This window comes from Oncorhynchus mykiss, chromosome 16 (genome assembly GCF_013265735.2).
Source record: "Oncorhynchus mykiss isolate Arlee chromosome 16, USDA_OmykA_1.1, whole genome shotgun sequence".
Taxonomy (NCBI): domain Eukaryota; kingdom Metazoa; phylum Chordata; class Actinopteri; order Salmoniformes; family Salmonidae; genus Oncorhynchus; species Oncorhynchus mykiss.
Window position 1 is genome coordinate 39,243,237 of NC_048580.1, and position 72,089 is coordinate 39,315,325.

General features: G+C 42.4%; 2 protein-coding genes across 3 annotated transcripts in view; one reads left to right on the plus strand and one right to left on the minus strand.

Moving 5' to 3' along the window:
• Positions 1–22,036: 22,036 nt before the first annotated feature.
• rnd1b (Rho family GTPase 1b) lies at positions 22,037–39,633 on the plus strand. The gene is made up of 5 exons (XM_021565813.2): positions 22,037–22,321; positions 22,896–22,983; positions 30,884–30,993; positions 38,376–38,510; positions 38,666–39,633. Exons 1-5 carry the CDS (start codon positions 22,202–22,204, stop codon positions 38,909–38,911), a joined length of 699 nt encoding a protein of 232 aa, XP_021421488.1. The 5' UTR covers positions 22,037–22,201; the 3' UTR covers positions 38,912–39,633.
• Positions 39,634–66,744: 27,111 nt separating this feature from the next.
• The window catches only part of LOC110491935 (voltage-dependent L-type calcium channel subunit beta-4), a 23,702-nt gene continuing 18,357 nt past the window's right edge, over positions 66,745–72,089 (minus strand). Inside the window, exons 12-14 of one of the 2 annotated variants that reach the window (XM_036946821.1) lie at positions 70,868–71,038; positions 70,620–70,681; positions 66,745–70,320 (exon numbers count right to left, since the gene is read on the minus strand). In XM_036946821.1, coding sequence (XP_036802716.1) covers positions 70,652–70,681; positions 70,868–71,038 — 201 coding nt within the window. In that variant the 3' untranslated portion in view covers positions 66,745–70,320; positions 70,620–70,651. Of the gene's footprint in view, positions 70,324–70,619; positions 70,682–70,867; positions 71,039–72,089 lie in introns of both variants that reach the window. The other variant, XM_036946820.1, reaches the window with a different exon arrangement.

Here is a 72,089-nt window from a genome sequence, read left to right on the forward strand (position 1 = left end):
CTACCACTAAGCTACTGTAAAATGTAGTTACATTACTAGTTGAATGACATGTTGTTCACTACTCCCCAACACTGAGCAGTTATGATTGTAGCCAACCGTTCCCAAAAAGGTTGGTTACAGACGTACAAAAATAACATACCTCCAAGACATGTTATCCTCTCACCGTCACAATAACAGGGGAGTTATTTTTTAAAATATTTTTTGGGGTGGGTGGGGGGGGTGATATTTGTGCAACTAGAAGTGTTAAGAAAAATATTTGATTCTTATTTACAATAAAAGTGACTTCAAAATGACAGTGAATTATTTACTATTGTGCACAAAATAATCTGAAACAACCAAAACAAAGAGCAAGTGCATCCAACAAATTTGTGGTCACAAGCTTGATGAGGTCATTGCGTGCTATGAATATGGGACCAAGTGCTGTAATTTCTAAATGGGTACCCTCAGTACTATGTTGCAGTTTATTTGTTTAAAAATGTGTATTCTCCACTGATTATGTGTCCCGTTCTGACCTTAGTTCCTTTGTTATGTCTTTGTTTTAGTATGGTCAGGGCGTGAGTTGGGTGGGTTGTCTATGTTATTTTTTTCTATAATTTGGGATTTTCTGTGTTCGGCCTGGTATGGTTCTCAATCAGAGGCAGCTGTCAATCGTTTTCCCTGATTGAAAATCATACTTAGGTAGCCTGGTTTCACTTTTGAGTTGTGGGTGTTTATATTCTGTTCTGTGTTTTGTTGCACCGTTCAGGACTGTTCGTTTGTCGTGTATTGTTTTTGTTTCAGTATTCATCCTTAAATTACAATGAATACTTACCACGCTGCACCTTGGTCCTCTCTTCCGACGACAACCGTTACAGAAACACCCACCAAAAAGGGACCAAGCAGCTTGGTTTCGGGCAGCAGCAATCTCAGGACTCAGGACATGGGAGGGCGTTCTGGACTGCAAGGGAGTCTACACATGGGAGGAGATCCTGGCGGGAAGGGATCGCCTTCCATGGGAACAGGTCGAGGCAGCTAGGAGAGCAGAGGCAGCCAGAGAGAGGAACCAGCGGTATGTGGGAACACGGCTGGCAAGGTAGCCCGAGAGGCAGCCCCAAAAATGTATTGGGGGGTGGCACACGGGGAGTGTGGCGAAGTCAGGTAGGAGACCTGCGCCAACTCCCCGTGCTTACCGTGGCGGGCGTCGTACTGGTCAGGCACCGTGTTATGCAGTGGAGCGCACGGTATCCCCAGTACGCATGTTTAGTCCGGTGCGCTACATCCCAGCTCCCTGTATCGGCCGGGCCACCCTTTGCTTTGATGACAGCTTTGCACACTCTTGGCATTCTCTCAACCAGCTTCATGAGGTAGTCACCTGGAATGCATTTCAATAAACAGGGGTGCCTTGTTAAAAGTTATTTTGTGGAATTTCTTTCCTTCTATCGTTTGTTTTTTAACAGGATAATGACCCAACACACCTCCAGGCTGTGTAAGGGCTATTTGACCAAGAAGGAGAGTGATGGAATGCTACAGATGACCTGGCCTTCACAATCAACTGACCTCAATCCAATTGAGATAGTTTGGGATGAGTTGGACCGCAGAGTGAATGAAAGGCAGCCAACAAGTGCTAAGCATATGTGGGTACAACTTCAAGACTGTTGGAAAAGCATTCCAGGTGAAGCTGGTTGAGAGAATGCCAAGAGTGTGCAAAGCTCTCATCAAGACAAAATCTGGCTATTTAAAAAAATATATATTTAACCTTTATTTAACCAGGTAGGCTAGTTGAGAACAAGTTCTCATTTACAACTGCGACCTGGCCAAGATAAAGCAAAGCAGTGTGACACAAACAACAACACAGTCAATAACACAATAGAGAAAAAGTATTTATACAGTGTGTGCAAATGAGGTAAGATAAAGGAGGTAGGCAATAAATAGCCAATTTTCAAGAATTTAAAATCTAAAATATATTTTGATTTGTTTAACACTTTTTTTGGTTACTACATGATTCCATATGTGTTATTTTATAGTTTTGAGGTCTTCACTATTATTCTACAATGTAAAAAATAAAGAAAAACCATTGAATGTGTAGGTGTGTCAAAACTTTTTACTATTACTGTGTATATATATATATATATACTATTATTATATAATATATAAATGTTTTCTTATATACCTCCTAATTCATCTCAATTAGATGATTGTTTATAGAGCAGTCAATAAAACATGTTAATTAATTGTTTTAATGTACAGGATGTCCTTGTTGTGTATGACAGAATCCGCACCTCCATGCCATTTTCCTTCTACCTCAATAGAGGGCGATCCTCTACTTCAAAGTAACAGGAGCATGCTTGGTATGCCACCACTATAAAACAGCACCTCCCCACACCCCACCGGCAAACCGGGAACATTCTCAGAACATTACCTAAGATTCCCATTAAGTTCTATTTACTGTAGGGTTGTATCTAACATGATGACAACAAAATGTTTATTTTTCTTCCAGAAAATGTTATAAATGAAATATCCTTGGAATGTTCTCCTAGTCATAACTAAAATGTTGTGTTCAACATCTGTAACAACCGCTACAGAACATTCCCCAAATGTTCTAAGTAGGTTTCCAGGTATTGTAATAACACAATATATCAGTAATGAGATGGCACCGACAGATATGGTCGCCCTGTTTCTAGCTCCTAGCAAACTTTGCTATATTTCGTTTTTTGTGTGTTATTTCTTACATTATTTAATCAGAACGTGTATAGTTTTTACTATCACCTACAGCCGAAAAAATGCATTTTGGATATTAGATCAGTGGTCACTCAACAGAAATTCTACTAGAAATTTGACTTCCCAGACCTGGATCCTTTGTTTGAACTGCCCGAGGCGGCCCCATTCATCCTCGATGACACTCCAAAAAGTTGCTGCCGGAGGAGAGGGAGAAGAAATACGGCCCTAGTCAGACTCAGGAGGTGGGCATGCCACCCACTGCTTCCGAGTATATTTGACACTGTGTATTCAATAGGGAATGAGTTGAAAAACTACAAACCTCAAATTTCCCACTTCCTGGTTGGATTTTTTCTCAGGTTTTTGCCTGCCATATGAGTTCTGTTATACTCACAGACATCATTCAAACTGTTTTAGAAATGTCAGAGTGTTTTCTATCCAAATCTAGTTTTAAATACTCCAACCTAAGTGTATGTAAACTGCCAACTTCAACTATACACTGGATTTTGTGCAAACTGGAAACCGTATATCCTGAGGGCGCATTTATTGTAGTTGAGGACTTTAATAAAGGAAATCTGAGGGAAACTCTCCCAAAATCCTATCAACACATCTCCTTTGCTAATGGACGACCCCTGCAGTGGAGATTGTCAAACGCTTCAAGTTCCTTTGCATGCACATCACTGATGACCTGAAATGGTTCCTTTAAACCTCAGGAGGCTAAAGAAATTTGACTTGCCCTCTAAGACCATCACAAACGTCTACAGCTGCACAATTGAGAGTATCCTGTTAGGCTGTATCACCGCCTGGTACGGAAATTGCACCGTCCACAACAGCAGGGCTCTCCAGAAGGTGGTGCGGTCAGCCCAGCACACCATTGGGGACACACTGCCTGTTCTTCAGGACATTTGTAGCACCCGGTGTCACAGGAAGGCCACGAATGTCCTCAAGGACCTCAGCCAGCCGAGCCACAGCCTGTTCAGCCCACTACCAACAAGAAGGCAGAGACAGTGCAGGTGCGTCAAAGCAGGCCATCAGACTGTTAAACAGCCACCACTTGAAATCCTCCGCCGAGTACCCTGCCCTCTGCCTAGTATCCTACTCTACCCCTCATTCACTGTCACTAGCCGGCTACCACCGGGTACTCTACCTTGCACTTTAGGGACTGCTGCCCTATGTACATAGTCAATGAAAATTGGTCACTTATTATGTTCAACAGTTTGGGGTCACTTGGAAATGTCCATTAAAATAACATCAAATTGATCATACATTTATTGTAGACATTGTTAATATTGTAAATGACTATTGTAGCTGGAAACGGCAGATGTTTTTGTGGAATATCTACATAGGCGTACAGAGGCCCATTATCAGCAACCATCACTCCTGTGTGATGACTTTTGTGATATACTTTTTCAATGTGTGTAGTAGCTCCCTGTAAAATTTCTTAAGGAAACCCACGGTGGCTGCACAGTACACTAGGGAAAAACTGAAAAGACTTCTTGATCAGAGATGGACTGGCCACCTTACCACGCTGTCAGTCGTTTTGAAATCAAGTGACATCACAGAGATGCTCAGAAAAATCGACTCTACTTGTGCATATGGCACAGTTTATTGCGAACATCCTGGGGTTCCTCGACCATCATAACAAGTTTCTGCAGTCCGAATCTGCTGATCTACACACTGGTGTCAAACCTGTCCGCAGTAGGTATTGGTGCGTTGAAAACTATAATGCTGAATTTGTAAAGCTGTGTAGGAATGTGTGTGAATGGGCATTTTTTTCTTATTGGCGGCAGATTCAAATTGGCTACTGTCATGTAGGAAATTTCACATCAGCTATGAATATAGAATATGCACTTAGATTGATTTCGTTTGCTTTTATGTGTTTTTCATCCCCAGCTTCCAATTTGCTCATTCATCCCCCCTCCTCTCCCTTGTACCTATTCCCTAGGCCATTGCTGTAAGTGAAAATGTGTTCTCAGTCAATTTATCTGGTAAAAAGTTATTAAAATCACCCATAACAACAAGCAAGGAATATTCCTGTACAGGGTCCTGCGAGTTTGGGGAGTTTGTCAGAAAATAGAAAGTGACATAGCATTTGAAAGCTATAGCCCTTGTCTTTTGTAAATTGAACTAAAATCTTACTGCTGGCAATGTCCTAAGAATCCCACCCCACCTCACCCCATCCATTAAGACCATAAATCATGCACTATGGTCATATGCAATGTAGGTCAAGTCACCAAAAGTGCAAACATTTGGTATGCATGGAAACAGTACACCCTGATGGTCATTGTAAAGCAATGCATTTCCTTCTCCATCCATATTACCTTATATGAATTCTCCACATCCGCCGTTGATCTACAGTACTAGTCAAAAGTTTGGACACACCTACTCATTAAATTCTAACAGTGAAGACCTCAAAACTATGAAATAACACATGGAATCATGTGGTAACCAAAGAACCAAATCAAAATATATTTTAGTTTCTTCAAAGTAGCCACCCTTTGCCTTGATGACAGCTTTGCACACTCTTGGCATTCTCTCAGCCAGCTTCATGTGGTAGTCACCTGGAATGCATTTTAATTAACAGGTGTGCCTAAAAAGTTAATTTGTGGAATTTCTTTCCTTCTTAATGCATTTGAGCCAATCAGTTGTGTCGTGACAAGGTAGGGGTGGTATATCATCACCCCGGACACTTTATCTGGCATGGATCTACAGGACTTCCTCCAGTTGAAAAAGCTAAGTAACATTTTACCTTCGCTTTGCAGTCGCTGTACTCATAATATACAGGAGAACCATCGCCTTATGGTGAGGATAGCTGAGTTGCATGCCCGGCTTCAGACGCAGTCGTTAGGTAAGGGCAATTTAAGTGTAGCAAATGATGGCCGGACAATTTTCTAATGGCTTTTGGAAAGAAATGCATGCTCAACCGGTGTCGCTCATTCAGCCGATGGAAGCTTTCAACTGGTTTTCCCGACAAGTCGAATTTAGAGCCTTCCCAGGTCTCTCCTCCATCAGTTACAGGCTCTGAGCCGCTGAAGCTCTGACTCCAGTAGTGCTGACAAATTGAAAACCCTAGTCACTGGCGACCCCATTACATGCAATAAAGAGACTTAAAAATAATCATCCAGCGATCATTCATTGTTTTGCAGGGGGCAGGGCTGCCGACAAAAAGTCTAATCTGAAGATGGTGCTGGCTGAGGCTAAAATTGGCGAGTATAGATAGTAAAGGGATATTGTTATCCAGGTCGGCAACAACAATGTTAGAATGGAACAATCAGAGAGCACCAAGCGCAACATAGCTTCAGCGTGTAATTTAGCAAGAAAGATGTGTTGGCATTGAGTAATTGTCTCTGATGAGCTCTGTTCATCAAAAAAAAGAAGAAAACTATTTTCTGTCCCTCCCAAAAGATAGAATTTGTAGATAAGTGGCCCTCTTTCGGGGAATCACCCACAAACAGGAGCATACCTGGCCTGCTGAGGAGTGATGGACTCCATCCTAGCTGAAGGGGTTCTGTCATCTTATCTATTAACATAGACAGGGCTCTAACTTCTTCACAATGAGACAGGGCTCTAACTTCTTCACAATGAGATAGGGTGCAGGCCAGGCAGCAGACTGTTAGCTAGCCTACCAGCTTAGTGGAGACTGCCCCTAACAGGACAATAACCCAAAACACAAGGCCAAATCTACACTGAGGGTGCTTACCAAGAAGACACAGAATGTTCCTGAGTTACAGTTTTGACTTAAATCTTCTTCAAAATCTTTGTCAAGACCTGAAAATTGTTGTCTAGCAATGATCCAAAACCAATTTGACAGAGCTTGAATCATTTTGAAAATAATAATGAGCAAATGTTGCACAATCCAGGTGTGGAGAGCTCTTAGAGACACCCAGAAAGACTAATCGCTGTCAAAGGTGCTTCTACAAAGTATTGATTCAGGGGTGGGAATACAGTACTTATGTAAATTAGATATTTCTGGATGACATTTTCTGTACATTTTCAATCATTTCTAAAAACATGTTTTCCTTTTGACATTATTGGGTATTGTGTGTAGATGGGTGAGAAAAACAATCAATTGAATCCGGTAACACAACAAAACGTGGAATAAGTCAAGGGGTATGAATACTTTCTGAAGGCACTGTATACATACACCTCACCTCAATCTGCCAGTGATTTCTGAAATCAAGTTTGCATGAAAAATAAAAGTCAGAACACCCCAACTTTACAGTATATAAATTAGATTGGTAGAGTAAGAAATAATAGAGGATACTTATTTTTCCAGATGTAGTTATCCTCTCTTTTGTAAAGACAAAGACCACAACCTGTAAGTCAGAGTATAAGTGTAAACAGATTTATAGTTTTGTTAGTCCATTCCAGTGGCGCAGTGGATGCATGTGACTATCTACAAATTACGGTAAAACAATAATTGTTTACAATAAATGTCCGTATTATAATAAATTGCCGTATCTGTTTTTACACGGATTGTCGTTTAACTAACTTCCTCAACGGTAAGATAACACAAACACATGAAAGAAACCTCAATGGACTGTTCAAAACAAAATGGTATCATTCTGGGAACATAGGAAGAACATCGAGGAAATGTTTTGTGTAACCTAATAGAAACATTGTAAGAATGTCATCACAACTGGACAGATTTTGGGTTCTGGGAAACTTACAAGAACACAACATCATTCTTGCAACATCAAAGGAATGTTTGTGCACCCTGGTACAAACATTAAAACATTATCTGAATGTCAGCACAACTCGGCAGTTTTAGTGTTTTGGGAATTTTTAACATAAAAAAATGATTCTTGGAATGTTCTTACAACATCAGACAAATGTTTTTTTTCAACCTAATAGAAACATTGTAATCATCGGCACAAGTGGACAGTTTTTGTGTTTTGGCAACATACTGTATCTCTTGCCATGTCCCCACAATGTTACCACAACCTAAAGAAATGTGTTAAGAACTATTAAAGAACAGACTAAATGTGTTCTGGGAATGTTCTTGCAACGTCAGGTGAATGTTTTATACAAATATAATCATAACTTGACTGTTTTTCAAGTCAGTTAAGAACACATTCTTATTTTCAATGACAGCCTAGGAACAGAGGAGTAACTGCCTGTTCAGGGGCAGAATGACAGATTTTTACCTTGTCAGCTCAGGGATTCGAACATGCAACTTTTCAGCTACTAGCCCAATGCTCTAACCACTATGCTACCCTGCCGCCAAAGTTTCTTGTTATGAGAACATTTGTCGCAACCTAACAAATACCAATTTTGGTATTCTGGATAGTCTCCATAACCCACAGTCACAGAGAAGAGCACAGCATCTGCCATAAAGAGTACTGTATGAGTCATGTGTTGTTATGGGGCTCAGGGCAGCATTGGCATTAGCATCTGTATTATGAGACCAACACAAAGACTCCATACAATTAAATAGAACATTAATTAAATGTAATGTATCTCTATTGACACCCCCTTCTAATGTCATAGTACAGTAGTTGATACAATTTCTGGATTTTTAAATGGAATATTAATACCGGATTTCTATACTTGTACAATTAATATAGTGACTTAATGTCTTGGTAATGACTGATAATATTCATGACCAGAGATTCTGGCAAAGAGCGGAAATCTAACAAATATTAAAATGTCCAACTGAAACCAATTGAAACAGCGGACTGCTATGAAATCCAGTGAGTGATTAAATAGATTTGTCAAAAAAATTATGACATCACCCCTTGTATCCACCTACTCTCATTTGACCTGGCATGCATGCCATATGAGACATAGCAGTCTATAGCCTCAGCATAGGACTGCCAAACGCTCCGAAGAGATAGGTCACTGAGCTCATTGACCCCATATCCACTACACAACCCAACCACTAAGGATCACTGACTTCTGTGTGTTTGTGTGTGTGTGCGTGCATGCAAGAGTGTGTGTGTGTGTGTGAGCGAGGGTTAGTGGCATTGTAGAGCCCATGTGCCCTGTGTCCCTGTCTCTATCTGTCTATTTACTGTTGTTTAGTGGCCTGGCTGGCACCGAGGTTCTGGGGGCATTTCTGTGGCATCTGTTGCTCTCTCAGAGCAGGGCAATGCCCATCTGTTTTGGTCAACCCAATCCTTTCTCCTCTCCCTTTCTCAATTTATCTATCCATCCGTCAATCCATCGCTCATTCCCTCTCTTCATTCATCCCTCCATCCCTCAATCTATTCATCCATCCATCTGATCTGTTATTCTCTCTCGTCATTCATCTCTCCTTCAAACCTACAGTTGAAGTTGGAAGTTTACACATTTAAACTCAGCTTTTCACAATTCCTGAAATGTAATCCTAGGAAAAAATTCCCTGTCTTAGGTCATTTAGGATCACCACTTTATTTTAAGAATGTGAAAGTTCAGAATAATAGTAGAGAGAAGGATTTACTTCAGCTTTTATTTCTTTCATCACATTCCCAGTGGGTCAGAAGTTTGCATACACACTGGGACCACGCGTTCTGACATCCAGGACCTAAATACTAGGCCTTCAGAGGAAGGCCCCAAAATTTGTCAAAGACTCCAGTCACCCAAATCATAGACTGTTCTCTCTGTTCCCGCATGGCAAGTGAAACCAGAGCGCCAAGTCAAGGACCAAAAGGCTATTTAACAGCTTCTACCTCCAAGCCATCATACTGCTGAAACTGTATCAAATGTATCAATTTGATTTGCCACTACGCACTCATTAATAGCCTAAATTATAACTATCCAATCTACACATTAGAAATAGCAGGTTTACATTAGTCTGCAAATGCGATGATAGATGCATGCAATCCTTTGTTATAAACTTGAAATTCACGTGACATCTATCAAGCTAGCTAATGTTGGCTAACTTAGTCTTGTTGTTGACACCTGGTTAGGTTTCTTTACTTTTATGACAGTTTTTGAGTCTTATCTCCTTGGTGTTTCATGACTGCAGGTCAGGGACTGTACATATTTTACGATGTTGTTACAAAATAGATATGTGTTGACTGATTAGGGCACAACGTTAAGCATGTCCATGCTCAGCCATAATGCAATTTAGAGTAGGCCTAGCCCCTATATCAGTGTGAATGCTACTGTATGTATATACACTACCGGTCAGTTATAGAACACCTACTCCTTAAAGGGTTTTTCTTTATTTTTACTATTTTCTACATTGTAGAATAATAGTGAAGACATCAAAACCATGAAATAACACATATAGAATCATGGAGTAATCAAAAAAGTGTTTAACAAATCAAAATAGATTTTAGATTTTAGATTCTTCAAAGTGGCCACCCTTTCCCTTGATGACAGCTTTGCATACTCTTGGCATTCTCTCAACCAGCTTCATGAGGTAATCATCTGGAATGCATTTCAATTAACAGGTGTGCCTTGTTAAAAGTAAATTTTAGGAATTTATTTCCTGTTTAATGCGTTTGAGCCAATCAGTTGTGTGACCAGGTAGAGGGGGTATACAGAAGATAGCCCTATTTGGTAAAATACCAAGTCCATATTATGGCAAGAACAGCTCAAAAAAGTGTCATGGGAATTGTAATGTTTGTGCTGTTCTAAAAAAAACAATATAGAACATGTTCTATACAATTGCCTGACTGTAGAAATCAACTATCAGTAGCTACAATTTGGCAGTACGACCAGACGTTGTTTTGAGAACGAACAATTGATATCTCAGTTTCAAGGTCTCAGCTTAGAGAGGAGAAGACTTGTGAGATGTTGGTCTGTCACATGTTATGAAACAGTATTGGTCGGTCACATGAATGAAACAAAACGGTAATGATTAATTAATGATTGATGATTAATTAATAATGATTCAAATCATACAAATATAACTTGTCTGTGTATAGCCGTATACTTGAAGTCGGAAGTGTACATACACCTTAGCCAAATACATGTAAACTCAGTTTTTCACAATTCCTGACATTTAATCCTAATAAAAATTCCCTGTTTTAGGTCAGTTAGGATCACAACTTTATTTTAAGAATGTGAAAGTTCAGAATAATAGTAGAGAGAATGATTAATTTCAGCTTTTATTTCTTTCATCACATTCCCAGTGGGTCAGACGTTTACATACACTCAATTAGTATTTGGCAGCATTGCCTTTAAATTGTTCAACTTGGGCCAATCTTTTCGTGTAGCCTTCCACAAGCTTCCCACAATAAGTTGGGTGAATTTTGGCCCATTCCCCCTGACAGAGCTGGTCAGGTTTGTAGGCCTCCTTGCTCGCACACACTTTTTCAGTCTGCCCACATATTTTCTATAGGATTGAGGTCAGGGCTTTGTGATGGCCACTCCAATACCTTGACTTTATTGTCCTTAAGCCATTTTGCCATAACTTTGGAAGTATGCTTGGAGTCATTGTCCACTTGGAAGACCCATTTGTGGCCAATCTTTAACTTCCTGACTGATGTCTTGAGATGTTGCTTCAATATATCCACATAATTTTCCTTCCTCACAATGCCATCTATTTTGTGAAGTACACCAGTCCCTCCTGCAGCAAATCACCCCCACAACATGATGCTGCCACCCCCGTGCTTCACAGTTGGGATGGTGTTGTTCGGCTTGCAAGCCTCCCCCTTTTTCTTCCAAACATGACGATGGTCATTATGGCCGAACAGTTCAATTTTTGTTTCATCAGACCAGACCAGACCAAGCTTCTTCCTTGTTGAGAGGCCTTTCAGTTCATGTCGACATACAGTGCCTTGCGAAAGTATTCGTCCCCCTTGAACTTTGCGACCTTTTGCCACATTTCAGGCTTCAAACATAAAGATATAAAACTGTATTTTTTTGTGAAGAATCAACAACAAGTGGGACACAATCATGAAGTGGAACGACATTTATTGGATATTTCAAACTTTTTTAACAAATCAAAAACTGAAAAATTGGGCGTGCAAAATTATTCAGCCCTTTTACTTTCAGTGCTGCAAACTCTCTCCAGAAGTTCAGTGAGGATCTCTGAATGATCCAATGTTGACCTAAATGACTAATGATGATAAATACAATCCACCTGTGTGTAATCAAGTCTCCGTATAAATGCACCTGCACTGTGATAGTCTCAGAGGTCCGTTAAAAGCGCAGAGAGCATCATGAAGAACAAGGAACACACCAGGCATGTCCGAGATACTGTTGTGAAGAAGTTTAAAGCCGGATTTGGATACAAAAAGATTTCCCAAGCTTTAAACATCCCAAGGAGCACTGTGCAAGCGATAATATTGAAATGGAAGGAGTATCAGACCACTGCAAATCTACCAAGACCTGGCCGTCCCTCTAAACTTTCAGCTCATACAAGGAGAAGACTGATCAGAGATGCAGCCAAGAGGCCCATGATCACTCTGGATGAACTGCAGAGATCTACAGCTGAGGTGGGAGACTCTGTCCATAGGACAACAATCAGTCGTATATTGCACAAATCTGGCCTTTATGGAAGAGTGGCAAGAAGAAAGCCATTTCTTAAAAGATATCCATAAAAAGTGTTGTTTAAAGTTTGCCACAAGCCACCTGGGAGACACACCAAACATGTGGAAGAAGGTGCTCTGGTCAGATGAAACCAAAATTGAACTTTTTGGCAACAATGCAAAACGTTATGTTTGGCGTAAAAGCAACACAGCTGAACACACCATCCCCACTGTCAAACATGGTGGTGGCAGCATCATGGTTTGGGCCTGCTTTTCTTCAGCAGGGACAGGGAAGATGGTTAAAATTGATGGGAAGATGGATGGAGCCAAATACAGGACCATTCTGGAAGAAAACCTGATGGAGTCTGCAAAAGACCTGAGACTGGGACAGAGATTTGTCTTCCAACAAGGCAATGATCCAAAACATAAAGCAAAATCTACAATGGAATGGTTCAAAAATAAACATATCCAGGTGTTAGAATGGCCAAGTCAAAGTCCAGACCTGAATCCAATCAAGAATCTGTGGAAAGAACTGAAAACTGCTGTTCACAAATGCTCTCCATCCAACCTCACTGAGCTGGAGCTGTTTTGCAAGGAGGAATGGGAAAAAATTTCAGTCTCTCGATGTGCAAAACTGATAGAGACATACCCCAAGCGACTTACAGCTGTAATCGCAGCAAAGGTGGCGCTACAAAGTATTAACTTAAGGGGGCTGAATAATTTTGCACGCCCAATTTTTCAGTTTTTGATTTGTTAAAAAAGTTTGAAATATCCAATAAATGTCGTTCCACTTCATGATTGTGTCCCACTTGTTGTTGATTCTTCACAAAAAAATACAGTTTTATATCTTTATGTTTGAAGCCTGAAATGTGGCAAAAGGTCGCAAAGTTCAAGGGGGCCGAATACTTTCGCAAGGCACTGTAGGATTGTTTTACTGTGGATATAGATACTTTTGTACCTGTTTCCTCCAGCATCTTCACAAGGTCCTTTGCTGTTGTTCTGGGATTGATTTGCACTTTTCACACCAAAGTATGTTCATCTCTAGCGGTATGACGGCTGTGTGGTCCCATGGTGTTTATACTTGCGTACTATTGTTTGTACAGATGAACGTGGTACCTTCAGGCATTTGGAAATTGTTCCTAAGGATGAACCAGACTTGAGGAGGTCTTGGCTGATTTCTTTTGATTTCCCCATGATGTCAAGCAGAGAGACACTGGGTTTGAAGGTAGGCCTTGAAAAACATCCACAGTTACACCTCCAATTGACTCAAATTATGTCAATTAGCCTATCAGAAGCTGCTAAAGCCATGACATCATTTTCTGGAATATTCCAAGTTGTTTAAAGGCACAGTCAACTTAGTGTATGTAAACTTCTGACCCACTGGAATTGTGATACAGTGAATTATAAGTGAAATAATCTGTCTGTGAACAATTGTTGGAGAAATTACTTGTGTCATGCACAAAGTAGATGTCTTAACCGACGTGCCAAAACTATACTTTGTTAACAAGAAATTTGTGGAGTGGTAGAAAAACAAGTTTTAATGACGCCAACCTAAGTGTATGTAAACTTCCAACTTCAAATGTAAGTGTATATTAGACAACTGCTGGGTCTGTCCATGGAGAGCTTCTGATTGACATGTGTACTATTGTGCATTGAGTTGGTTGGAACCTCTCCAGCACGCTGACAATAAACAATGATTCATTTAAGAGTGACTTCGAGTGTCCCTGTGTAAGACTTTTTCCACAACATGTGAAAAGAGAAACAACAGTCCGTCATTAATTTAAGACATGTAGGTCAGTAAATACGGACAATTATAAGAACTTTGAAAGTTTCTTCAAGTGCAGTCGCAAAAACCATCAAGCACTATGATGAAACTGGTTCTCACGAGGACCTCCACAGGAAAGGAAGAGCCAGAGTTAACTCTGCTGCAGAGAATATGTTCATTAGAGTTACCAGCCTGAGAAATTGCAACCCAAATAAATGCTTCACATAATGATGTCCATTCATTATAATTTTTTTGTAGGGGTTGATACCTTTTTCGTTAGGGCAAATCAAGTCTGACATCCCACACAATAATTCACATTTCCTGTTGCTGCAGTATTATTGTCCTGATGTAGCAATCACCCAATCCCTGCCTCTTCCTAACAAATTAAATACAATGGATTATCTGTTGTTTAAAACATGTAATTACTTCATTATGATCTGAATAAAGCAAATAACAATAGATACATACTGAATATGTCTTGTATAATATATATATATATATATATATATATATATATATATTTTAAATCTCCTCTTTTTCCCTCCAACCCCAGGCACTTTCATCCCCTGTCATCCATCTGTGCTTTCTGGGGACATAATTATTTAAATGAAGCCAGAAATATAGATATGTATAAATGATTATGAGGATTAGAGCAATATAATGTCTGGGTGTGTCATGAATTCATTGGATGTTCATGTTCAACACAGAGCAGCTAGAGTAGGATACTGTGTACACAATGGATGGATGATCCTTTTGAAAGCTAGTTCCAAGCTTGAACAAGCTTCCAAGGAGAAGTCAAGCAGTTTGTTGACCGGCTGACTGATTGGGATACGGTAGCTGTCTGAGGAACAATTCATTTCAGACTAGGTTGAATGTGTTGTTGTAATTGAACTGGTTTGAGTAGCAACACTTCAATGATCAAAACAAAGGCTCCGCGGCAGTCTCAGGGAAAATGTGTAAATTACCAAGGTATGATTATAGTGAGTGTTGTCAGTGGCGGATTTAGGTATAAAAAATAAATAAAAATAAAACATTGTTATTATATTCGGAACGGTAACATCGGTACGATCCGTTTTCTATCTCTCATTTGCATGTCACGTCAATGGTATCATGTCACCGTGTGGGACTGTGGGTCAAATAACCTTGTCGGCGTGGGCGCCCCAATTCTAGTTTGTGAGCTAGGCAGGCTACTGCCTGGGTAGGTATCTCACTCAAAAGTATGAGATGGGTATGGGGCCGGGGTAGGTTGACCTCAGGTCTCCTCACTGGAAGCCCGAGGTAGGGTGAGCGTGGGGGAATCTATCAAACAGCGTACCTATAACTTTGTACATGTCACGTTCTGACCATAAGTTCTGTTATTTTATTCTTTGTTTTAGTATGGTCAGGGCGTGAGTTGGGGTGGGCAGTCTATGTTTGTTTTTCTATGTTTGGTTTCTGTGTTCGGCCTAGTATGGTTCTCAATCAGAGGCAGGTGTCCTTAGTTGTCTCTGATTGAGAATCATACTTAGGTAGCCTGGGTTTCACTTTTGGTTGGTGGGTGTTTGTTTCCGTGTGAGTGTTTGGGCCACACGGTACTGTTTCGGTTTCCGTTCGTTCACTCTATTGTTTTGTATTTCAGTGTTCAGTTCGTTTCATTAAATATTACATCATGAACACTAACCACGCTGTGCTTTAGTCCGATCCTTCTTCCACCTCTGAATGCCGTTACAGTACAGTACTAATGCAATTAATAATGCAATTAGTTGTGCAATTTAGTTTGTGTTTCTTGTTTGAAGTGCAATAGTGTAATAATCTGGTTCTCTTCTTTATAAGTGTGTTATTCTATTTGTGTATTTGTGTGATATAGGATTTGTGGAATTCAGTTTTATTTGTGTGTTTTGTTTGCAGTAGGGTAATAGTGTAATAATTAGATTCTCTTTTTTATGTGTATTTATTTACAACAATTTGTTTCTTTTTGTCTTTGGTACTTATTTTTGTCTTAATTTTGTATATATTTTGTATATATTTTTTATATTTTTAGATGTTATGATTCAAGTTTTAGATGTTATGATGCAAGCTACAACTGCCACTGAGTGTTGTCATATAATCTGGCTGGGTTGAGCTATTCAAACACTCACCAAACAGGTCGGAGCTGACAGGGAAGTCAGTGAGTGACTGTTCAGAGAATTTACCTGTGTCTTTACCTCCTATAGAGATGGCAGGTTTGATACCGGCAGGGGAACACCAAGCACACATTTTTTTTTCATATTTTTGGAAGAATTTGGGAATGGTGTACATGCGTGTCTTCCTGTATGGGTATGTGCGCGTACCTACCTGTGTATGCATGTGTGGCATGCGCCTGTGTGTGTTTTACAGTAGTTCTCTCCAGCTCTCCCCACTTAATTAGACTAGGCCAGGCTGTGCGTAGAGGAGAGCCCTGGAATACCCTCTGCAAGCCTGCCTGCTGGTCTCTCTCATTCCCTGGCAGCCTGCCTCACTTCCTGCCTCTCCCTTCCGGCCTCTCTCTTCCTGCTTGGTTGCTTGCCTGTCTCTCCCTCCCTCCCATCACTGCGTAACCTACCTTTGTGTAGCAAGACATGTTTCTCAGATTTTTTTTACTTTACTGAAATGAGACTTTGGTAAATCATTTTGTATTTTGTTATGCTAGCTAGCACAGTTAACTAAACAGTTGAAGTCGGAAGTTTACATACACCTTAGCCAAATACATTTAAACTCCGTTTTTCACAATTCCTGAAATTTAATCCTAGGTCAGTTAGGTTCATCACTTTATTTTAAGAATGTGAAATGTCAGAATAATAGTAGAGAGAATTATTTATTTCAGCATTTATTTCTAAGTTGTGTGAATTTTGGCCCATTCCTCCTGACAGAGCTGGTGTAACTGAGTCTGATTTGTAGACCTCCTTGTTCGCATACGCTTTTTCAGTTCTGTCCACCCAATTTCTATAGGATTGAGGTCAGGGCTTTCTGATGGCCACTCTAATACCTTGACTTTGTTGTCCTTAAGCCATTTTGCACAACTTTGGAAGCATGCTTCGGGTCATTGTCCATTTGGAAGACCCATTTGCAACCAAGCTTTAACTGAAGTCTTTAGATGTTGCTTCAATATATCTACATAATTTCCCTTCGTCATGATGCCATCTATTTTGTGAAGTGCACCAGTCTGTCCTGCAGCAAAGCACCCCCACAACATGATGCTGCCACTCCCGTGCTTCACAGTTGGAATGGTGTTCTTCGGCTTGCAAGCCTCCCCCTTTTTCCTCCAAACATAATGATGGTCATTATGGCCAAACAGTTCTATTTTTGTTTCATCAGACCAGAGGACATTTCTCCAAAAAGTACGATCTTTGTCCCCATGTTCAGTTGCAAACTGTAGTCTGGCTTTTTTAAGGTGGTTTTGGAGCAGTGGCTTCTTCCTTGCTGAGCGGCCTTTCAGGTTATGTCGATATAGGACTCGTTTTTACTGTGGATATAGATACTTTTGTACCTCTTTCCTCCATCAACTTTACAAGGTCCTGCTGTTATTCTGGGATAGATTTGCACTTTTCACACCAAAGTACGTTCATCTCTAGGAGACAGAATGCGTCTCCTTCCTCAGCGGTATGACGGCTGCGTGGTCCCATGGTGTTTACACTTGCATACTATTGTTTGTACAGATGAATGTGGTACCTTCAGGCATTTGGAAATTGCTCCTAATTATGAACCAGACTTGTGGAGGTCTACAATTTTTTTCTGAGGTCTTGGCTGATTTCTTTAGATTTTCCCATGATGTCAAGCAAAGAGGCACTGTGTTTGAAGGTAGACCTTGAAATACATCCACAGGTACACCTCCAATTGACTCAAATGATGTCAATTAGCCTATCAGAAGCTTCTAAAGCCATGACATCATTTTCTGGAATTTTCCAAGCTGTTTAAAGGCACAGTCAACTTAGTGTATGTAAACTTCTGACCCACCTGGAATTGTGATACAGTGATAAGTGAAATAGTCTGTCTGTGAACAATTGTAGAAAAATGTATTGTGTCATGCACAAAGTAGATGTCCTAACCGACTTGCCAAACTGTAGTTTGTTAACATGAAATGTGTGGAGTGGTTGAAAAACTAGTTTTAATAGCTCCAACCAAAGTGTATGTAAACTTCCAACATCAACTGTATATAGCTAACATCATGTTTGATGGAAAAGTACTTGAAGGCATTAGTATTTTCAAATATGACCGTGTCATCACAAATTATGTGCAACAGTCATGACAAGGGATACCTACCTTGTCCCTATTTATATATTTCCTTCAATCAGGACTGTGTGTGAGGGAAACAAGATGTATTGGGCTGTCAAATTCAGACAAACATCAGATTGCTTTGGCCCAACAGAGCCGTTCAACTAAGAGGGGAATGATTGGTTGAGGTTGACAGATAAGTTCATTTAGCTAGTTATGACGGAGGTGGTTCAGAGGTGGTGATGAGTAACCAAGCCTGACAATGCCGCTTTTATATGTTTACATACCCTACATTACTCATCTCATATGTATATATTGCACTAAATACCATCTACTGCATCTTGCCTATGCCGTCCTGTACCATCACTCATTCATATATCTTTATGTACATATTCTTCATCCCTTTACACTTGTGTGTATACGGTAGTTGTTGTGAAATTGTTAGGTTAGATTACTCATTGGTTATTACTGCATTGTCGGAATTAGAAGCACAAGCATTTCGCTACACTCACATTAACATCTGCTAACCATGTGTATGTGACAAATAAAATTTGATTTGATTTAGCTGAAGATTTACGCTATTTATTTTTTAATTGAACCTTTATTTAACTAGGCAAGTCAGCTCCCCAAGCTAATGCCTAGCCCTAGGCTTTAGTTCACCGGGCTAACACATTCTTGTAGCAGAGACAGGCAGTGGACATGGATTTGAACCCACTAGGGAGGAGGGTTATATTAATCGAATTTTGTTTTTTAATGTCCAGTTCGTTGTGTTAAGACCACTTTACATACAGTAACCTTGAGGTGTGAAATGTAACGTCTGTCTCTCTGGATGATTAGAGGCGTAACTTCCAACTCGACTCCCGGCGGCTTCTGGTCCCCAGCAGGAGGTCTTGGCTCCGGGCCTAAAGCCTCTCTCACTGTTTCACTATTCCTCAAATATTTTCTCTGCTCAACCAACCAAAATATCATGGAATACACCTTTGTCTTGGCACCTCCTATAGCCTTTCTTTGCTCATCTACTTCAATAGCATGGAATACACTTCTGTGACCATTTCACCATTATATGACCCCCTTTCAAACAGACCGTTATTTATCTCACTATCTCAAAGAATTGACATCTGCTGGTCAGCTCAAACTGCATGAAATACACTACCAACATCCTGAATACAGACATGGGTCATTGCTCCTATAGCCTCTCTCACAATATCTCAACTATCTGGTGAGACACTCAAACAGCATGGGGTACACCTCTGTGTACCAAACCAACACTCTGAACACAGACATGGGTCGGATTGTTATTTGTTAACCATTAATCAATTGGTAGGTGAAAGCAAGGCTTTTTCCTCAATGCATGTGTAAGATTGAACCGTGACCTACCAGGTGCCAGTTTCCCATGGGTGTGGGTAATTAAGATAAAGCTATGAGCTATATAAAGCTCAATTAGGTCCGACGTGTGAAATTCAACATGATTTGCAGTCAATAGACAAGCAATACTTTTGGATCACAACACCCACCAGATACACATCCACCAGATCATAGGGCTTCAACGCAAATTGGGGAGAGTCAGTGGAAATTGCATCCATTCAAATCAAATCTAATCCAATTTTATTGGTCGCATGAGAAGATTTGCGGATGTTATCGCAGGTGCAACGAAATGCTTTTCTTTCTACTTCCAACGGTGCACTAATACCTAGCAATAATAATAAAAAATACAATACACACATACTCAAAAAAATACATAAAGATAAGAAAATATCAGAGACCAGAATAAATATATATACATATAATGGTTTGTTTTGTATGTAAACATTATTAAAGTGACCAGTGTTCAATGAAGAATTTGTTCTTAACTGAATTGCCTAGTTAAGTAAAGGTTAAAGGTTAAATAAAAATATAAATAATAATAAAAACATAGGGTGGTAGCCGGCTAGAACAGTGACTAAGGTTAGTGGTGACTGTTTAACAGTCTGGTGGCCTGGAGATAGAAGCTGTTTCTCAGTCTCTCGGCCCCGGCTTTGATATACCTATACTGTCTCCGCCTTCTAGATGGTGGCGGGGTGAACAGGCTCGGGTGGCTGAGGACCTTGATGATCTTCTTGGCCTTCCTGTGACACTGCTGTAGATGTCCTGGTGGGCATCACCCAGAGATGCGTTGGGCTGACCATACGACTCTGCAGTTACAGATGGTGCAATTGCCATACCAGGCGGTGATACAGCCCGACAGGATGCTCTCAATGCTCTCAATGGTGCAGCTGTAGAAGGTTCTTAGGGGCCAAGCCAAATTTCTTCAGCCTCCTGAGGTTGAAGAGGTGCTGTTGCTCCTTCTTCACCATGTTGTCTGTGTGAACGGACCATTTCAGGCTGTCAGTGATGTGCATGCCAAGGAACTTGAAGCTTTCGACCCTCTCCACTGTGACCCCTTCGATGTGGATGGGGACGTGCTCTCTCTGCTGTTTCTTAAAGTCCCAGATCAGCTCCTTTGTTTTGTTGACGTTGAGGGAAAGGTTATTTTCCTGGCTCTAACCTCCTCCCTGTAGGCTGTCTTGTTGTTGTTGGTAATCAGGCCTACCACTGCTGTGTCGTCAGCAAACTTGATGATTGAGCTGGAGACGTGCATGGCCACGCAGTCATTGGTGAACAGGGAGTACAGGAGGGGGCTGAGCACGCACCCCTGTCCCCCGTGTTGAAGATCAGCATGGCAGAGGTGTTGTTGCCTACCTTCACCACTTGGGGTCCGTCCATCAGGAATTCCAGGACCCATTTTGCGCAGGTAGGGGTTCAGACCTAGGGCTTAGTGATGAGCTTGGAGGGCACTATGGTGTTGAAGGCTGAGCTGTAGTCGATGAACAACATTTTTACATAGGTATTTCCCTTGTTCAGGTGGGATAGGGCAGCGTGCAATGCAATAGTGATTGCGTCGTCCATGAATCTGTTGGGGCAATATGGGAATTGTAGTGGGTCTAGGTTGTCAGGTAAGGTGGAGGTGATATGGTCCTTAACTAGCCTCTCAAAGCACTTCATGATGACAGAAGTGAGTGCTATAGTTTTGGGAAGAGTCAACAGATCATCATCACAAACCTGACAGTTTTTTCTTATTAGCTATTTCCTTTGTGAAGTTGACCACTACAGTTAAATACAGTAGATGGATGAGAAATCAAGGATCGGAGCTCCAACTACTCATTGAAAAAAAATCTATGAAAAGATGATAGTTTCTTAATTAACTTACTGCTTAGAATGCTTAGAAAACGTAATTACTGTCGTATTTCTCCAGACAAATTAGATTGAGCCTGTCTTGAGACAGACTCTACCCAGTAATTTGAGCCTGTGGTGCTGATGAAAGCAGACTAATTATCTAACAGTGGAAAGGGTCTGTTGACTCTATTGTGGTGCTTATTGATCTGTTGATCTAGCAGAGTTAAGTCCATCTAATGATTTCATTTGTGTCTGCAAAGCCTAGTCCTAGAGCAACAGACCACACTATGTTCTGAGGAATAATAAACCGACTCGATTTAATGAGTGACCAACATACTAATACTGTAGCCTCTTGAGTGTAATGAAATGCAAATTTAAAAATATGTTAAAAGAACTGCCATTGGAGATAGTGAGATTTATGGTTAGTTACAAAGGTAATGTTTTTTGTTGTTGTTGCAGATTTGTGTTTGACTTGAATCTCTACAGCACAGGTATTCCCTCCTTGACTCTAATCTAGGCCCTAGAGAAAAGACTACACTTCAGTTTAACTGTCTTCTGCATAAACCTAGTAAAAATACTTTTATGTGGATTATTCTATGGTTTTTTAGGTAGCCTTCTATAACAATCTATATTATATAATTGATTATAAGGACAAATAATCAATTTCATTTGAGTCGTCGGGGAGAATAGAACTGTGGGGCAGTGAAAGGAACGCTAGAGAGTCAGGAGAACCGCGCGCATATTGTCTGTGAGCTCAGTATAAAGAGACGCAGTGTTGCCTCTTTTTCTCACATCAACTGCAGGCATCAGTTTAGGAGTAAACCACACGTCGGGAATAGGCTACAGTGCTTTTACGTGACCGAGGACCGTTTTTCTTTGGGGTTTCGCGTGTTTTACTCCTTTTCTTTGAAGTCTTTTGTTCTTTACCGTTACAAATATGAAAGAAAGGAGAAATACGCAGCCGTTGGTGGTGAGATGTAAACTGGTTCTTGTTGGCGATGTTCAATGCGGAAAAACGGCGATTTTGCAAGTCCTCGCGAAGGATTGCTATCCAGAGGTATGCTAATATTTGCAATACTGACATTTTAAGATACAAATCGTATATGTTCTGCAAAGCATCCATATTGATTTAGTAGATGCCTCTGTGGGTTTGATAACCCTAAGAAATGTTTTTGGAAAGTTAGGAATGTATTCTAATTGATAATGGATTAATTTTCGCTTCAGCTAGAGGCTGCTATAGCTGCTACACGATGCGCATTTCCAAGAATTCAGTTTTCACGTTGGATTATATCAACTTTTCTACTGTACGCTTCTGATCATCATATTGAATGTGCTTATATAAACCATATATAATCATGCATATAAACCATATATAATCATGCATCATTCCCCCCCCCATTCATTTAAATAGTTCATTTGTCCACTTTTTCCGCTTTAAAAAAATATTCCATGCGTATAGAGACAGACATGATTTACTACATAATTGCTTATTGGACTAGCCTACCAATTAGTTACACTCACATTTGTACTATTTTCACATTAGAGAGCTTCCTTTCGTGTAGGTCCTAATTCTGAAATGATAAATTCCATCAGTAGTAGCAGGGATGAGGTTATGCTGCTTCTCTCCGTAGACTTATGTGCCCACGGTGTTTGAGAACTACACCGCGTGTCTGGAACTGGAGGAACAGCGCGTCGAGCTCAGTCTGTGGGACACATCAGGTAACAACACCCTTCATGCTATATCATCCCTCCTTTCTCTCCATCCTATATCCTCTCCTCTAACTATCTCACCCGCTATATGACCTGCGTCACAGTGGCCTGAAGTATTCGCACTCAGGGCCGGCCTTTAGCTCTTTCTTTTGACTGTGTTGAACATGGATACATTACTGACATACTATATCATAGCAACGCCTGAAAGCACAGCACACCCAGTCTTATTATGTGGCAGCACAATATTGATGTATGTGTAGTGTGTACGACGTCATAGAATCCTGCTCGTGTAGCCTACTGACACTAGCCTACAGCATGGGTTTTCAAAACCTCTCCTCCGGAACCCACATCCTTTCTATGTAATTGAACTTTTCCAGAGATAGCAAGCTTGATTTAACTTCTCAACTAATTATACATTAATTACCTGAATCAGGTGAGCGAGTTCAGGGCTACAACTACATTTTTAAATGTCTGGGGGTCCCCGAGGAGAGGTTTTAAAACCACTGGCCTACTATATGTTGTGCTAACTGAGTAGTGTACCCTGTGGCCTACAGTATGTTATTATGCTAACTACATTGTATGTTAGGCTAACTGAGTGCAGCATGGGGTCATGGTGTTGGTGTAAAACCTCCCCAGGGCCCTCCACTGTAAAACCACTGACCTGAAAACAAGCGGCTAACTGATAACCTTGATATACCCTGCCAAGCTGCACCTGTTCATATCCCCCCTCACACTGCTGCCCTCCCTCCCAGATACACACACACACACACACACACACACACACACACCGCCCTCCCTCCCTGACACACATCATGATGATCCACACATCTAGCCTACATACAGTACCTATATCTCATTCTATACACAGATCTCATTCTATACTCCCCCTATTCTAGATATACAGATACCACTGTAGGCTACTCTAGATGTACAGATATCACTGTAGGCTTCTCTAGATATACTGATACCACTGTAGGCGACTCTAGATATACAGATACCACTGTAGGCTACTCTAGATATACAGATACCACCTTAGGCTACGCTAGATATACAGATACCACTGTAGGGTACACTAAATATACAGATACCACTGTAGGCTACGCTAGATATACAGATACCACTGTAGGCTACGCTAGATATACAGATACCACTGTAGGCTACTCTAGATATACAGATACCACTGTAGGGTACTCTAGATATACAGATACCACTGTAGGCTACGCTAGATATACAGATACCACTGTAGGCTACGCTAGATATACAGATACCACTGTAGGGTACTCTAGATATACAGATACCACTGTAGGCTACTCTAGATATACAGATACCACTGTAGGGTACTCTAGATATACAGATATCACTGTAGGCTACGCTAGATATACAGATACCACTGTAGGCTACGCTAGATATGTGTTAGCTACAGTGGGTCAGGAAGGCTTATTATTAGCAGAATCAGCATGGTTTGGCCGTCAGCATACTGTAACAACTTAATGTTACCTTAATGTTATTTACATAGAGCATGATGATCAACCTATAGCCTATATCGTATTCCATACTCAGATATCCTACTCTAGATATGTGTCTGTTGGCTACAGTAGGCCAGTATGGCTGAGCCTGTGATTATTAATATGTATTAGTACCCTTTGGCTGCATTCATAGTGGATATTGTAAATCCTTTGTATAAGAGACCCACTTGGAGCCTATTTAAAGTCATGTTTACCACCGCCATCGTCGTCCACTCTGCATGTGTTGTCCCCATGAACAGAATGAAACGTAAAAATAGTGAATGTAATTTGTTTCAGTGCAAATCTCTGGCTCTTTTTTAATCTGAGCCCTGGCCTCTGATCTGATTGGTCGGACGGAGTGGCACAGTGCCCGTTGATGGGCAGAGGGCAGAAGGAGGGAGGTGTTAGTGGGAAGAGCCAGTGGATTTGGCAGAGGGAGGTATCAGAAGGTTTTTGGAGCAGATGAGAAACTCAGTGAGATATGGTAGTTATGTGGCAGTCTATGACCTGCATTTCAACCACTGAAATCATGGCTAAAGCAACTTTAAAAACTATTCTAAGGTGCTACTGCACATCAAGTCCCCCTTTTAAAAATACCTGCCACAATCCAAATGAATCCTTAAGAGGCTATTGACGCACCCGTGCATAATAAAGATAATAAAAAAAATCAATGCATGGGCTGTGTCGCAATCTATCACATCGTGCTTACAGTACCAGTCAAAAGTTTTAGAACACCTACTCATTCAAGGGTTTTTCTTTATTTTCTTTTATCTGGGCGCAAACCCAGAGTCTCTGGTGGCACAGCTAGTGCTGCGATGCAGTGTCCTAGACCACTGCACCACCTGGGAGGCCCTGTTTTTTTGGTGTTTTTTTACTATTTTCTACATTTTAGAATTACAACTACGAAATAACACATTTGGAATAATGTAGTAATCCAAAAAGTTTTAAACAAATCAAAATATATTTTATATCTGAGATTCTTCAGATAGCCACCTTGATGACAGCTTTGAACACTATTGGCATTCTCTCAACCAGCTTCACATGGAATGCTTTTCCAACAGTCTTGAAGGAGTTCCCACATATGCTGAGCAATTGTTGGCTGCTATTCCTTCGCTCTGCGATCCGACGCATCCCAAACCATCTCAATTTGGTTGAGGTCGGGGGATTGTGGAGGCCAGGTCATCTGGTGCAGCACTCCATCACTCCCCTTCTTGGTAAAATAGAAAGATGAGACTCTCACAAACATGATAGTGTTCTCCGGGTCGGCTGAAGGCAACCAAAACAAATGAATGAAGGTATGGAGGTAGTATTGTGGCAACAAAAATAAGGGGTTAAACATCTGCCCCCCCCAAAAAAATTTTTTTTCCTGATCTTTCTTATATCTCCTAGATATAAGACAGACTCTTCAAAATCTTATTCGTTATGATATATTTTTTGACTGTCTTTTTTGCACTTTATGAATGTGTTTTTCAATGCGTTTCTATGGGTTTTAGTAGTAAAGGCAAACTTAAATATTTGATCAAATAATTGTTAATTATTTTTTGAAAACCTACTAAAATTAAAAAGCTAAATTATCCATGGTATGAACATGTCAACACAAATCCATATGCTAGCTTTGTAGAACACCCCCCCCCCAACGGCTTAGACTTTTAAAAAATCATCTAAGAAAATGACCGTCTGTTCTCTCTTTCTCTCCCCCGCCCTCACTATCCCGCCCCCTCTTTCTCTCTCCATCCCCCTCTTCTTTGTCTCTTTGTGACTGACAGCAGCCAGTGTCCATGTTGAAAACAAAATATCTGCCAGATAACTAACATACTGCATGGTCATGGTCGTGACAGGCAGTTCTGCCTATCGGATGGTCATCATGCCTCATGCATGCCACAGATTGACACCATAACTGTATGTTAGAATTGTATGAGCTCTAGTGCTGCTGTGGCCATAGGACGTATAATTACTAGAAAGGACAACCATTCAAATGGCTTGAATAGGAATTACTGTTCTAGTAGTTATATTTCTATGCCAAGCCTGATGCTCTCTCACTGAGTGAGTCTCTCCTCATTAGTTATGCTCCTCACCATTGATTGGACTGATCTCATCATTGGGTTTCGTGGCAGCTCTCTCCGACGGGTTCTCTGGGATTTACTGGCTAAAATCAATCCGCTGGTTTTAATCAGTACACTGGCCTGTTCGGCATGCAAGAGAGAGAGAGAGAGGGGTGGAAGAGGGACTGGGTCTGCCTGACACTTAGCTCCACACACACACACACACACACACACACAAACACACACACACACACACACACACACACACACACACACACACAGAGTGGCTGTAACTCATGAAAAGTAAATGATGATCTACAGTGTTTGGTGTTAGATTGTTTCAGAGTGATTGAGGGTCTTTCAAATGGACTTTCTGATACCAGGCTTTGTACTGTCAAGATATATTACAAGATGATTAGGCTAACCTGTTTGATAAATACATTACATTGATATATGCATCTATATTACAGTCCACAGACATTTAGCTGATGAGACAATCTGCATTATGCTAGTAAAACATTCCAAGACCATTAAGAAATTATAGGAAATATCAACCGATTCTATTCATGTATTATAACACATTCATAGGAAGCAGGGGATATGGGGAACGAGTCAGGGTTTGGGTGAATCCCATTGCAATTCTGGAAGTAAACTGAAATACCAATTCTCATTGAAAATGAATTGGAATTTCAGTTTGGATAGGGAAGTGACTGAATTTAAATGGAATTGACCCCAACTCTGAAATGTGTCAAGGCTTGCTCCTGTGATGTCAGGGTGGATACTAATCATTTCCAATGGAAATTGGATGGGCATGGGTTGTTTTAGGATTGGATGGGCATGGGTTGTTTTTACGATTCCCAAACTGTTTTGTTGTTGTGAGATAGTTATCAGCCCAGCAGACTGCAGCCCTTAGGGGTGGATATGTCAGGATAGTTACATCCCAAAACCCAGTGAGTCATCCCAGCTCTCAGTCTGCATCATTAATCTGCCTGACCTTCGGAATGCCCTCTTTTCCTCTTTCTAAATGAATTGTAGGGTAATGACGTGGATTATTAGGCAGAACCATGAAGGAACTCACTCTTTGATTAATATAAAACACCCCAAAGTAGACTGCGTCTCTGCCCCTCCCCCACCTGGATGTACGACGACGCATCCAAATATTCACACCAGTATGTATACCTTTTAGAATTTATGCCCAATGCGTTGCTTAGTAGTAGGCTAGTGTGGATATTGGGACAGGCCAGTCCAATTCCACTATCCCTTCGTCCTTCCATCCCACTTCCACAATACTGGCCCACTTTCCACCTCGACACAGCTCTTCAGGCGTTAGTGGTGATTGAGTTCAGCCCCAGCCATGACAGGAATGGTGATACCGTTTTAGTTTTCTTTTCTTATTTTTTCTCTCTTTTTCTTTCTTTCTACTGAATCCTCCCCGTCTGTGTTTCATGCATCGGGAAGTATCCATCTGTAAGCGGGGAAAGAGGGGGGAGCAGAGTGGAGGAGAGGAAAGTGAAGTTGTGAGCGAGAGAGAACATGTGGCTCGTAGTTAGGATCTGTGCTTTCAGTGGTATGTCGGCTCTCTCACAACGTCTGGAGAAAAGTTAACCATCTCAAGGAACAACATTACTATATAGCGATCTTCTGATATGTGGAAAATCAGACATCCTGAGAGCTCCACTGTACAGGGTGTTGTATGGCTGTGGTGGCATCGTCCGCCTGTAGCAGAGGAGAAGCCTGTGAAAGAGCGGAGGAAAAGTGCTGCCTCTGTGAAGAATTAATGGTAGTGGAGGTCTCACTGTGATCTGCCACTGACAGCCACACTCCTTCCCTCCCTCCCTCTTCCCTCCATCCATTCCTCCCTTCCTTCTTCCCTCTCCTCCTTCCTCCCCCCCCCTCCTACAGCTACTGGGGGACAGGATACCTAGACCATAGCTCAGCGGCTAACAAAGTCTTGCTACATACAAGAGATCTGTGTTCAAAGCCCAGTTGGTCATAACAGCAGGTCATTCCTAAGGACATGTGTGTGTGTCGTCACCCCCCCCCCCCCCCCCCCCCCCCGCTCGCTCATCCCTCTTCTGCTGAGTATTTGCCCGTATTTCATTGAAATGGCTACCCAGCCACCTGTTTGCATCCTGTCTATCGATCTCTGCATTTAAATCAGTGGTCATTTAATGCAGAGTCACACACTGGGCTCCTCGGTCCGTGACTGCCCTTCTCTTCCCCGACACACCCACGCCTCACACACACACACTCGCCTCTTAATCTTCTTTTGGAGGCAGAGGGATGCTCGGCTAGCCACCTCCATGCAGACACTGACGGACACACTGATCATGATAATGAGAATCGGTCTTTGTCCCTGCCTTTGAACTGCCTTAATTAATTGGTCTGATATTAGTCATGTGTCTTGACTGTTTCTTAATGCCATAATGTAAATTATAATATAGTAATGATAATGTAATATCTATATTTATGACACACACATTCATTTATACTACACACCCATCACATCTGCTGCTATCAAACTCTTAGTATGGTTGCTGAATACTGTACATTTGAATCACTTTCCCCCCAATCTCCCTTTCCCCAAAACAAATAAATATTAGACTATAAATTGTGCCTTCCTGTATTATACTTATGCTAAAATGTTTATTCTATTCTACTGAGCCATTTACTTTATGTCTGTATTCTTATCTTTTATTATTTCTTATTGTTGTCGCGTTGTCGAGAAGGAACCTGCAAGTAAGCAGTGCATTGGACGATACATGCCATGTCTCTCCTCTACATACGACTTGAAACCCAAACCGAGAGGGTTGATGGACTGTGCTACCTCCTGTGGACTAAATAGCACAAGTCGACGAGCAGGATCTGTTTGACATTGTTCCGGTAGCTCAAAGTACGTGCTCTCCGGTCACTCAATGGTCAGGAGTGAGCTGAGGAAACACCCTGACGACGAACGCCGTAGCCTTCATAGCTGCGGACGGAAGTGTTTCGGGATACAACGCGCCAGTCCTATTGTTCCCGCTACAGTAGCGACACAGAACATGAACGCTACTCAGATATTCTACCACAGCTTGTCATTATTCCAAACACGTCTCACAGCAGCGGGCTAATTCAATTGCACCCTTTGATAATGTGGAGAATCATTAACTATTTATGGACTGATCTATATGAACACGCGCCCATGTTCATTCTGCTCTTTTGGAGTCGGTGGTACACTGTCGTTCTGTACATCACACTGTACATATGTTGGCTTGGATAAATGTAATAGGTAATGAACGGGGACGCCATCGGCTAGTGTGCTATTCATAGCCATAAGGGGAAATGTAGATCAATTATACCCATTAGCTGCCCATTGGAACAAGATTGTCCCTTCGAGCCTCTCGTTTTCCCTTCGATTAGGCTTAAGATGTGAGAATCACCTTTCACTGATGCCAAATATAACCAATAAACAAAGTGAACGAGAGACTCAAGTAACCAAGGGGTGTGTGTGTGTGCGTGGTGTGCATGTTTGACTGTGGGTGTGTGTGCGCCTCAACATTGTTTTAACAGAGGAATGTGTAGAGCAGGAAGCAGGGTAGGTGGGTGGGTGGGTGGGCAGTAAGGCACAGCAGTGTGTTTGCGGGATGTGTAAAATGATTGATTGGCAGTTGCAGCCTTTAAGGAGGGGTGGGGGGAATGCCTTATGCAGATGAAGGATTCCAAGGCTGTTGCTGTGGTAACGGCAGAGGGACTGGAGGTATTGCGCTGTGCTGAGTGGGGGGAGGACAAGGAGGCGTTTAGAGGGGAGAGAGAGAGAGAGGGGGAAGTAGTTGCTTAAGGATTCCGAGCACATGAGTAGGAGCATCTGCCTGCTCTGCCGCCCCCAGCCAGCCTCACTGTTCTGTTCCACTTGCCTAATCCACTGCTAAAAAAGATCATTGTGGATTTAGTGCCGTGGTTGTCCTCATCTCCCCCTCTGAAAGACCAATAGGGGAGAGGATGAGAGGGAAGAGAGAGAGGAAAGGGACAGCATTGTACAGCTCAGCTCAGTATGAGAAGTGATATCCCCCCCGATATAATCCCTGGTCTCTCTCTCTCTCTCTCTCTCTCTCTCTCTCTCTCTCTCTCTCTCTCTCTCTCTCTCTCTCTCTCTCTCTCTCTCTCTACTACACCGAACTACAGGTTGTTTGCTCTATTAAATATGATGTCTCCTTCCTGTGTTATATTTAGAAAAGAAAACAGTCTACCATATTTTACCCACGATAGTGTTTGTGGAGGTTGTTTTGACAAAGTATTTTTTTCTCTTTCATTGTAAGCTCTCCATTGAAGCATTTGCTTCATGTTGTCTTGGACCCCTGTTAACAAGTGTCTCTCCTCCTCTAGGTTCTCCCTACTATGACAACGTGAGGCCTCTCTGTTATAGTGACTCTGACGCGGTGCTCCTTTGTTTCGACATCAGCCGCCCAGACATTTTCGACTGTGGGCTTAAGAAGGTAAAGCTCCCATCTCTCACTTATGTCTGTTTGTTTTTTAAAACTCTGTTTATTCAGTTTTACACACATAATAAGACAACACAATAAACAATATACATAATATATGCATGTATAACATTATTAATATTATTTTTTACCTATAAAGATACTGTATTTTAGACAAGTTAAACACACTGGGAAGAAGGGTACAGAGGTTAAAGGGCAATCTGGATAGGGGTGGAGAAATGCAACCACTCACACTCACAGACAGTCATGGCCATAGACTGACCATCCACTGGACCAAATTAAAGTTAAAATGTTTCTATTTTAAATAATAGATAAGGCATGTGGTAATGAGGTATCAGGGTTGGAGATAAACAAAAGGGGGTGGTCAGCATATGGCGAGACTTTCTGCTCTAAGCCCGTCCTGAGTATACCTTGAACAGCCTCATTAGACCGCAGGGTGATGGTAAGCATTTGCCAAAGCAAATAACAATGGGGAGAGTGGACAACCCTGTCTGGATCTGTGGTGCAAGGGAAAATAGTCAGAGAACAAGTTGCTAGTCCGTACTGAAGCCATGGGAGAGAAATAAATACTATTTTCCCACGCAATGAATTTGGGACCAAAGCCAAATCTATAAAGGGCGGCTGTTAGGTAGTCCCACTCAATGCGGTCAAAAGCTTTTTCCGCATTGAGCGAGACCACCATCTCTGGGTCCCCCAACCCTGGGGAGTACAGTATGTTCATAAGGTGTCTAATATTGAAAAACAAATGCCTATTTCTCATAAAGCCAGTCTGGTCAGAGTGTATTACTTGGTGCAGCGAGCCTTCCATATGGATGTTTAACTTCTTGGCGCTACCTATCCCGTTAGCGGGATAATTGTCATCAACAACCTCTGAATTGCCGAGCGCCACATTCAAATAATATTACTACAAATATTTATATTCATGAAATCACAAGTGCAATATAGCAAAACACAGCTTAGCAATTTGTTAATCTACCTGTCGTGTCAGATTTTGAAAATATGCTTTACAGCGAAAGCAATCCAAGCGTTTGGGTAAGTTTATCGATCACTATACAAAACATTATGAACACCTTTCATCGAAGTAGCTTGGTCACGAAAATCAGAAAAGCAATAAAATTAATCGCTTACCTTTGATGATCTTCGGTTATTTTCACTCACGAGACTCCCAGTTACACAATAAATGTTCCTTTTGTTCCATAAAGATTATTTTTATATCCAAAAAAACGCAGTTTGTTTGGCGCATTATATTCAGAAATCCACAGGCTCGAGCGGTCATGACAACGCAGAAAATTCCAAATAGTATCCGAAAAGACCACAGAAACATGTCAAACGTTTTTTATAATCAATCCTTGTTTTTAAAATATATAATCGATAATATATCAACCGGCACTGTCTTTTTCAGTAGGAGAGGGAGAGACGATGGCTGCCCAAGCTCTGTTGCGCAAGCAAAACTCATGCGAACACCTGATGCGATGTTATCTTTCTCGCTCATATTTCAAAATAAAAGCCTGAAACATGGAGCTTTCAAAATAGAAGCCACTTCCTGGTTTGATTTTCCTCAGGTTTCGCCTGCAATGCAATATCAGTTCTGTTATACTCACAGACAATATTTTTGACCGTTTTGGAAACTTTAGAGTGTTTTCTATCCTAATCTGTCAATTATATGCATATTCTAGCATATGGGCCTGAGAAATAGGCCGTTTACATTGGGAACGTTATTTTTCCAAACATAAAAATAGTGCCCCCTAGCTGAAAGAGGTTAAGGGCTAGGATTTTGTAATCACAGTTTAAAAGCGAGATTGGGCGATAAGATCCACATTCCAGGGGATCTTTGTTTTTCTGAATGAAATGTAAGCCTGATAAAGACTAGGTTTTTAGCTTTGATGAATTAAGGCAGTCTGCAAATAATCGAGACAGGAATGGGCAAAGCAGACCGGAAAACGTCCTATAAAATTTGTTTGGAAAACCGTCAGGACCTGGTGATTTATCACTTTTCATTGAGGACACTGCAGTTGCAATCTCAGGTGTAAATTCTTCTTCTTAACCGTCACGGTAGTCCGTATCAATTGAAGGCATATTCAGACCATCGGAGAATGAATCAATCAGCAAAGGGTCTTGAAGAGATTCAGATTTTTTTTTTTTTGAACTGATCATTGATCTCTTTATGTATACCTGTGGTAGCGTCAGACAGGGTCCTTATTTGTGGGATTAAACGTGATGCCTCAGATTTACGGATCTGGTGGGCAAGGAATATACTGGCCTTTTCGCCTTGCTCATACACTCTGTATCGAGCTCGTAAGAGTAATTGTTCAGCTTGTCTGGTAGAGAGCTCGTCAAATTCAGATTGGAGTAGCTGGCGTTCTTTATATAGATCAGAGGAAGGATCTGTAGCATACTTCTCATCCAATGTAGCTATGGCTTTGCTCAGGTCTCAAAGCCGCTGAGAGTGAGCTTGGTTTTTGTTGGCTGTGTAAGAACTAATTTGGCCACGTAGGTTTGCTCTGAGGGACTCCCATATGGAAGAGCAGGACATACCTGGGGTTGAATTAAATTCTAGGAATAAGGTAATTACAGAATAAATTAAATTGACAAACTCATCTGAGAGTAAAATGGAATTAAGACGCTGTTGATAACACATAGGAGGTTGCTGGGGAAAGCACTAATGCACTAATGGTGAATGGTCAGAAAAAAACAGTACTCATAAGAACACCTCTGAAGTTTAGGCAGAAGTTTTTTGTCCAAAAAGAAGTCATCAATGCGGGAGTATGTTTGATGAACATGAGAAAAAGGGAATACTGTCTATCTGTAGGGTGTAGTAAACACCAGGCATCACACATAGCACATTTCTGAAGAAAATATGAAATAAGTAGGGCACATTTAGATGGGCCTGAAGATCTTTGCAATGACTTCAAGAACTGGGGATAACCAGTCAAGAACTGGGGATATTGTACATTTGAAGTCCCCCTAACATCAACGAATAGGAATTTAAATTGGGTATATCAGATCATAAGGTAGAATTTAAACTTATATCATCCCAATTGGAAGCATAAACATTAGCCAAAACAAGAAGGGTAGTAAACAGATTACCAGTTACTATGACGTATCGTCCCTTAGGATCAGGAATAACCTCAGAAGCAACAAAGGGAGTAGTTTGATCAACCAAAATGGCAGCAACTCTTGATTTACTATAAAAGTTAGAGTGGAACAGTTGACCAACCCAGTTCCTGTGAATCCTAAAGTGCTCACCAGTCCTCAAGTGAGTCTCTTGTAGAAATGCTAAATTTATGTTCAAACCCTTTAAATATGTTGTTAGCCACAGGGTTGTTAGCCACTTTGATGTTCCACAAAATGTACTTGATGGTATTATTTTAGCCACCTTGAGCACTCCCGTTATACAACCCTGTCATTAGAGCATAGAGTGGGAAAGCAATGAATACCCAAAAGTGCCAGGATAACTTGTCTCAGAATAACAATGTACGGTGTAAGATATTTGGGGAAAAATACGGAAAAAGAAACTAAAAGGAAGACAGTGACAACATTAGAACTGGACAATTCAACCTCCTTCCTCCCCCCATGCACCCCCCCAAACGAGGTGCAACCCTAAATAGAACATGTTTTCTTTGCACAGTATGTCTTTGGGAGTGCGGCGTTAAACCCAAACCCACAGTCCTGCCCTGCAAAGTAGCGCTCTGTGTTAGTGAATCAAGCAGCAAAAAAAGAGAAGGAAAATGAAAAGTTCATTCCATGTGCAAACTAAATTAGGAAAGCACCACTTGTAGATGTATAAAATTATATTCCCAGGCGAATAACAGGTTTTGATAGAGAAAATAAATCAAATGTATCAAGGCTCTCAGCCAAAAACCTCAAATTTGAAGTAAGCAAATCGTATTAAAACGACCCCCAAAAGGTTTGACAACGGACAGTCAAGCCCACAAAACTACGTCTGTGCAACGTTGAAAGTTTGTGGGTATAAATGACGTTACAAATGTTCAACATTGAAGGGAAGACTCCCAAAAAACTTGTAGCCTTTGAACATTACTGTTTACTGGGTCGAGACAAACAGATGCGGTAAACAAATAACCTAAAATATTTTGGGGTCAATGAGACAGCATGGAAACAAACAAATTACGTAAACCCTTAATAAAATGAAATAAAAATGACTGAATGCTTTTAAGGCAAGCACACTGGATGACCAAAACATTCAATCACATCAACTTCTAACTATACAGGTATAGTACAGTTATAACTAAACATAGTCGATTGGCCTGCCCGAAAGCTACACGCTACCTGGACACAGTGGGGGAGTAGTTGCCGTAGATAGAGAGGCTCTGTCCTTGAAAGCTCAGAGTGGTATTGCGGCCTTCTCTGAGAATCTCCATCTTCTCATGGAAAAAGTGCACTCGAAGAATAATGTCACGGGGCCTCTCACTGTGCTGGGGCTTTGGGCGCAGTGACCGGTGGGCACGATCAATCAGGGGCTTCTCATCCATAGCGAGAACATCCTTCAGCAGCCCAGAGACGAAATCCGTGGCATGGACTCTGGGACCAATACCAGCCTCAGGTTATTGCGACAAGAAAGTCCCTCTAAGCTTACATAGCTCTACTGTACCTTTTTCAGATCCGCAGTCAGGCGTTTCACGTCAGCCTCCAGGGAGGTAGTCAGGTCAGACACACTGGAAGCCGAGGTCTCCAGTGCTGCAATTGTCATGGTGTACAGCTTTTGAGGGATGTGTTAGCTGGCACCGTCTCGTTTCACAGGATAATTAAATCTGCTTTTAAAGTATCAGTAACCTCTTGTATTCGAGCCTCAATCGTAGCAACTACCTCCATTTTCATTTCAACTATCTCCGAGCATAGTAGCTTGATGGCCTCGAATGTTAATTTCAGCGCCACAAGGCAAAGCTGCACCCCCGGGTAAAGTGCTAGTCTCCGGGCCCTCAGTCTCAGGACAGTGCGGTGATAAAAATGGGTCTTGTAGGCCGGGTTTTCTCAAAGTCGTGTTTTTGGCCTTATGTTTCGTCTACATGCTGACATTTGAAAACAAAGCAGTCTTGGGTATTACGCAAAGGGATCACCAAACTAATATTTCGCCCATTTCCCCCCTAAGCGGGCATGAGATTGACATGCTGACTCCAGGAATATCCACCAAAGCTGTTGCCAGAGAACTGATTGTTAATTTCTCTACCATAAGCCGCCTCCAACGTCGTTTTAGAAAATATGGCGAAACGTCCAACCGGTCTCACAACCGCAGACCACTTGTAACCACGGCAGCACAGGACCTCCACATCCGGCTTCTTCACCTGCGGGATCGTCTGAGACCAGCTACCCGGACAGCTGAAGAAATTGAGGAGTATTTCTGTCTGTAATAAAGTCCTTTTGTGGGGAAAAACTCATTTTGATTGGCTGGGCATGGCTCCCCATTGTGTGGGCCCGGGCTCCAAAGTGGGTGGGCCTATTTCCTCCCATGGCTACGCTCTTGTCCAGTCATGTGAAATCCATAGATTAGGACTAATTCATTTATTTCAATTGACTGATTTCCTTATATGAACTGTAACTTAATAAAATAGTTAAAATTGTTGCATGTAGCTTCATTCATCATAAACTAATAGGCCAAAAGTATGTGGACATCCCTTCAAATTAGTGGATTCAGCTATTTCAGCCACACCCGTTGCTGACAGGTGTATAAAATGAGCACACAGGTATTCAATATCCATAGACGAACATTGGCAGTAGAATGGCCCATACTGAAGAGCACAGTTGCTTTAAACATGGCTCTGTCATAGGATGCCACTTTTCCAACAAGTCAGTTCATCAAATTTCTGCTCTGCTGGAGCTGCCCCGGTCAACTGTAAGTGCTGTTATTGTTAAGTGGAAATGTCTAGGAGCAACAACGGCACAGCCGCGAAGTGGTAGGCAAGCTCACAGAACGGGACCACTGAGTGCTGAAGCACATAGCACGTACAAATAGTCTGTTCTCAGTTGCTACACTCACTACTGAGTTCCAAACTGCCTCGTCAGCACAATAACTGTTCATTGGGAGCTTCATGAAATGAGTTTCCATGGCTGAGCAGCCGCACACAAGCCTAAGATCACCAGGTGCAATGCCAAACGTCGACTAGAGTGGTGTAGATAGTGTCCACCTACATTTGTATGTCTCCAGCCATCAGGCTAAAATAATCTGGCTGTTGGGGTTTTCAAAACTTCAAAACAGAGGCAAAGTAGTGTTGCTATCTAGTTTATAGCTAGTTTATGTACTTAATCAGGTCCTTTGACTACTTATGTAGGTATTCACAAGGCAGTTACATTTGTAATTTGGGAGACCTATCTATAGAATTAAGAATTACAATACTAGAATGGAAATGAACCTTCTTATGATGTCCTAAAAGCCATTTTGGTAAGGGAGTTGGTCAACCAGTGCTGTGATGATATATTGTGTAAAACAATGAATTTGAAGATTATCTGCACTGTTTGTTAGCTAGCTTTAGCCAGACAGTTTTAGAGGAATGATCAGTGTTGCCAGCAATGTTTCAGTGAGATCCGCTATTGGCTTGATTTGTCGCTAGAAGTCATTGGATGTCGTTTTGCCGTTGATGTGATGACACACCACCAATTTTCCTTGCTGCACGTTTTTGCCTCCCCTCTCCTGTCGAACCCCCCCCCCCCCCCTTGTGCTTCTCTGCCTGTGTGCGGCTGTTGCTGTGACTTCTGTTGCACAGACAGTTTCTCCCACTCTCGTTTGCAGCATAATTGAGTGGGAAAAGCCGCAAAATGCTATCAAAACCATAGAAACTCTCTTTGTCAAACCTCTCCAAAGGCAGCCTGAAAGTAGCTGAATTTATCGCTCAAATCTTTTACCAATAAAAGTCACTGGAGGGGTCTGAAAATGCAGTAAATATAGCGACAAAGTCTCTAAGTTGGCAACTCTGGGAATGATAACATACGTTTTCCAAATTAACTGCCAATATTCCACTGGCTGAAATCAGTTGATGATGTGACTTAGACACGTTGTAAATTCAACGTTATCATATCATAACGCTCAAAGCTTTCCAAGAAAACACAAATTGAGACATTTATGGTCTGTTTACATATATTTTAGTGGATATTTACTCAGAAGATTGGTATAAAATTCATATAAACTGTATTTATAACTATACAACAGTAATTTGGGTTGACAATATTTATATTTCTGAAATATCACATGCCTTGCTTTTATTTTCCTGCATAAGTAAAAGCAGGAAATGCATCACCTATGCCTCTACTGCCATTCATTCCAATTAGGAATTAATTCAGGATCTCTATCTGGACCTAACCCTAATCCTGACTTGTTCATTATCATGACTACGTGTGAGTAAATATCTGCTCTGTTGTCTTTCCAGTGGAAGACAGAGATCCTAGATTTCTGCCCCAGCACACGCATTCTTCTAATTGGCTGTAAGACCGACCTGCGCACTGACGTCTGCACCCTGATGGAGCTGTCCAATCAGAAACAGGTCCCCATCACCCATGAGCAGGTGAGACTGAGATTGCGCCCGCACACACATACACACATTACACACACTGGGTCTATTCAGGAGGGTACGATGTTCTGATAGAGCCGTTGTATCGGTTGTATGGAACAGAACAAGGTCTCACCCACTCTCTCTTCTCTGCCCCCCTCCTACCTCAGGGTTCCTCTATGGCCAAGCAGCTAGGCGCTGAGGCCTACCTGGAGTGTTCAGCATTCACCTCAGAGAAGAGTATCCACAGTGTGTTCCGGACGGCCGCTCTTGCTTGCATCAACAAGCTCCAGCCGCTCCCCAAGACCAGCCCCACCCGACGTCTCTCGAAGAGACTCCTCCACCTCCCCAGCCGCTCCGAGCTGCTCTCCTCTACCTTCAAGAAGGAGAAGACCAAGAGCTGCTCCGTCATGTGAGTGGAGACCCAGGGCGGGGGGTGTCACTCCCCTCCCACACGCTGCTCCGATTCCCCAGAACCCCTGACTGTTTGGTTCGGGGAAGGGGGGGGGGTTTCATCACGATGGCTTAATCAAGAGTTGGCTCTTCTTCCATGTTGAATCCTTCCTCACCCCCCCTCAAAGTGAAATCAATTCAGAACAAGTGGACACCTTGTCCACTTTGTCCTGAAATACTCTTCAGTGCATATCTCATATTTTTCAGTACTGTATCTAGGCTTTTTGATCATCAGCTAACCATTGTTCTAACTTGTTACAGTAACGGTATGCAACCATGATGGTGTGACATCACTACTATTTAGGCACATGTTGATTTGTCCAAATTGGAAAATGTGCAACAAGTGACAAAGTTTAAACTTTGTGAAGAAAAAATGCCTCTCAAGAAAACGCATTGCCTATTTTTCAAAACAAATCTAGCATGAAAATATATCAGACGTTACTGAACATTGTATCCCTCCTACACTGCAGAGTGGGAACTATAAGGTGTAGCAACGTGAGCAAATCCGTGTTCTCCCAAAAGGGTTTTGGGCTCTTCTTGATTTAGGCCCAACGGGGGCTGATTGAGAGAGGCGTGGAGAGAGGAGTGTTTGATTTGACCACAGCGAGAACAGAAGGCCATTACACATCTCATTGTCTCACCTGTGATAAGAGCAGCAGGTCTAGACAGACAGACAGACAGACAGGCAGGGAGGGAGGGAGGGAGGGAGGGAGGGAGGGAGGGAGGGAGGGAGGGAGGGAGGGAGAGAGAGACACATACAGACAGGCAGACGCCAGGCTAGACTGTGAAGTGTGAGCCATCCGTGCTCTTCTAGGCTCTCAGTCAGTGGAGTACCAGGCTAAAGAGGCAATGTACAGAACAGATAGATGAGGGAGCTTTGGGTTAAGCAAAGAAAATAGGGAAGTAAAAAAACAACAAGTAAATGTACTGGAGTGCTAGAAATCCAGTTCTCTCCCATCATTTGATAAAGAGGAAACCACTTCCAGGGAGTAGGGTATTGTTCTTCCCTGGGCCATAGACACAACATGGTTTAATGCAGATCTGTCAAGAGATCTGGGAACTTGCTTATGGTAATGGATACCAGGTCAGTGTTGAAAATCCCCTGAGGTGATTCTTTAAAGGACTGTCTGTTTGCAACTAGAATATGCTGCTTAAAAACTGTCAGGATGAATCCACTGGGGAAATGGAATTTCCAGTTTACGGACCTACCACAGGAGAAAGAAAGTGTTTCAGTATCACGTTATTAGTATTTTGATCGGTGTTTCAGCTAAATTCATTTAGCAGCTTTAGGCCTGAAACCAGATATAAAGCATGTAGAACAGATAATGGAGCTATATATTTTTGAATTAGATCAACTTTGATAACTAACAATCACCTAAATAAAAACGAGACGAGTCAGGAAGAATCAAAAATTCAAGAAATGTCATGGCATAGGCCCCTATTGATTTTGTTATAATGTTTGAGTCACTAAGATAGCGTAAGAACACAGCATAAGCCATGACAAAATGTGTAGAACTGCAGCAAATTAACTTTAAAAACAGAAACATTTTACCTGCGGCGAAGAGGACGGCCTCTAAAATGTTTGGTCGGGGGCCGCGCCATTGGCCATTCGTGTTGGGTTTCATCACGAGGGCTTTATCAAGAGAAAGATTTATTCCATGTTGTATCCCCCCCCCCCCCCAAAAAAAAGTGAAATCAATTCAGAACAAGTGGACACTTTGTCCTGAAGTACTCTTTAGTGCATATCTCATATTTTTCAGTACTGTATCTTGACTTTTTGATCATCAGCTAACCATTGTTCTAACTTGTTACAGTAACGGTATGCAACCATGATGGTGTGACATCACTACTATTTAGGCACATGTTGATTTGTCCAAATTGGAAAATGTGCAACGTGTGACCTTTTTTTATCTTGTGAAGAAAACTTTTAACCTCCCACCCCTACACACTAAACTTGCCACCGCTGCTGAAAAAAATCCTAGGGGAAACACTGTTGATAACCAACAGAGATGTGCAGTTTCTATTATGTCCTTAACATCGTATCCCCCAAGTTCATCTTGATTGTTGAAAATATAGCTATTGATTTATTTAATTTTCAACAATCCAATGTAGCACTCCATTTCCTTTACTCTCTTACTCTTCCATAATGTTTCTTCTTGTCCTTCTATTTCTCTTGTTCCTCCAGTAAACCTCCAGTGAGCAGCACTTAAGTCCCACCAACATGGAGGACAGTCCAGTCCAATGGGTCGCTAAACTATGACCCTTTTTTTTTTGCTTCAATCTTTGGCTTCATGGTTAGAAATGTGGGTGTACACTATGGCATTGATCTAGCTCTGCTTTAGCATATCAAGCAATAATGATCCAAGTTATTGCGATGCAAAGTCAACTGATCGAGTGGCAATAAAAATGCAGCTTTGGGATCAGTTTGGGAGATATGTCATGTGACAGCTACATGGGAAAAAAAATAATCTCCCGTCCCATCTGTGTTTGCCCCTTTCTCCTCTTCTACCCGTCAGTAGCCACTGGTATGTAGGGTAACCAATGGCATGGCTTGCTGTGCCGCTAAACCATTTTTTACATTTGAGACTAAAGGTGAATAATGCTATTTGAGGATGTCAGTGAGTCTGCTATCAGTTGTACAGTATCGTTAGGAGATGAGTGAGTAGAGGAAATTATCTGGTCTAAGACATGTGGCTCCAGCCACTGTTGGCTTGTAGAAGCGTTTTGCATTGGGGTACGTTATGTGGAAGCCTCCTAACTTTGAACAATCGACTAACAAATGCACAGGCTGGCCCTGTCCAAAGATAGATATTTTTCCATTATTCGTTTTTCTGGGTTTATTGTGTTTTAATTTTCGTATTAAAGCGTGAATTGAATCCTTGTTTTGATTTTGTGACTGAGACCGTGTTTGTTAACCTATGTGGTGAGCTGCGGTAGTCAGTCAGTCACAGTGACTAGAGGAGTGATTTGATTTGCACAAAGGCTCTAGTTCCTTGTTGGTCACACACTGGAATTCCTCAACAACGCCTAGCAACAGTTCAACACAGGAAACCAATCGAGACTCAGACTGGCTCCTCTGAGTCTCTCGGTTGGTTCGTAGCACAGATAGGGAGTGAAGAGGGCGTATCACATAACAGGACATATCCACATACATTGTAACTCCAGATTCTGCTTCTATCTCAAGGGTTGATCGGAATTTGGATTCAGAATATTTTTTCTCTCAAGTTTTCTAATAGTTCCAAGCTCATACAGGGGGCTCAGGTATTGGATACAGAAGCATTTCATGGACCATATCAGTTAATATGCAGCCAGCCATTGTGTAGTACAGTCAGCGTGTGGTACATTGATGCAGTCCAACTCCTAGCATGTCCTATAACGGTTGAATGATTGTACATATATTGTTTTATAAGCTTTGTGAAGACATCTTTAAAGAATGTCGCAGGAAAATGTTTGATTCAAACAATGAAAGACCGATATCTTGTTGTTGACGTGAATATTTATTTGATAGCTATTATTGCTATTTTCTTTTCTTCTTTTTTTTTCTTTTTGTTTGAAATGTATTTTGGACATTGGACTTTCTTTCCTTTTCTTTTGCTCTGCTAATAAAGCTTGTCATGACTGGCACCTGGAGTTACAGTTTCAGCTGCATTTATTAACTAGCAGAGCTCCCAAGACACCCACAAATGAACCAATCCATCCAAGGGAAAAATGTTATACAAGTTGGTTTCATTTACCATTGTCCCGGCAACATACGGTTTCTCCCTGGTTTGTTACATTTCATGTCGAGTAACTTTAAGGAGTGAATATGCTGAAATGGTCTATTGCTCATGTAATCTTCCCCACTGTGTGTAAGTGGCTGATCAGAAGCAGCTGGGTAATTGTATCTGTCGAAGAGGCTATTGACAACGGTCACAAAGGACAATGATTGCTCATCTTGTGGCTCCATCACACGTCATTGACCGAGATAGTGTCAGCCCCTTTGACAGCTCTGCCCTATCAATCGCGTGTGTGTGTGCATTCGTGCGTGTGTTTAGTGTGTCTCGTTGACTTCCTTATAGAAAGGCCACACCACCGTACGCATATCAAGTAGCTCTCTCTTTAATGATCAGGCATATTAAACCCCAGTAGACGGGCCAATCACTCTTGTCTTATCAGTTTAAACCTGCAGTTGAGGTCATCCGACAGACAACTCCGCGAGAATCGTTGCAAGGATTGGAGCTTTGCCTTCTGCGTTTAGTTTGGAGAGAGAGAGAGAAGAGAGAGTGGATCAGAATAGCATCTCTCACACAGGGTTTACAGGCAAGCATTAGAGTGCACTCATATGAAGACTCAGAGCTAGTGCACTCAATCCTAGAACATAGCGTCACTAATAAAGGAAAATAAGGAAGCTCCACACTGTACTTTCCCGATCAACACACACAGTAAAAACCCCTGAAAGTACAGAACACTGCCGTATCCTCCCAGTATAATTCCCCTCCTAGGGATGTTCTGTACTGTGGCAGACAGACTGACAGGTTGCACTCTTGGCACACCTTCCCCTCTTCCCCTCTACAATCTGTTTGAAACCTTCCCTCATTCCCTCCCCGTCTTCTCCTCAGTGACACAACATCTGTCTCCAACGTGCCACATCTGGGAGTGTGTGCGTGAGCGTGTGTGCACGTGTGTGTGTGTGTCTGTGCCCGATCCCATTTGTGTGCATGTGCAGTTTAAGCATCCCAGCTGGTGGTGGGTGCCTAAGACAAGGCCCGTTGCCAGGAGACAGGTGGCAGAGGTGCCAACCCCATCCCACTGCCTGGTCAATGTGACCTCACACAGCCTGTCTCAACATCTTACGTTGGTCCCCAGATACCCAGCTCTAATTACTCGGAGGAACCCGTACCATCAGGTCACATCTGCAAGTCAAATCCACCTCCATGATGTTAAAGCGATGGTGTGTATACGGTACAGACGTTTGATCTATCCTTACTTGTGTATTGCCTGGATCAGGGATGATGTGTTTTATTAGTTGTTTACCAAAGAGTTGCTCTCTCTTTCTTTCTTTCTCTTTCTCTCTCTCTCTCTCTCTCGCTCTCTCTCGCTCTCTCTCGCTCTCTCTCTCAGTCTCTCTCTCTCTCTCTCTCTCGCCATCTGTGAAATTGTGTTTTTCCACTAGTGACTGCCACTGTTTAAATCCCTCTCTATGCATTAGAGAGTAACACAGTTCCACAGTGGATTAACTTCCCCAACAGGAAGACAGGTTTCCAAATCCCCCTGTTGCTTTTAGAACACAACAATACGGTTGGTTTCAAACTGAGCATGTCCACAACAGTTCTAGTGAGTGAAGGAATAGTTCTAGTGAGTGAATGAAGAGCTCTAGTGAGTGAATTAATAGTTCTAGTGAGCGAATGAAGAGTTCTAGTGAGCGAATGAAGAGTTCTAGTGAATGAATGAAGATTTCTGGTGAGTGAATGAAGAGTTCTAGTGAGTGAATGAAGAGTTCTAGTGAGTGAATGAAGAGTTCTAGTGAGTGAATGAAGAGTTCTAGTGAATGAATGAAGAGATCTGGTGAGTGAATGAAGAGTGAATGAAGAGTTCTAGTGAGCGAATGAAGAGTTCTAGTGAATGAATGAAGAGTTCTGGTGAGTGAATGAAGAGTTCTAGTGAGTGAAGAAAGGGTTCTAGTGAGTGAAGGAAGGGTTCTAGTGACTGAATGGAAGGTGTTTCTCGTTTCTCTCCCATCTCTATGATTCCTCTAAAGGCTGTGAGATGGTGGAGCCAGTGTGAGGCTTTATCTAGGTTGTGTTCAGTAGGATACAACGTAGCAAAACGTTTTCTCCCTACTGACTTTGACCCTAATCTCTCACAAGGCCAAGTCCTATTAGGCCTTGAACCAGGGACACCAACAGGCTACATGAGTCACCTGGGGTGGATGGATACGATGTAACCAAGCCGGCACTCCACACTGCGCCCGCTGACACCCGGTGTGAGGGCATTTACATGGGCTACATACGCCGCCAGTCGCAGTAAATTAGGACATCTGGACAGGCAGAGAAAGCTCCATTGCTCAGTCATCCATGGCCGTGCAGTAACTCCAGGGCACGCTGGTTAAGGGAAATCGGTATCCTGGCATCGTCGTGGCAATGTGGCACAGTCCAATTAGCTTCCAGGATCAGCCTGTCAGATTTGTTGGTAGACTTAAAACAAGCAATTACTCATGTCCTGAATGAGACTCACATTCCTTTCAATCTTTTACCCAGATTTTAGCAGAGGTGCGGAGAAGCATATTTAGTTTCTTAAAAAAAAGGTATACTTAGATATGCAGAACAAAATATATATATATAGAATTAAGCATATTTATTATGACTCTATATTGCAGGAAAATCTGTTTCAGGTGTTTGAAAAATGCTAAATTCTACCACCCTTCCGGACCACCCCCAGCCATCCTTATTTACTTTGTGACCCCTCAGAATTGTGTGTGGTTCAGTTTTACTATGTGTTTCCATTGCCTTGTTATATGTGTTTTTACATGTGTAACTAAACTAATAACTCAATTCTGTGCTAGGCTAGTGACACATCGTTTTCCCCTCCCTGTTGGAGAGAGAGAGAAAGAGAGAGAGAGGGTTGGAGCTGAGCGGGTCAGAGGGGACCCCTGCTGTGATCTGACCAAATAGCCCTGAGTTCTGTTGTGTTATGTTGTGTAATGTCAAGCCCTTGTTCCTGGCACCAAGATCTACAAGGACACAGCAGAGGAAATCAGCAGACTGTTTGCCACATCTGTTCATTGATAAGGTAGGTGATGTTTGTGTGTGTTGGCTACATGATCAGTGTGTGTACTTATGTTTTGTTCATTAGCCGAGGTTGCACTTGCCTGCATGTGTGTGCACTAATTAATACCTGTAGAGAAAAAGGTGAACACCGCTCTCTGATTCTGCATGCTCACATGCAAACACACACACACCCGCAAGCATGCACACACACACACACACACACTACACACTGCCTTTTCCTCTGCCGCAGTGCAGAGCCAGGCCAGCACATCCGAAGCCATCAATTTCCCGACTCAGACAGTTTGGCTCATAAAGGGGAACTATGACAGGGCTCAGCTGATCATGATGGTACAGCCACACTACGGCTGTGTCTGGGCCCGAGTCAAAGTGGTGCAATACATAGAAAACAGGGTGCCATTTGGGACAGCACACTATGCCACTACATATCCTCACTCTCACTACCCTCTCCTTTGTAGGCTTGCGTGAATGGCTCTTTTATTCCACAGCAAATTGTCAGGGACGGTTGAGAGCCACATTAATTTTGTCTGTGTACTTTGTCTCGCGTACTGGTGTGGTGTCGGGTTTCTAGCCATTCCTAAAGTGTCAAGGGTCAAGGGTGTATGACTTAGCCACCTGCGGGAAAATAGGAAGACATCCTGAGCCTTGGCTTTGTTATCTGTATCGAGTTTGATGATATTGAAATTATTTACGTGACATCATCATCACATCCTGTTATAGTATTACTAAACCATCTCTAAACACATTTGAATGGTCACTGCAATGATGACAGTGAGTGAACATTGTCTCAGGGACTAGCCAGCCGTTGTGTCCCGCCTCAACCCCCCCCCCCCCCCCCCCCCCCCCCCCTTACACCCAAACCCTGCACCCCCACCCCTTGCACCAACCCTGCCCCAAATCGCCTCAAACCTGGCATCCCCAACCCCCACCCATAACCCACCCTGAGCGCCACCCCTGGCACCTGAAGCACTACCCTGATCACATACCTCACCCACACCGGTACTCCACTGAGCCACACAGTCAGACATGATGAGCAATTGTTTAATGTTCCCTATGGTTCCCCGTGACCCTGTGAGAGCATCAAGTCATTCTTCTGGTTGGTTTTTACAGACTCAACAGAAATCACCTTGTTTCTAGGACACTTCGCAACGTATTAAAGAGGACAGAGCTAACAACATGTCTGGGACGCAGTCAAGCAAGTTAGGAACATGCCTCCCATGCACGCACTCTCACATGCATGCACACACCTGGCTGAGTAATCATTGGTTTTAGTTTAATCCATTTTTTGTGCACATGAGGATGTATATTTACCTGCATGGTCCATTTTCTGTGAAAAAGCTATTTCACAAAAGTAATCTCTGGTGAATGACAATTCCAGACCAATAATTCATTGCAATCTGTTGACTAAAAATACCCCCCACACACACACACACACACACACATACACACCCACACTCACACTCACACTCACACTCACACACACACAGAGTATACATGCACACACTCCCCGCCTTTATTTGTGATCACCAGGCAACAGAACACAAAGGCCGAGGCATCTGATGTACATAATGTGAAAGAGTCTGAGAGAACAGGAGAGAGCGCTGGGCTGCTTTGAACACACACACACACACACACACACACACACACACACACACACACACACACACACAGACTCTTGCCCCATGGATTTGGCTCCCATCCATGTCCTGTGTCTTCACAAGCCAAACAACATGGAAGCCTCCAGCACAGACCCCTCAGCCTTTAGTGTGTGTGTGCGTGGGTGTGTGTGTGTGTGTGTTACACTCTTGCCAAGCCTCCTCTGAACTGCACTAATGGAGAGACTAGCAACTAGAAGAGCCGCTGCTCTCGCTGTCCTTCCTGCTCCTTGGTGCTGCTGTGCTGATTAATATGCTAAATTAGGTCAGCTGATTATTAGTCTGTATTGTGTGTGTTGTATTGTGCCTCTCTCCTGTCTTTGTCTCCCCGCCCTCCCACCCCTTATTATGTTAACTGGCACGTACAGACAGACTGTTATGATTGCTACTCCACCAAAGCATTATCAAAATCAAATGTCACCACTTGAAAAGGCCTAGATGAGGAATATATCTCCACCATGTCTATCAACAGGGATTCAGAACACAGATAGCTTCATTATTTTAATAGCCTCTCGTCGAGGCACAATAAGCACAGACAACGTTCCAAATGTGATCTGGAGCGATCACACGTCACCATTAGTGATCAATCTAATGTATGTGTATGTCTGTGTGTATGCGGCCCCAGGGGCGGTGCAGAGAGGGGAGAGGAGAGTAGAAAGGGTAGTGAGGATGGGAGCAAAAGACAGAGAGTGGGAGGGAGACAAAGGGGGAAGCAGGACACTGCAGGCACCACTCTCTGCCTGTCTTTGTTCCTGTCACTTGATTGACTCCCCTATAGGAAACCATGGCTACAGGCCGGAGCATGTGCCTTAATGGGATGGGGGAGCGTGAGATGTGTGTTTAGCTTCCTGCCTCTTGAAGTGGAATGCATCTATAAACTGCAAAGTGAGCAGTGATCAGGAGGAGGTATCTACCATGGGGGGGGGGGGGGGGGGGGGGTCATGGTTGAAAGAGAAAAACTGTGTTGGCCTAAAATAGATACTGGTGGATCATGGTTGTCCTGCTATTGAGGAGTGACAAGGGACCTGTTCAGAGTAGCACTTAGAATACATCCACAGTCTGGAAGGAGTGGATGTTCTTAGAATACATCCACAGTCTGGAAGGAGTGGATGTTCTTAGAATACATCCACAGTCTGGAAGGAGTGGATGTTCTTAGAATACATCCACAGTCTGGAAGGAGTGGATGTTCTTAGAATACATCCACAGTCTGGAAGGAGTGGATGTTCTTAGAATACATCCACAGTCTGGAAGGAGTGGATGTTCTTAGAATACATCCACAGTCTGGAAGGAGTGGATGTTCTTAGAATACATCACAGTCTGGAAGGAGTGGATGTTCTCAGAATACATCCACAGTCTGGAAAGAGTGGATGTTCTTAGAATACATCCACAGTCTGGAAAGAGTGGATGTTCTTAGAATACATCCACAGTCTGGAAAGAGTGGATGTTCTTAGAATACATCCACAGTCTGGAAGGAGTGGATGTTCTCAGAATGTACTCAAAAGTGGAACTGAAACATACAGTGATGTGGATGTTGTTTGGATATGTAAGAAGAGAAGAGAGGGGCATTGGGGGATCAGGTCTCACCGACCACAGCCTAGTTCTAGGTCTCACAGGAAGGAAGGAAGGAAGGAAGGAAGGAAGGAAGGAAGGAAGGAAGGAAGCTAAAGAAAAACAAGTTAAGCAAATTGTGGCTTTAGACTTCTCGATAAATTATATTCAACTCTAAATACCATTTTATCTTTCTTACTTTTGAAGTTAATTCACATTAAGTACAGAAGGACTGTCCCCAATATAAGAAGCAGCCAGTGAATGTTGAGCGTGTTGTCATGACAACATCAGGTATGTATCTAAAGCGTGTATTTCCTTGCGGTTTTACATCATAGGGAGACATACCCACTTCAACTGCTCTACCAGATACTCTACCAAGACTATACAAGCCTAGACATGACATTCACAGTCATGGTGGTAATGGCCTGTAGCCTAATGCCAATGAGGAGTGACAACACAGACCATGCCAACCCATGCCAACACCAAACCCTCCATGTATAGCGACTGGGGACACACTAGGTGACATTTACTTGCCCCTTGCTGGCTTCGTCGGCACAAGTTGAATAGGTCATGGCATTTGAGAAAGGTACTGTACAGTATGTGATGTACAGATGTAGGTTCTTAATTTGATCACTGTTTTGTAGTTGAGAATTTGCAGTGTATTTGAGTTTTTAAAAAGGCTTATAAAGTTTGTAATTTCCACTTTGAAATTGCAGACTTGATTTTCCCTGAAGAAAAATGTCAACCCCTACAAAAATGTCTGTGAATTATAATCCACATAATAATCCAAATGTCCTGTTGCTGCAGGATTATTTTCCTGCTGAAGGAAACTGGCTCAAATTAAGATCCTACATCTCTAGCTACAATCCTTCCCCTGACGTCCCTCAACGTCCCTGGCCCAAGTCTTCATGTACAGTGTTGCTCAGAGTTCAGTGGTGAAAGCGTCCAGATGAAATGCTTAGGGTGTTGTGGATATTTGAGAGAGAGAGAGAGATCGGTGTACGCTGGCCACAGTTCAAATGACTGGTAATCCTGTTTGATGTCGTTATTCCTATCTCACGGGGGAAAAGGAGTTCTTCACCAGTTTCTCCACACACAGTTCTCTCTCTTTCTCTTCTCATCCTCCTCCTCCTTCCTCGCTCAGTAGGCTAAACACCTCTCAGACGTCTAATGGCAGTCATAAATAAAAGAGGTTTGTGGAGATGTGCAGTGTGTGTGCGTGTTGTATGTGTGCGCGTGTGTGTGTTTGTATGCGTGCGCACGCGCGTGTGTGTGTGTGTGCATCACCACACGACAAAAGGAATGGGATTGGAAGATAAAACAGACATTTTTTAATCAATGCCTGGCTGGGCCCAGGTAAGATACAGAATTACAGCCCTGTTACTATGCAACACTGTCTGCTGCACCATCTGAAGAGATTCCTATGTAAGAGTACTTCAGAGCTTCCTTCTCTCTGTCTTTCCTCACTTCCATTGCTCTCTCTCTCTCTCTCTCTGCATACTTTGATTGTTTGGAGGAAGCCAGTTGGTAAATCTGCATTTATTTTCCTGATTCTGTGCTTTTTGTTTGGAACAGGGGTGTGACCAGGAGAGCATTTCAGCCTTAACTCATCTAACAGTTGTGTTCCCTGTACGCCAATGTCTTCCCTTCCTAATTATGTAAATGGATCTTTATGTTTGTTCACAAGAGTGTTCAAAGAGGCAACGATAAAAAAAAGCACAGGTAAAATTCCAGGCCCATGACTTTCCATGGTGCCCAGTCAAATAACTGTAAGACAGCCTTTTGTAAGTCTAGGAGTCAGGTTAACCGAGTGTCAGTCACGTGTGCCAGTCCTCCTTTTGTCCTAAGACTTCCAAACGATGCAGTGTTGATCTTTACAAAGAGGCATCGGTGGATGAAAATCACCATCGAGCCAGACCCAGTGACATGGAAAAACATCACATTTGAGGTCCAGACGTCATGCGTGACATAGAAAACCCGAGGCCAGGTTTGACTGAATGGAGAGAGGGAATTGGACACACTGTTATCTTCACACAGGACAATACATGCTGCCTTTAACTAGGGGTTTTGGGTTGGCTCAAGTGTCTTCGGATACAGCTCCCCCAGCACAACAAATCTGATCTCTCGCTATTGAGCTTTTCTTTCATTATTACAGTGCATTCGGAAAGTATACAGACATCTTCCTTTTTCCACATTTTGTTACGTTACAGCCTTATTCTAAAATGGATTCAATTATTGTGTTTCATCATCAATCTACACACAATACCCCATAATGACGAAGCGAAAACAGGTATTTATACATTTTTGCTAATGTATAAAAAATGTAAAACAGAAATACCATATTTACATAATGTCACGCCCTGACCTTAGAGATCCTTTTTATGTCTCTATTTTGGTTTGGTCAGGGCGTGAGTTGGGGTGGGCATTCTATGTTTTGTTCTATGTTTTCTATTTCTGTGTGTTTGGCCGGGTGTGGTTCTCAATCAGAGGCAGCTGTCTATAGTTGTCTCTGATTGAGAACCATACTTAGGTAGCCTTTTCCCACCTGTGTTTTGTGGGTAGTTGTTTTCTGATTTTGCGTCTGCACCAGACAGAACGGTTTTGTTCGTTCTCTTTGTTGGTTTTGTTATTCAGTGTTCAGTTCTTTTAATAAATCATGAACACTTACCATGCTGCGCTTGGTTCACTTCTTCATGCAACGATGATCGTTACACATAAGTATTCAGACCCTTTCCTATGAGACTCGAAATCGAGTTCAGATGCATGTTGTTTGCATTGATTTTCCTTGAGATGTTTCTACAACTTGATTGTAGTCCATATGTGGTAAATTCAATTGGTTGGACATGATTTGGAAAGGCACACACCTGTCTATGTAAGGTCCAACTGTTGACAGTGCATGTCAGAGCAAAAACCAAGCCACGATGTCGAAGGAATTGTCCATAGAACTCCAAGAAAGGATTGCGTCGAGGCACAGATCTGGGGAAAGGTACCAAAACATTTATTCAGCATTAAAGGTCCATATGAACACAGTGGCCTCCATCATTCTTAAATGGAATAAGTTTGGAAGCACCAAGACTCTTTCTAGAGCTTGCCGCCCGGGCAAAACTGAGCAGTTGGGGGAGAAGGGCCTTGGTGAGGACTCTCAGACCATGAGAAACAAGATTCTCTGGTCTGATGAAACCTCTTTGGCCTGAATGCCAAGCGTCACATCTGGAGGAAACCTGGCACCATCCCTACGGTGAAGCGTGGTGGTAACAGCATTGTGCTGTGGGGATGTTTTTCAGCGGCAGGGACTGGGAGACTAGTCAGGATCGAGGGAAAGATGAAAGGAGCAAATTACAGAGAGAGATCCTTGATGAAAACATGCTCTAGAGTGCTCAGGACCTCAGACTGGGGTGAAGTTTCATCTTCCAACAGGACAACGACCCTAAGCACACAGCCAAGACAATGCAGGAGTGGATTCGGGACAAGACTCTGAATGTCCTTGAGACACCCAGCCAGAGCCCAGACTTGAACCGGACACAGAATGGGAACGGAGGGATGGCTGGACGTGTACTCAAAGCATGCGCGGACCAACTGGCAAGTGTCTTCACTGACATTTTCAACCTCTCCCTGACCGAGTCTGTAATACCTACATGTTTCAAGCAGACCACCATAGTCCCTGTGCCCAAGAAAGTGAAGGTAACCTACCTAAATGATTACCGCACTTTAGCACTTTTGTCGGTAACCATGTAATGCTTAGAAAGGCTGGTCATGGCTCACATCAGCAGCATCATCCCAGACACCCTAGACTCAAATCAAATTAAATCAAAAAATGTTTTAAAGCCCTTCTTACTTCAGCTAATATCTCAAAGTGCTGCACAGAAACCCAGCCTAAAACCCCAAACAGCAAGTAATGCAGGTGTAGAAGCACGGTGGCTAGGAAAAACTCCCTAGAAAGGCTAGAACCTAGGAAGAAACCTAGAGAGGAACCAGGCTATGAGGGGTGGCCAGTCCTCTTCTGGAGATTATAACAGAACATGGCCAAGATGTTCAAATGTTCATAGATGACCAACAGGGTCAAATAATAATAATCACAGTGGTTGTCGAGGGTGCAACAGGTCAGCACCTCAGGAGTAAATGTCAGTTGGCTTTACATAGGCGATCATTACCACTCATGCTGTCTCTAGAGAGTTGAAAACAGCTGGGACAGGTAACACGTCCGGTGAACAGGTCAGGGTTCCATAGCTGCAGGCAGAACAGTTGAAACTGGAGCAGCAGCACGGCCAGGTGGACAGCAAGGAGTCATCAGGCCAGGTAGTCCTGAGGCATGGTCCTAGGGCTCAGGTCGAGAGAGAGAGAGAAAGAGAGCGAGAGAGAGAGAGAGAGAGAGAGAATATCAGAGAGAGTATACTTAAATTCACACAGGACACCGGATAAGACAGGAGAAATACTCCAGATATAACAGACTGACCCTAGCCCCCCGACACATAAACTACTGCAGCATAAATACTGGAGGCTGAGACAGGAGGGGTCGGGAGACCAACTCCAATTCACATACCGCCCCAACAGATCCACAGATGATGCAATCTCAATCGCACTCCAAACTGCCATTTCCCACGTGGACAAAAGGAATACCTATGTGAGAATGCCTTTCATTGACTACAGCTCAGCATTCAACACCATAGTGCCCACAAAGCTCATCACTAAGCTAAGGACCCTGGTACTAAACACTTCCCTCTGCAACTGGATCCTGTACTTCCTGACGGGCCGCCCCCAGGTGGTAAGGGTAGGCAACAACACGTCTGCCATGCTGATCCTCAACACTGGGCCCCTCAGAGGTGCGTGCTTAGTCCCCTCCTGTTCTCTCTGTTCACCCACGACTGCATGGCCAAACACGACTACAACACCATAATTAAGTTTACTGACGACACAACAGTGGTAGGCCTGATTACTGACAACGATGAGTCAGCCTATAGGGAGCAGGTCAGAGACCCGGCAGTGTGGTGCCAGGACAACAATCTCTGGTTTGGCATGGGACCCTAGAGCCTCAAAAAGTTCTACAGCTGCACCATCGAGAGCATCCTGATCGGTTGCATCACTGCCTGGTATGGCAACTCTTCGGCATCCTACCTTAAGGCGCTACAGAGAGTAGAGCATACGGCCCAGTACCTCACTGGGGCCAAGCTTCATGCCATCCAGGACCTATATACTAGGCGGTGTCAGAGGAAAGCCCCAAAAATGCACGGCATACAGTACCGGAGCACCAAGTCAAGGACCAATAGGGTCCTTAACAGCTTCTACCCCCAAGCTCTAAGACTGCTGAATAACTAATCAAATGGCCACTCGCTGTTTATTGCTGCTACTCGCTGTTTATTATCTATGCATTGTCACTTTACCCCTACTTACACATACAAATTACCTCAACTAACCTGTACCCCTGCACATTGACTCGGTACTGGTACCTTGTATATGGCCTTGTAGTGTTACTTTTTGGAATTTTTGCTTTAGTTTATTTGGTAAACATTTGTTAAGTCTTTCTTGAACTGCATTGTTGGTTAAGGGCTTGTAGGTAAGCATTTCACTGTAAGGTCTACACTTGTTGTATTCGGATCATGTGACAAATAAAGTTTGATTTGACATCTCTGGAGAGACCTGAAAATAGCTGTGCAGCGACGCTCCCCATCCAACATGACAGACCTTGAGAGGATCTGCAGAGAAGATTGGGAGAAACTTCCCAAATACAGGTGTGCCAAGCTTGTAGCGCAATACCCAAGAAGACTCAAGGCTGTAATCACTGCCAAAGGTGCTTCAACAAAGTACTGAGTAAAGGGTCCGAATACTTTTGTAAATGTATAAATAAATTTGATTTTTTAAAAACAAAAAACTGTTTTTTCTTTGTCATGATGAGGCGTTATGTGTAGATTGATGAGGGGGGAAAATAATTTCATCCATTTTTGAATAAGGCTGTAACGTAAGAAAATGTGGAAAAAGTCAAGGGGTCTGAATACTTTCCAAATGCATTGTAAGTTCATATTTCTTTGCCATATGTAATAAATCATTTGATTACTCACCAGAGATCTTGCATTAAAAACAGTAAGAACGAATTGTTATACACATCTGTAAATAGCCCATCCAACTACCTCATCCCCAAACTGTATTTATTTATCTTGCTCCTTTGCACCCCAGTATCTCTACTTGCATATTCATATATATATATATATATATATATATATATATATATATATATATATACTGCACATCTACCATTCCAGTGTTTAATTGCTATATTGTAACTACTTCGCCACCATGGCCTATTTATTGCCTTTATCCTACCTCATTTGCACATACTGTATATAGACTTTTTCTACTGTATTATTGACTGTATGTTTGTTTATTCCATGTGTAACTCTGTGTTGTGTCGAACTGCTTTGCAGTTGGCCAGTTATCTTGGCCAGTTCGCAGTTGCAAATGAGAACTTGTTCTCAACTAGCCTACCTGGTTAAAAAAAACAAAATACTTTGCATGAGAGACTATTCTATGAAAAAGGTGTCTGGGGAGTTATTAAAAACCGCGAAGAGTTTCTGTGCCTTATGACATTTGTAATCATGTGTTGCATTTTTCCCGTGGTGTAAATGATAGAAAACCATATTTAGTTTCCATGACAGCAGCAGTGAAAAATGAAATGTCATGAGAATCGTGAAGAGGGACGGACAGACAGACAGACAGACAGACGGTCAGACAAAGGGCTTTTCACTCTGCGTGTATTGAGAGAGGGGAAGACGATCTATCGGGGCGGACATTGAGAACACTCACGACATGGATGAATGGGTAAACCCACAACATGGTACTTTGAAAATCTCCTTTAACTACAGCAATATCCCTGAATAGTTTCTAAAGCATATGATATTCAGCAACATTATTGTAGGTCTACACTGCACAGTATGCTCTCTCTCTCTCTCGCTCACTCATTCCCCATCTATTTCCTTCCGTCCCTCTCTCCCTTTCTCTCTCTCTCATACACACAGACACACACTTTTGTTTTACTATCCTTGTGGGAACAAATATTTGATTCCCATTCAAAATCCTATTTTCCCTCACCCCAAACACGTAACCCTAACCCTAAACTGAACCCTATCTCCTAACCCTAACCCTAGTTATGATCATAAACCTAACCACTAAGAGAGAAAGAGGGAGAGAAACAGAGAGAGATGAAAGACTGATATAGTGCTGCTATTCTCCCAATGTGGAGACGCTAGCTGTTGTTGTAAAGGAAGAACAGCTTGAGGAGAGCTTCCAATCTGTCTTGTGGAGGTCTAAGCCAAGACCCAATGGTTGTTGCCAGCAGCACATTAGCTCTGCTCTGCTCTGTGTGTGTGTGTGCCCTGTTGGTGAAGTAAGTCGGTAAATCTGTCAGCAGCATTACTAAGAAAAGAAGAGGGTCTGTTCTGCTAAATCAAGCAGACAAAAAGCCATGTAGCGTCGGCTATGAATCACAGAACAGAATGTGAGAAACAGCTTGGACAGATTCAAATCAAATCCAATCAAATTGCACTGGCCACATACACATGGTTGGCAGATGTTATTGTGAGTGTAGCGAAATGCTTGCGCTTCTAGTTCTGACAGTGCAGCAAGATCTAACATGTGATCTAACAATTCCACAACAACTACCTAATACACACAAATCTAAGAAAGGGATGGAATAAGAATATTTACATATAAATATATAAATATATGGATAAGCAATGACAGAGGGGCATAGGTAAGATGCAATAGAAGGTATAAAATACAGTATATACATATGAGATGAGTAATGCAAGATATGTAAACATTATTAAAGTGGCATTAGTAAAGTGACTTGTGATCCATTTATTAAAGTGGCCGATGATTTCAAGTGTGCATGTAGGCAGCAGCCTCTCTGTGTTAGTGATGGAAAACACAAACATACACATGCGTGCGCACACACACACTTAATGCACAGGTATGAACACATAAGGTTGAAGTGGGAAGTTTACATACACTTAGGTTGGAGTCATTAAAACTCGTTTTTCAACCACTCCACACATTTCTTGTTAACAAACTATAGTTTTGGCAAGTCGGTTAGGACATCTACTTTGTGCATGACACAATACATTTCTCCAACAATTGTTTACAGACAGATTATTTAACTTATAAGTCACTGTATCACAATTCCAGTGGGTCAGAAGTTTACATACACTAAGTTGACTGTGCCATTAAACAGCTTGGAAAATTCCAGAAAATGATGTCATGGCTTTAGAAGCTTCTGATAGGCTAATTGACATAATTTGAGTCAGTTGGAGGTGTACCTGTGGATGTATTTCAAGGCCTACCATCAAACTCAGTGCCTCTTTGCTTGACATCAGCCAAGTCCTCAGAAAACAAATTGTAGACCTCCAAGTCTGGTTCATCCTTGGGAGCAATTTCCAAACACCTGAAGGTAACAGATTCATCTGTACAAACAATAATGCGCAAGTATAAACACCATGGGGCCACGCAGCCATCATACTGCTCAGGAAGGAGACACATTCTGTCTCCTAGAGGTGAACGTACTTTGGTGCGAAAAGTGCAAATCAATTCCAGAACAACAGCAAAGGACCTTGTGAAGATGCTGGAGGAAATGGGTACAAAAGTATCTATATCCACAGTAAAACAAGTCCTATATCGACATAACATGAAAGGCTGCTCAGCAAGGAAGAAGCCACTGCTCCAAAACCGCCATAAAAAAGCCAGAATACGGTTTGCAACTGCACATGGGGACAAAGATCGTACTTTTTGGAGAAATGTCCTCTGGTCTGATGAACAATAGAACTGTTTGGCCATAATGACCATTATTATGTTTGGAGGAAAAAGGGGGAGGCTTGCAAGCCAAAGAACACCACCCCAACCGTGAAGCACGAGGGGGCAGCATCATGTTGTGGGGGAGCTTTGCTGCAGGAGGGACTGGTGCACTTCACAAAATAGATGGCATCATTAGGATTGAAAATTATGTGGATATATTGAAGCAACGTCTCAAGACATCAGTTAAAGCTTGGTCACAAATGGGTCTTCCAAATGGACAATGACTCCAAGCATACTTCCAAATTTGTGGCAAAATGGCTTAAGGACAACAAAGTCAAGGTATTGGAGTGGCCATCACAAAGCCCTGACCTCAATCCCATAGAAAAATTGTGAGCAGAATTGAAAAAGCGTGTGCGAGCAAGTAGGCCTACAAACCTGACTCAGTTACACCAGCTCTGTCAGGAGGAATGGACCAAAATTCACTCAACTTATTGTGGGAAGCTTGTAGAAGGCTACCTGAAATGTTTGACTCAAGTTAAACAATTGAAAGGCAACGCTACTAAATACTAATTGAGTGTATGTAAACTTCTGATCCACTGGGAATGTGATGAAAGAAATAAAAGCTGAAATAAATCATTCTCTCTACTCTTATTCTGACATTTCACATTCTTAAAGTGGTGATCCTAACTGACCTAAGACAGGGAATTTTTACTAGGATTAAAATGTCAGGAATTGTGAAAAAAACTGAGTTTAAATGTATTTGGCTGAGGTGTATGTTAACTTCCTGACTTCAACTGTACATCGACAAAGACACGCACACCTTCATGTTCTGCTCTTAAGTAAGCAGACGGGGCCTAGTGAATAAAAGAGTAAATCAGCGATGTAGGCTCACATTCTGTCACAGAGCGAAGAGAGGGAACAGAGGACTGAGGGGGAGTACTGGGCACTGAGCTGCAATAGCCTCACCACTAACGTGCAAAGGACCCATTACAGTAAGTGGACATTTTGTTTGAGACCACTTACCTTAGCAGGCTAATATGATCTCATGTAGATCAAACTCAAATACACGCAATTTCGCAGACACTTTCAACCAAAGCGACTCACAGTCATCAATGCATACATTTCACGTATGGGTGGTCCCGGTTCCCACTATCCTGGCATCGCAAGTGCCATGCACTTCCAACTGAGCCACAGAGGACCATATTATGCATGACTCCAGAGGACACAGCGAGACAGTGGAAGGACAGGTGGCTGTGAATAATCAGGGGGCTTAAAGTGACACCTCCCAATATGGCCGACACAAAGGGAGATGAACTGTGACTGTTGGGAGGGCAGAGAGATGACACCTTGTAACCCCAGAGACTCTGAACAGTGTTGCTGCAGTATTTGCAACCTAAACTCAGAAGCCTTCAAAATGTACCTTAAAACCTTTTAACATTTGAAACTTTGAACCTTTTACTGCAAGGGGCTAAATCAGGGTCACACGGCATGATTCATCTACTTTGAAACAAAAGTATACACCTCACACACATGGTTATGGGCTTAAAAAAACAAGACACCTGTACCTTGTCAGATAAAGAGTTGAAATGTATAGCATTTTGAGTTTGCGTCCCAATATTACACTTTATATAACATCACAGAAGACTAAAATATGACAAAAATGTTTGACATAGAAACACTGGATTTTCATCACACACAAAAATAATTATGAATTATGGAATTATGAAAAACAGGCCAAAGAGGGCGATTTTTGTCATTGACGGCAGGAAAGGGTTACACACCCTCAGAAGGTTTTGATTGTCTTAGGGACCCACATGAAAAGTTGTATGATAAATCTAGCTGTATGATAGATTTAGAGTCCTCCTGCAGATATGAAATTCAAGAAATTCACAGTGATTGACGTTTTCGACACAAACATGCAACTGAGTGACAACATCTGCACTATTCATAAAGAAGCCCATGCATGAGGAAATCTAAGTCTATTCCGGAAGAGTGTTGACGTTTTCTTCCTCTATTCGTCTAAGTGGTTTGTCTGTCTGTCCCAGTGAGTGACGAGTGAGTGAGGCCGTGTACTGATGTTGAATAACTCTGTCAGAGAGAGATGGTGCCATGATGCCCAAGGAAGGAAAACGACGACAGAAAGTAGAAATAGAGAAAGTAGAAATAAGCTTCCGATAGGAAATGGAGCATAAAGCAATGTGTTATATAGAGGGCAGATTATGGAGACAGTGATGTTAATTTGGGATGGATAGCATGTAGCTCTACTAATCAACAACAGTGTGGGCTGATAAGGGAGGGAGGAAGAACTCCAGCAGTGTCTCTTTTACTCATTCCAGACAGAAGATGTGGTACATTACATGTTATAAAACATATAAGGAAATATTTATATGACCCCCTTTCAACTTTTTCCTTTTTTTACTACTTATGCGCAGGTATACATACCACTTTTATACAGATCAGTGGTTAACTGGCAAATTGGAAGGGTGTGGGGTGTTGTTCAACCAAGGGGGGCTGTTTGCATTTAAAATTAGGGAGGTGTTAAACAATGGAAGTGTTCATGAATTGACCTGCCAAAAAGCAGAGAATCATTCACACAGACTCAATACCTGTACTTTGGTTACATGGTCTGTGAAAATGCAGGAATCATGAGTAGGTCTTTAGATATACAAAAAGGCTGGTATAAAAAAGCAGGCATGGTAAATTAGTTGGATTTTGGTCTGTGTATGAAAGGGATCTCTCTCTTGCTCTTTATCTCTGTAAGTACTGTATGTTCCAGTACCAAATTGCAACCTATTCCCTATATAGTACACCACATTTGACATAGTAGTGCAATATGTAGAGAATAGAGTGCCATTTGGGACGCAATGTAATGCATCCCAGTCCCACTGCCAGCAGGTCACATGGCAGTGACAACCCTCACGAAGCCAAAGACACTGAATTAACGTACACTTCTAAATCTCTTTGATGCCACATAGCCCTGTTATTGACGGCCAGCTGGACCTCCCTGACCAAACTCTTTACCCTGCCTGCTGGCATACAGGAAACGGAGGGAGAGAAAGTTGCCACAGCATCAGATGGAGAGAGAGAGCTGGACCTCCCTGACCAAACTCTTTACCCTGCTGGCTGGCATACAGGAAACGGAGGGAGAGAAAGTTGCCACAGCATCAGATGGAGAGAGAGAGCTGGACCTCCCTGACCAAACTCTTTACCCTGCCGGCTGGCATACAGGAAACGGAGGGAGAGAAAGTTGCCACAGCATCAGATGGAGAGAGAGAGCTGGACCTCCCTGACCAAAGCCTGGCACACAGCACAGCACAAGACGGGGAGAGACGGGAATAGAGATACATTCATCTCTATGAATGCATGTACCACAGCATCAAATCATATCATGCGGCCATTTTATTGGTCGCATACACATATTTAACAGATGTTATTGCGGGTGTAGCGAAATTCTTGTGTTCCTAGCTCCAACAGTACAGGAATATCTAACAACACACAATTCACACAAATATAAAAGTAAAAGAATGGAATTAAGAAATATAGAAATATTAGGACGAGCAATGTTGGAGTCCGGAGTATAAGTATAAATATATATATACAGTACCAGTCAAAAGTTTGGACACACCTACTCATTCAAGGGTTTTTCTTTATTTTCTAAAACTATTTTCTACATTGTAGAATAATAGTGAAGACATCAAAACTATGAAATAAGTAACCAAGAAAGTGTTAAACAAATCAAAATATATTTTATATTTGTGACTCTTGAAAGTAGCCACCCTTTGCCTTAATGGCAGCTTTGCACTCTCTTGGCATTCTCACAACCAGCTTCATGAGAAGTCACCTGGAATGCATTTCACTTAACAGGTGTACCTTGTTAAAAGTTAATTTGTGGAATTTCTTTCCTTCTTAATGCGTTTGAGCTAATCAGTTGTGTTGTGACAAGGTAGGGTTGGTTTACAGAAGATAGCCCTATTTGGTAAACGACCAAGTCCATATTATGGCAAGAACAGCTCAAATAAGCAAAGAGAAACTTTCAAAGTTTCTTCAAGTGCAGTCGCAAAAACCATCAAGCGAATTGCTGCAAAGAAACCACTACTTAAGGACACCAATAAGAAGAGGAGACTTGCTTGGCCCCAAAAAAACATGAGTAATGGTCATCAGACCGGTGGAAATCTGTCCTTTGCTCCAAATTTGACATTTTTGGTTCCAACTGCCGTGTCTTTGTGAGACGCAGAGTAGGTGAACGGATGATCTCTGCATGTGTGGTTCCCTGCATGGAGGAGGAGGTGTGATGGTGTGGGGGAGCTTTGCTGGTGACACTGTCAGTGATTTATTTAGAATTAAAAGCACACTTAACCAGCCTGGTGTCACGACTTCCGCCGAGGTCGGTCCCTCTCATTGTTCGGGTGGCGTTCGGCGCTCAACGTCACTGGTCTTCTAGCCATTGCTGATCCACCTTTCATTTTCCATTTGTTTTGTCTTGTTTTCCCGCACACCTGGTTTGCATTCCCTCATTACTCGTCTTGCATATAACCCTTTGTTTCCCCCCATGTCTGTGTGTGGAATTGTTATGTGTAAATGTATGTGTACTCCAGGCTGGTTATTTTAACCCGTGTGCGTTTAGTTTTCTGAGTGCCGTGTGTTGCTCGCCTCAATAAAGGGCTCCGTTTGCTATGCATTTCTGCTCTCCTGCGCCTGACTTTCCTGCAGCCAGTTACGCACTCCTTTACACATGGCTACCAAAGTATTCTGCAGTGATACGCCATCGCATCTGCTTTGACCTTAATGGGACCATCCAGTGCCGATTTTAGCATGTAAATCTTGGTGGAAAAAAACAAAAACAAAGTGCCAGCAAACACACTACACAACACAACACTAAACAATACATTAACTGCACTGTAACGATGAGCACCGATACATTTGATCTATAATTTCTCTTTGTTATTTCTCTTCACATGATTTGCCAGTAGATTGTCATCTTGATTCATGATGATGACTGCTAGCTAAGATTTTGAAAGTATGATGTTGACATGATTAGTCCAATCAAAGCTACTGTACATATAACGTGATTGGACTTCATTTTATCTGTGACCAATGACCTTGAGCCTTCTTGGATGGACACTTCTAATGTAACTCTATGGCAGCACATAAGGGGCTAGAATTTCCAATGTCTACCCTTATACTTGGCGGTGACGGAGTGTCCCCATGAGAGAGAGAACACTGAGCCAATCACGGCGCAACACTCAGTATTTTCTACTGGCTTGCCCCACCACTACAGAAAGCACTGAGCTAGGCTGAAACACCTGCATTTTGGAGCTGCCTTACTCAAGAAAACAAAAAGGAGACCATGTTTGCATGCAGGTTTATTAACTCAATGATATATATATATTTTGTTTTACATTGTTTGCAAATTGATATTGCGTACTATTAATGCCAAAATAACAGGCAAAACAGGCCTTGAGTGACGGGTCGCCACTGGAACTATCATCTGTTTTTCAACAGAAATCGACACCATTCTGTATACATCTGGCCCTTCTTTGGACACTGTGCTAACAAACCTCCAAACGAGCATCGGCGCCATACAACACTCCTTCCGTGGCATCCAACTGCTTTTAAATGCTAGTAAAACTAAGTGCATGCTCTAAAACCGATTGCTGCCCGCACCCTCCTGCCCGACTAGCATCACTACTGGACGGTTCTGACTTAGAATATGTGGACAACTACAAATACCTAGGTGTCTGGTTAGACTGTAAACTCTCCATCCAGACTCACATTAAGCATCTCCAATCCAAAATTACATCTAGAATTGGCTTCCTATTTCACAACAAAGCATCCTTCACTCATGCTGCCAAACATACCCTCGTAAAACTGACTAATCAAATAAATTCAAAGTTTATTTGTCACGTGCGCCGAATACAACAGGTGTAGTGAAATGCTTACTTACAGGCTCTAACCAATGGTGCGAAAAAAAAAGGTATGTGTGTGTGTGTGTGTGTAGGTAAGTAAATAAATAAAACAACAGTAAAAAGACATTTGAAAAAAAGAGTAGCAAGGCTATATACAGACACCAGTTAATCAGGCTTATTGAGGTAGTACTATCCTTCCGATCCTCGACTTCGGCGATGTCATTTACAAAATAGCCTCTAACACTCTACTCAGCAAACTGGATGGCGTCTATCACAGTGCCATCCGTTTTGTCACCAAAGCCCCATATACTAACCACCACTGTGACCTGTATGCTCTAGTTGGCTGGCCCTCACTACATATTCGTCTCCAAACCCACTGGCTCCAGGTCATCTATAAGTCTTTGCTAGGTAATGCCCTGCCTTATCTCAGCTCACTGGTCACCATAGCAACACCCACCCGTAGCACGCGCTCCAGCAGGTATATTTCACTGGTCATCCCCAAAGCCAACACTTACTTTGGCCGACTTTCCTTCCAGTTGTCTACTGCCAACGACTGGAACACATTGCAAAAAATCTCTGAAGCTGGAGTCTTATCTGTAAATAGCCCACCCAACTACCTCCTCCCCATATTATTACTTACCCTCTTGCTCTTTTGCACCCCAGTATCTCTACTTGCACCTCATCATCTGCACATCTATCACTCCAGTGTTAATGCTAAATTGTAATTATTTTGCCTCTATGGCCTATGTATTGCCTTACCTCCCTACTCTTCTAGATTTGCACACACTGTACATAGACTTTTCTATTGTGTTATTGACTGTACGTGTGTTAATGTGTAACTCTGTGTTGTTGTTTTTGTCGTACTGCTTTGCTTTTATCATGGCCAGGTCGCAGTTGTAAATGAGAACTTGTTCTCAACTGGCCTACTTGGTTAAATAAAGGTGAATTTTTTAAATAAAAAACAAGTAAAATAAAAAGTACTGAACTGCAGTTGCAAACAACAACAGTGTGCCACCAGCAGATGGCAGTGTTGACCTAGCAAGTATGATGAGTCTAGTACATTTGGCTGGGATTGAATGTAATATTCTGTTGCTGCAGCAGATCTGTCTCTCTCTCTCTCTTTCTAGCTCTTATTCTCTCTTTCTCTCGATCTCTCTCTCTTCCCCTCTCTCTAGTTGTATACCTGATGGTACTGCAACTGCACTGCCCCCAACCGCAGGACTCTCCTGAGGGTGGTGTGGTCTGCCCAACACATCACTGTCGGCACACCAGGGCCTGCCTTCCAGGACATCTACTGCACCCGGTGTCACAGGAAAGCCAAGACGATCATCAAGGTCCTCAGCCACGAGCCACAGCCTGTTCACCCCGCCACCAAGGCGGAAACAGTATAGCTGCATCAATGCTGGGACCGAGAGACTGAAAAAAAGGTTCTATCTCAAGGTCATCAGACCACTTCCAACCAGTACCCTGCCCTGAACTTTAGTCACTGTCACTAGCCGGCTTACCACCCGGTTACTCAACCCTGCACCTTAGAGGCTGCTGCCCTATGTCCATAGAGATGGAAAACTGGTTACTTTAATAATGGAACACTGGTCACATGAATAATGTTTACATACTGTTTTACCCATTTCATATGTATATACTGTATTATAGTCAAGGCCATCCGATTCAACTATTGCTTAAACAAATCAAAATATTTTTTTGATTTTAGATTCTTGATGACAGCTTTGCACACTTTTGGCATTCTCTCAACCAGCTTCATGACGAATGCTTTTCCAACAGTCCTGAAGGAAGTCACACTCATGCTGATCACTTGTTGACTACTTTTCCTTCACTCTGCGGTCCAACTCATCCCAAACCATCTCAATTGGGTTGAGGTCGGGTGATTGTGGAGGCCAGGTCATCTGATGCAGCACCATCACTCTCTTTCTTGGTCAAATAGCCCTTAGACAGCCTGGATGTGTGTTTTGGGTCATTGTCCTGTTTTTTTATTTAACCAGGTAGGCCAGTTGAGAACAAGTTCTCATTTACAACTGCAACCTGGCCAAGATAAAGCAAAGCATTGCGACAGTAGGCAACAACACATGGGATCCGTGGGATAAACAAAAGTACAGTCAATAACACAATAGAAAAATCTATGTACAATGTGTGCAAATGGAGTGCGGAGGTGAGGCAATAAATAGGCCATAGTAGCGAAGTAATTACAATTTAGCAAATGAACACTGGAGTGATAGATGTGCAGATGATGATGTGCAAGTAGAAATACTGGCGTCTAAAAAAGCCCCAAAAAAGTAAAGAAAAACAATATGGGGATGTGGTAGGTAGTTGGATGGGCTATCTACAGATGGGCTGTGTACAGCTGCAGCGATCGGTGAGCTGCTCAGATAGCTGATGCTTAAAGTTAGTGAGAGATATATAAGTCTACAACTTTAGTGATTGGGACTAGGGGCTCCGCAGTAAAATAAAACAACGATAACTACCCTAAACAACCGTATACAAGACATATTGACATTAGAGAGAGACATAAAGTGAGGCTTAAAGCAATCACAGGTGTTGATTGGGAGAGCTAGCTAAGACATCAACGGGTTAGACAACAGCGAATCAGCTAAGACTACAACAACAGGTAAAATGGCGATGAATGGGCAGAGAGGGTCAGTAAATTACACACAGGGCCTGAGTTCAAGGCTGGGGCCGACAGATAAACAAAACAAACCAAATAGAATTCTGTGATTAATGAACAGTCCAGCAGGCATCAGCTATGTAGCCAAGTGATCATAGGGTCCAGTGAACAGCAATAGATGAAACAGGGAAGCTGTGACACGGCGTTCATAAAGTTAGCAGGCCGGGGCTAGCAGAAGTGTCTTCACCGACGTCCGGCAAAGGCCGGTTGAGGGCACATCGGACGGAATTACGTTGGCAGACCAGTCGTGATGGATTGACGGGTCCAGGCAATTGGCAAAATAGGTAATGCAGCTGGAGTAATTTCATTTGCGAGCCGGGAGATGTGCCTGGCTCGCGGCTAACGGGTGCTAGCTTCGGGACAAGGGCGTTAGCCACTGTAGTCACTCGGTAGCTGCTCAAAATGGTTCCAAATAACTACTGTGGTTACTTGTTCTTTTCAGAAGTAAAATAACCACACCGTTTGTAAGCATCAATAAAACGTTCAGTTTATTTATTTTGTTTCTCATTTTTCCTAATGTGCTATTGAAGTCAGATGCATTCTGTACATAATTAGGTACAGTAGTAGGACATTTCAATTGTTGACTTTTCTGAAGTCATAGACATGGGTTATCACACCAGACATCATACTCAGTATTGTAGGTGGTGGGAACTGCAGAGTTACATTTAGTGCACTTATAGCATTATAAATATAAAGCAGACATAAAAGGAAAATAGTGCAATATTACCCCGTCTTAAACAGAAGAGGAGTCTTGATAGTCTCAGCTACTGTCTTGTCAATGATAGAAGACTTTGTATTGCATACAGAATTTAGGTAAGTCTGGAAAAACTAAAGCAAAACAATAGGCATTGATAATTGTGAAAAACATGTGCCTTGGATATCCATCAATTTGACTTATATTATTATTTATATAAATTACCTGCATGAAAAATGTAATATTTGAAAGTGGGATTGATGCTGATTGTTGTGTTTCAGTGGTAGAACTGTGCTTGGTTGGTGTGTATGTTTTATAGTTCTCGACTCTCAAGGTTACGTTACAGTAGGTCTAACGACTGACTGTCTGAGGTCGCCATCTAGTGGTCTACAGACATATCCTTAGACTAAGTATAAGCCAGCCTTTACACAATTTCTCAAAATTGTAACATGTTGGGTTAGGGGTCAATCAATAGAGGCAATACTCAAGATGGTTCCAAATAACTACTGTGGTTGCATCTGAAACGGCATCTTATTCCCTATATATTGTACTATATAGGGGAAATGGCAAAAGGGAAAATGGTGCCATTTTGGACAGATTCCACATTTCATACTAAAAATGGAGAAAACACACAATTTATGTATAAATACATGCTTATGAGGCTTTGAAGACATGATCAAGTAGACCTACAGTACATTTTCCAGATGATTTTCTGTCAACAGTGTATAGATTTTGTGCACCTTGTTATCACTGAGGAAGAACTGAGAATTAATGTTAATTATACAATACATGTAAGTGACGTTAGAGTGCATACATAATGTCATTAATTGGCTACGCAAGTCATCAGTTCATTTTCTCTTCAGAATGAGATGTGAAAAGCTCCAGTGACTGACTATGATCCTGTAAAGCCCTTCTACTTGTAAAATAAATATGTGCTTCTACTAAAATAAATATGAGTTATCATGCACATACATTCGATTAAATAACTGTGGTAGTAATTCATGTAATTCATATACATTTTTGTAATGATATAGCAACAATTATCAATTAATGGCATGTGCGTGTTTTTCTATAGTGAGATGCATCCTGCGCTGTGATTTATGGTCTTGCTTGCTTGGGAAAGCTTCAGGTATGTATTACTACAATGCGAAAACGTACATGTAGCTCCTGTAAGGGTTGGAAGCTCATAAAAATAGTTTTTGATCTACATATTGGCAACATATCATCATTCTCCTGGTCCTCAAGCAGAGCACTATAACTAGTGAATATATACATTTTATTCAGATACATGAGTTGACATTTGGGCGATGGTATTACGTTGGATGACATTCAGTAACATGTTACTTTGGGTGTCATGACACATGCCCAACACTAGAGGTCCCTCGCTCCCAACGAAAGAAAAACAGGAAGTGAAACGGACAAGCTTGGATAACAGTGGAACAGGTGGATAGGTAGATTTACATCATAATTCATGAGAACTGAATTATTGTGGAAGCATAGTCTTTATAGGCTACTCATCATTGAAGTGCTGGGACTTTAACTACACTTTTTTATCAGAACTTAAACTGAACTTGTTATCAGAAGTCACAATCAACTGCTTATGTATGTTGAGTGTAATGTAGTGTCTGAGGATAGAGCAGGTTGGATCCTGACAGGTTGAACAGTGGGAGGAGAGATACAGTAAAGTCCTGTAATGTGGGCTGTAGGCATGCAAGAATACATTAAGGAGAAACTGGAATTGGTTTTAGGGAGAGTTTTTCTGTGTGCCCTAAACGTTTTGAACTTACACATCAATGTCAATGTATCTCCTCAAGTACTGATGATGTTTTTGGTCATAAAAATAAATGAAAAACAACGTGCGTGACCTGACTCCTTTTATCTGGGTGCCTGCGATCAGATTGGTGAATTTAATGGCTAAGCTACTCTGACCTCCTGTTGGTACATTCTGTTGAAACATGATAAAGATACACAAGAGCTGTAGATGGCAATGTGCAAGTTTGTGCTTTGATAATGTGCTTTGATGTGCTTCAATTCATGCATACTTTATTCCTCCGTGTCACTATATAAGGCCTACAATACCAGTCTGTTACGGGAACACAATACCAGACAGGCCATGAAAAAAAACAAGCTGTCAAGCAAGAGAACGCAAGCAATAAAGGAAGAGATCAAGTTCTGGTCATTACAGATAGTACTGACCAGGTGCCTGAACACATCGGAACACGGTGGTGCCCAGTGTGCCCTAATTACAGCAAACAATTTGGTCCAATCTTTAAATGGCGACTCACAGAAAATGGTGGTGGCGGAAGCCATCCAGAAGTGGTTTGTAAATATGGGAGATATGTCATTGTCCTTCATTGCCATGTTCCTCAGTACATCTTTAGAACTGTACTCTACCCTACTGTACTATACTCTACCCTACTGTACTCTACCCTACTGTACTCTACCCTACTGTACTCTACCCTACTGTACTATACTCTACCCTACTGTACTCTACCCTACTGTACTATACTCTACCCTACTGTACTCTACCCTACTGTACTATACTCTACCCTACTGTACTGTACTCTACCCTACTGTACTGTACTCTACCCTACTGTACTGTACTCTAAGCACATTCATAAATTCTGATTGGACAGTGATTTTAGGAAGAGACCTATGCCACACTATGCAACAGTCTAAGCATTATTAATCATTAGATTACACTTGTTGTTTCAGAGTGTGAACTGTCTAGACCTGGACCAACCCATCTGTGTCTGGAAAGGCCTGCCCTTAGTGGAAACACATGGGCTGGTTCAGTGGTGAAGGTTTGGGTTTTACATAACTGTTTGGGTACTATCGAGGTTTTGAGTGCTGATAGCGGTGAGGGTTAGGGTGGGGGCGAAGAGTGAGGTTTGGGGATGTAAGGGGCGAGAGGGTTTGGTCTGGGTCAAGCTGGAGGTCCGGTCACTACTCTGGTTTGTTTTCCTGTTGCGTGCTGTTGCAGTGCGTGGCCCTGAGAAGCATCATGTGGCTGTGGGATCAGTCAGGGGGCTCTGGGAGGACTCTCCAGCAGGGGGCAGCGTGGAGATGGGGGTCCGTCTTTATCAGGGGGGTGGGGGGGTGTTCTCCTCTTCCTCCTCCTCGTCATGCTCCTCTTACTGCTCCTCAACCTCCTTCTCCTTCTGCCTTTCTCAGATGCAAGCTGCCCTGTCCCCCACCTCCTTCTACCTCTCCAGGATTGAGAGGGGCAGGCCTGTGGAGATGGTGCCTATCCAGACAGGAACGAAGGCTGCCGACCCCTGGTCCCCCCGTGACCCCCAGTGACCTCGGACTTCTGACCCCTTACCTCTGAACCACAGCAGTGGCTGCTTCTTATAGAATAAAACAGAGTAGAGCAGAATAAAGAAAAATGGTACACTCTTTGAAAAAGGGTTCTTCGGCTGTCCCCTTTTTGGTTCCAGGTATAAACCTTTTGGGTTGCAGGTTAGAACCCTTTTTGGTTCCATGTAGAACCCTCTGTGGAAAGTGTTCTACATGGAACCAAAAAGGGTTATTCAAATGGTTCCCCAATGGGGACTGCCGAATAACGTTTTAGGTTCTAGAGAACAATTTTTGTTTTTCTAAGAGTGTAGGGAGGGATAGTGACTGCTGAGGGGGTCCTACTCACCCAGGTCTGTGTCTGTGGTAGCTAGGTAGTGATCATTCTATTAACTCTTGAGTCTCTGAGAACTGGAAACACAGAAAGACAAGGATGAATGAGAGAATAGCAAGCAACAGATTGACCACAGATTCAGGGCCAGATTCTTTGGTGGCATACAAGGTCATATTTTCTTTCTTCCATTCGCCCTGCACAATTTCAAAAAAGACATGCATGGAACCTATTGGTCATCAAACATCATGCTGAGAGGAGCTCGCCTGTTGGCTGGAGTTAGCAGAGGGCGGAGTGACCACGCTTTGGTCCAATAGGGGGTTGAGGGGGGTGGAACAGGGCAGGTGAGTGGCGCGCCAGTAGATGTCCAGGTACTCTGCCAGGTGTTCACATGCATCCTCCAGCTGGTTCTCGTCCAGGATCACATCAAACATCTCCTGAGAGATGAGATACAGGGCATTCATAAAGTATTCAGACCGCTCTACTTTTGCCACATTTTGTTACGTTACAGCCTTTATTCTAAAAATGGATTAAATAGTTATTTTACCTCATCAATTCAGACCCTTCACTTAGTACTTTGTTGAAGCACCTTTGGCAGTGATTAGAGCCTCAAGTCTTCTTGGGTATGACGCTAGAAGCTTGGCACACCTGTGTTTGGGGAGTTTCTCCCATTCTTCTCTGAAGATCCTCTCAAGCTCTGCCAGGTTGGATGGGGAGCATTGCTGCACAGCTATTTTCAGGTCTCTCCAGAGATGTTCAAACAGGTTCAAGTTCACGCTCTGGCTGGGCCACTCAAGGACATTCAGGGACTTGTCTCAAAGCCACTACTGCATTGTCTTGGCTGTGTGCTTAGGTTGGTTGTCCTGTTGGAAGTGAACCTTCACCCCAGCTCTCTGGATCAGGTTTTCATCAAGAATCCCTCTATACTTTGCTCCATTCATCTTTCCCTAAATTCTGACTAGTCTCTCAGTCCCTGCCGCTGAAAAACATCCCCACAGCATGATGCTGCCACCACCATGCTTCACCGTAGAGATGGTGCCAGGTTTACTCCAGACGTGACGCTTGGCATTCATGCCAAAGAGTTCAGTCTTGGTTTCATTAGACCAGAGAATCTTGTTTCTCATGGTCTGAGAGTCTTTAGATGCCTTTTGGCGGGCTGTCATGTGCCTTTTACTGAGGAATGGCTTCCATCTGGCCACTCTACCATGAAGGCCTGATTGGTGGAGTGCTGCAGAGATGGTTGTCCTCTGTCAGAGTGACCATTGGGTTCTTGGTCACCTCTTTGACCAAGGCCCTTCTCTCCCGATTGCTCAGTTTGGCTGGGCAGCCAGCTTTAGGAAGTGTCCTGGTGGTTCCAAACTTCTTTCATTTAAGAATGATGGAGGCCACTGTGTTCTTGGGGACCTTCAATGCTGCAGAAATGTTTTAGTATCTTTCCCCAGATTTGTGCCTCGACACAATCCTGTCTCGGAGCTCTGCGGACAATTC

Excerpts from the sequence above, each read along its gene's own strand:
- rnd1b (XM_021565813.2), top strand. The coding sequence starts at position 22,202 with ATGAAAGAAAGGAGAAATACGCAGCCGTTGGTGGTGAGATGTAAACTG. Across the intron at positions 30,994-38,375 it reads TCGACTGTGGGCTTAAGAAG|TGGAAGACAGAGATCCTAGA; the intron begins GTAAAGCTCCCA and ends TTGTCTTTCCAG. Across the intron at positions 38,511-38,665 it reads TCCCCATCACCCATGAGCAG|GGTTCCTCTATGGCCAAGCA; the intron begins GTGAGACTGAGA and ends CTCCTACCTCAG.